The sequence below is a fragment of the Microtus pennsylvanicus genome, chromosome 7 (genome assembly GCF_037038515.1).
Source record: "Microtus pennsylvanicus isolate mMicPen1 chromosome 7, mMicPen1.hap1, whole genome shotgun sequence".
Lineage (NCBI taxonomy): Eukaryota > Metazoa > Chordata > Mammalia > Rodentia > Cricetidae > Microtus > Microtus pennsylvanicus.
This window is the reverse complement of record NC_134585.1, coordinates 99,665,358-99,737,446: the sequence shown is the minus strand read 5'-3', so window position 1 is coordinate 99,737,446 and position 72,089 is coordinate 99,665,358. Positions and strand designations below refer to the sequence as shown.

The window sequence follows — 72,089 nt, the reverse complement described above, 5'->3', positions numbered from 1 at the left end:
CTGTCTATCTCGCAAAAGACTGAAATTAGTACTAACACGGGGAAAATCTTGCATAATTTTATCTGGGCTTTTCTTCAAGGAAGATGTTTTCTTAGAAGAGGATCTTCAGCAGGAATACAAATTATTATCTGAAACAGGGGAAGAGCAAACACTTTTTTGGATAGAGCTGTACATGGTAGTTGTGTTTAGAGTACACTGATGTATATGTTGACATATGCAGATATGATGAAAATACCTTTAGAATATTAGGTTAGCAGGGCAAAACCAGATGTATGCTGCTCCTTGAACTTTGCTAAAAGTCTCAATTTATTCTTGCTTCGGGTACTTTGCTATTTAGCAACTTTGGTAATGACACCATATGGATGGATATGCTCTCCTTTTGAGACTCCACACTGAACGCCTACATCTACCATCACTAGGTGTTTTGTTTTAGATGTGTTAAGGTGTCTTGGCTTCCTCATCTCCAGACTTGGATGACACACTTCATCCCACAGTGCTGAGATGAATGTTAAGTGAGAAAATACCGTGCTGAGGCTCACACGAGCTTTTCTGTGTGTAGGCAACACTAATTCATCACCTCCCATTAAATCTTCCTGTGGTCCATGCAGTCTGTAAATAGCCCAGAATTTTTCACATTTCACATTCTGGAAAGAGCTGAAAATTTAGTCATTGTTGCAATTTTGATTTGCACATAACCAGACAACTGGCTTACTCACAGGAGAATAAAGGTCTGGGGGTGTAGGTAGTGATAACAGACCCTCATGCATGATGCCCTAGACTGAAACGAATATCTCATGGTTTGAGTCAGACTCTTGGACATTTTGGGGTACCCTGCATGTGGGCTGCACAAGCTTCCTTTGGTTCCAGAGGAAGCCTCAAGGGAGTGGAGAAGAAGACGTGGATGCAATGTTTTGGAAAGCTATTAATGTAAAGATGGACACCCTACTTGTGACAATTGGCTGCTTTTTGTCAACTTGACTGGATGCTAGAATCAGGGGACACATCCAATGGGGTGTCTGTGAAGGTGTTTCCAGAGAGGATAAGGGGGAGAATCACATCCAAATGGGCAGCACCTTGTAATCAGTGGACAGGCCACATACAAAAAGACCCCAGGGAGAAACAATGTGCACCAACTTCCTCAGCTTTTAGACTCTCCAATGTGCTAATAACCAGTTTTAGATGATTTGGTAAAAGTGGAACCCCTGAAATCCATGCTGCCTTAACTGCTGCTCTGCTACACATTTCTGTGTTGTATCACTGTACATGTATTCATCTGCATACAGTGAATACCACACGACAACTGTATTATTTGTGAAGTCCTCATCCAAAGGACCTGGCCTTTCACCTCTGCAAGTGTAGAAAACACCATGAACTGACTCGTACTGCTAGATTGCTCAGGATCATCCAGGGCTCTCACTAATTCTCTTTGGCATCAATGATTTCATTATAATTATAACAAAACACCATATATTTGGCTTGCAAGCATGAAACCCTATGTCCTTCCCTGCTCCACAAATCTCTTTCAAAGCTGGATTCTGATGTTTCATGAAGTCGGAGAAGCATAGATCTTTCTAATCTTGCAGCCTTGGAGGGAAAACAGCCAAATTATTAGCACTCTTAAAATATTGGTTGAAGCATGCTGATGTCTTTGTAGGCATTAAACGTTTATTAAATGTGGCCTTTAAAAACAACTCTCTAGCATGTTATGGATGCATTAAGAAACAATATCTTCCATTGGAGAAAACTATATTGATTCTGCTTGGTTTGTTTTCTCTCTCTCTTCTGTCTCTCTGTCTCTGTCTCTCTCTGTGTGTGTGTGTGCGCGCACACGTGTGTAGGAGAGAGGAGAGATAGATAGATAGATAGATAGATAGATAGATAGATAGATAGATAGATAGATAGAGAGTTAATTTTGAGTATTACCAAGACTTTTGAGGCAGAGCACCTCTCTGGGACATAGATCTTTGAAAATTCAGCTAGGTTGGTTAGCTAGAGAGACCCAGGAATTATTACTCTTGCCTATACCTTGCCTGGACTGGGAATACAAACATGTGATACCAAGCCAGGGACTTTATGTGGGTGTGTGGTGCCCAGCCAACCCAAGTTCCTCTGCTTGCATAGAAAGTGCTTCGGTCGTTGGGCTATCTTCCCCACCCCTAGTTTTTAGTGTCCCCCACCTCATCCTGTCCATCTCCCTTTCTGGCTTTTCTTCTCTTTTTTATGCTATGCCAGGAATTGAACCCAGGACCTTGTGCATGCTAGGCAAGTTGCCCTGCCAATGAGCTACATGCCCAAGCCCTACCATATTTTTATTTTGAGGCAGGGCCTCAATACATTGCCGAGGTTAGACTTGAACTCATTTTGTGGTCTAGGCAAGCTTTGAGTCTTGTGGTCTTTCTGCTTCAGCCTCTTAAGTAACTTTGATGACATACAGGGCAATTCAGTATGTTTTTCTGTATTCATATTTATGCTTTTCCACAAGAATTGTTTAAATTTTTAATGTTTGAACTCAAGTTTCTCATTTATATATGGAGTTTTAGATTGTTTCTGAATTTTTGCCCTATTAAACAACTGGATGCACATCATAGTTAAAAGATTATAAAATTTAATCTATTAGACACATTTTCCATTTAAGTTGCAAAATACTAATATGTTCTGATTACGAACTTTTCTCAAGACTTTTGACATATTTTTGCAACCTCAAAAGAAAATTCTTCAAAATTCTATTGATTTTCATTTTGATGCGTTTCCAGTTTGCAACCTCCTCGTACTTATTATCTAAGGCACTTTGCTGTCACACGTTTGCAGATGCTCCTGCTGACTTCCTGTTTACAGGAGCAGCTGGGCGTCATGATTGCTCTGCTTGTGGTTCCTACCTGGCTGATATTTCAATGCAAGTCTTCAATGGCTCATTACTGTCAAGTGCATGCTAAGAATGGCAGGACACGCGCGGCAGATTCTCTGGCATTATACTTCCCTTCAGGAATGGTTCTGTGGAAATCACTCTCACTGTGATACCCACGTGTACTTGCATGGATCACACACACCTTCACTTAGTCATTGGCAGTATCAATTTTTATGCAATAGTATTTTAGTGAAAACATCTAAAGTTTTGTTTCAGATTGGCACTAATGGAGATTAATGTTCTGGCTCCAAGAAGAACCAATTTAGTAGATTCCAGCTAAGCAGGATGTTATCCATCCGCAAATAATTTGCAGATTTCTTTTTACTAACACACCTTGGAACTGTGAGAAAACAGCACCCAAGAATTGTGCAATTCTAAATTATTGATAAAACTGATAGTTTTTCTCTTATAAAAAGGTTTTAGTAATATTTCTCAAAATTTCCCCTGGTTTTGCAAACTCTGAAATCACCTTGGTAGCAGGAGAGGGAGAACCCATGGGGTTGTGAGAGTCTAGCCAGGTGGCTATTGAGTGATCAGGTAGATGAGGAGGCCCTTTAGAAATGTCAGTCGGGTCCTATGACTGTGAGGAGGTTCTGATCATCTCTCATAACCTGTGGTGGGATGAGGGAAGAAATAAGAGTCATATTCTTTTGACTCCAACTCATCAAAAATAACTACTTAAAAATTAGGATTGATCATAAATAATACTTAATGATAAATTTCTTCTAGATACGGCTATATTTATTTATATTTATAGATGGTCACATATTTTCATTTTAACAACTGTATGTGATAGAAGCTTTTTTAACTTACATTTCATAAGTGAGGTGCTTGCAGCCTAGAGAAGCTTGTTCACTGTCTCAGGAGCTTAAGTGGGAGCACATGGAGCCTCATGGAGGAATCCTGTGGAAGGAAGTGAGATATTGGCCATCTGCAGATCCTGCTGAAGCAGGAGGTGAGGAAAAACAGCAGGAGCATCTTAACCAGAGAGTCTCTCACATCATCAGACTGTGGTCTTTGGGAGCTGAGATTTTTTTTTTTTTTTTTTTTTTGAAGGAAGACATACATGTGATCTTTAGGAAGACCAGTGCTTGACACCACTTACAAGGAGAACATATCAGGCAGGAGAGTCTTCAACAACAAGATATCATCTCGGGAAAAATTTGTCTTTTTCTCTTTTTTACTCCTCCTACTCCTAAAGAAGTTGTGATGGGAGCCAAACTGTGTGCAGTATGTAAGGAGGGGAGGAGAGAATGAAGGGAAAAGGAAAGCAGAGGCAGTGTGTGGTAAGGGGCGGGGCAGGGGCGGGGTTTGAAGGCAAGAGAAGATCAGAAGGATAAAACAAGCATCCCTTCTCACTTCCATGTCTTCACACTTGCTCAGAGTCTAATGAAGCTGAGGAAAATAAATTCAAATTTCTCTCCTACTAAGTAAGGTATCCAATATTCAGATAGTATGTTGTTGTTACTATGAAAAAGTGCCAAGAAATAGATCTGTTTATACAGATCTGAGGCTAAAATATCTTGTAAAACAAGGCAGGACAGAACAGAATGATGACATATAATGGTCTGTAAATTCTCTTGCAGATCAATTTAAGATGACTTAAAAAATAAATGAAAACTAGTACTAGTGAAAACCTGTCATTCCACTAAAGGTCCACAATGTTGTTACCTGTCTCTACCCATGGTTTCATCTGGAATGAACTCAAAATGATGCAGATACAGGTAAAGTGAAGTAAAACAGATGGACCCACAAGAAAGAGCTATGTATCTCAGCATTGGAAACAATGCCCATCTTTATACAGCATTTGGATATGAAGAAATCATCAACACAATAGCAAAAAAGTTGAGCATTTCTTTTGTTCAGGAAAGCAAATTTTTTTTTCTCTTAAAATTTGCTCAAACATTGTAAAAATGTTGCAGAGGCCATGTTTGATTCTCTGTTGCTTTGATGCCAAAGACAGTTTAGGGAGGAAAGGGTTTATTTTAGATTACAGGTTGCCATTCATTGTAGAGGGAGGCCAAAGCAGAAAGAAGTTCAGGCAAGAGATCATGGAGAAACACTGGTTATGCTTGACTCCAGTGGGATGCTCAGCTTCCCTTCTCATACAACCCAAGAACATCTGCCCACTAATGGTACTGTCCATGATGGGCCAGCCCCTCTCATATCAGTCAGTAATCAAGGAAATGCCTCCCAGCCATGCTCTCAAGCCAGTCTGATGGAGGTAATTCTTTAGTTGACATCCCTCTTCCCAAAAGACTTCAGTTTGTGTCAAGTTGGCAGAAGCTAACCAGCACACATCACATGAATTATTTTATTGAGCAAAATTTTGTTAAGCACTTCCCATGTGGCAGTGGGCTGGCTCTGTTTGGAGCTGAAGGGAAGAGAGAAAGGAGACAGATAGTAAGTAAAATACATGGGTGAGTTGTACAATGTGGTCGAAGAGTATACATATAATAAAGAAAAAGCAAGCAGACTTGGAAAAACTGAACGGGAATGAATCAGCTTTAGTTTGTAGTGACTATCTGAGATAAAATGGCTTAAGGGAACTTGTTTATTTTGCTCCCCCATGATGGCCAGAAAGCAAAAAAATGAAAGAAAAAAAAGCTAGTATTCTCTTTAAGGCCACATGTGCAATCACCGGATTTCCACGACTTTGGATTACCAAAAGCTCACTATGCCTGGAAAACACGATCCTTCAGAAGACATTTAGATTCAAATTATAACATGAGTTAGGCAGGGAAATGGCTTGCAGCTTTAAATGGGGGCTTTCCAGGGGTATGAATATCACAAGAAAAGTGTCTGGTTTTTAGACTGGGCACACGTAACTCTTGTGAGTGTTGAAAGGGGTAGACTAGCTGTGTACCCTCTACAGCCTAAAATCTCCCAGGGAATTAGAGAAAGCATCTTGGGTGGAATGTGAATCTTCATGTTGCTCTAATACATTTTATTTGGTTTTTGGTTTATGTGTATGGAGCTATGTGTTCACGTGTGGCCATGTCTGTCTGTGTGCACGGGGACCCACAGAGGCCAGGAGAGGGTGCTAGATCCCCTGGAGTTGGAGTTACAGATGGTTGTGAGTCACTCAATGGGGGCTGGAAATTGCAGTCCAGTTCTTTACAAGAGCAGTAAGCACCCTTAACTGCTGAGCTACTGCTACAGCTGCAGCTTCTCTAATAAAGTATTTAAGGAGGAGTTGGAACAGACAACAAAGGTTGAAATGCTTATCTCTAAATTACATTTGTCAAAAACCATATTCAGCCATCTCGCCTCCACACCACACCTCGACTGTGCGTGGGCATTCTGAATAAGAAGTGGAGTAGTTGTAAAAGAGTTTGTGCTCTAGGGTAAGAAGCCAGTAAGTAGGGTTTAAGGATTATATTCTAGAAATTTAGCCTTGTACTTACTACCCTGTTTCAGAAGCTTTATAAAACATTATTTAATATCAAAACAAAGATAGAAGTCCTTGAAAGATGAGGATTGAATCTTTTTGTGTGTGTTTATAGAAGAACTTCAGTTTAGCAGCAAAAGTGGTGAGCCAGAATGGAAATCTACAGAAAATTTAAAATTTATTGTAAAAATAAGACAGGTGGAATTCATGTGTGATAGTTTTTGAAATATGCTCTAAATAGTATTAAAATTAAAATTCTAGTCCTAGACTTAATAAAACTGAATTTTAGGTCAATTATTCTTCATTCAAATTCTCAGGCTTATAATAATTGTGATGATTTTCTCCCCCTCTCTCTCCCTCCCTCCCTTTCTCTCTCTCTCTTTCTATTTCTCCCTCTTTTTCTTTCCTTTTTTATTTCTTTCTTTTTTACATTTATCGATTTGCTTTGTGTGTGTTTGTGGTATCAGATTCCCTGGATCTGGATTTTCAGGAGGCTGTGGGCTGCCTGATGTGGGCACTAAGAACAGAACTGAGATCTTCGGCAGGAGTAGCACATGCTCTTAACCACCAGGCCTCCTTTCCAGCCCCTCAGCTCTTTATTAAAACTGTGTAGAACTCCACTACCTGACCTTACAGAATTGTTCTTTACTTGATAAATATTTAGGTTTGTTCTTTCCTTCCTTCCTTCCTTCCTTCCTTCCTTCCTTCCTTCCTTCCTTCCTTCCTTCCTTCCTTCCGTGTCATAGACACTATCACAGAGGATGCTTCCTATGCTTTTATAGTTATTTCTCCATGGAAGCTATTAAACCCAGTTTCTGAGTAATAACCATATGATCATAGTTTATCTTCTAAAAATACTATTCACAAATACTTGTTTAGATATTTACAGTTTGTGTTATTCAATTTCCTACTAGCGCAAGAAGATACTTAATAAGGCTGGACAACAGCCTTACAAAGATATTTACTTAGTCAACAGCTTTGGAAAGCTACAGTGAAAACAGCAAGGCCATGACTCTGGAATGGGTCTTCTGGGCTTATCCTATCCTGGGAGAGAGCATCATGGTGGGAGCATTATGAAAGGTAGGGATAGCATGGAGAGACGGAAAACTATCTATGAAACAACTTACTCTTGCTTGTTTCTATTTTGTCTTTGATGCAGAGTCTTACTGTGCAGCGAAGGATGACCCGTGACTCGCTGTGTTACCCAGGCCAGTGTGAAACTGATGATCCCACTGCGTTGTGAGTACTGTTTAAAAGACAGACATTTATTACTAAGACTAGTTTTGTCTTACTAGTTTATAATAACCATCTATCTACTAACCAATTTTTGGTTCTCTTCTTCTTGTTTTCTTTTTCTCAGTTTTATTTATGTCTTTCCCCCTTTGTCCTTTGCTGAGAGCTTACTGACCCAAGGCTTTCTCAGAAGACTTGATAAAAGGACAAAAGGAACCTAGTTCTGTGTCATTGTTAAGGAGTGGACTTGGCAAAGCCAGACTGAGTCTGAGGCCAGGGCCTTAGAGGAGTTAAAGTTTTGGTTCCTGGGAGTCTGTCTTTTCCCTTAAAGAGAGTTGAGTTATCAGTCCCAAGGCTGCTGTGCTGTTTATCTGTAATGCTCTTGAGATACCCTTGCTTCACCCTGGAGCAACACTGTTGGATTAGCCACATGCTGACTTTGTCCTATTGTCTGATAGTTTTTGCTGACTCGGGCTCATTTCTCTTCTGCAAATAGTATATAAAATGTTGTACTTCTTAATAAGCTTGTTTGGCATAAGACATCACTTGAGTAAGACTCCTGATCCCAAGCTTATCTACCCCTTTATCTTCTGATCCCCTGGACCTCATTCTCAGACCCTGCCACTATCGTCTGGGTCAGTTCCTCTTTCTTATTTTCTTCCCTTTTTGAACTTTGGGCTTTGATATTTTTTCTAACGCCTAACAATGAAATGCCAGGTTGCTTATTTTTAAATTTTCTTTATTATGTATAGGTTTACTGTTATAAACCTTTTACTTAGAATGATTTTACAGTAACCTCCATATACCTTGGTATGATGATATGTCTCTATTTTTATTTGTATGAGATATTTTTCAATTTTTCTTTATTTAATTATAGAATCATATTAAATAATATTTACTTTTTATTTTCCACAATTGTTTTTAATGTTTGAAAAAGTATTTTTAATAAAGATATATAATTACCTCACTTTCTCTTATGTCTAGCCCCTCAGATTTCCTCTCCCTTCAACCCCTCCTACGTAGTCTCCTTCAAATTATAGCCTATTTTCTTTGGTTATTATTGTTTTCTCTCCTACTATAATGTACAAATCTGTGAATACAACCAGCTGAGTCAATTTTTGTTGTTTGTGTGTAAGTGGTTTCAGGGATGATTACTTTTTATTGTATATCTTTCCTATTGTTGGTTTCCACATTTCATGTCATCCCAATCTGAACTGACATAACATATGATTTCCATTTTCTAAAACTTGCTCATACTGTTGTTGACTTTCACTCGATATCTTGGAGACTATCTCAAGTATATTTGAGAAGAGATCTGCTCTACTCCTATTAATGGAATATTCTGGACATGTCCATCCAGTAGGGTTGGTTAGTTTAAGTGAAGTGAGTTCAGGGTTTCTTTACTGGTTTTTCTGTCTGGTTCATCAGTCCATTGTTGAAAATGAGGTGTTGAAGTCTCCTCCAATTATATGTATTTCTTTCCTTTCAGATATTTTAATGCTCACTTCATACATGTAGATGTTCTGACTTTACTATTGCTGTGTGTTCCTAAGACACACATGTAACCTTCTTTGCGCTTCTTTCTTGATTTGTCTGTCTCTTTTGTCTAAATATAATCACCTGTCAACTCATTTAGTTTGTCAAAATTCCCAGAAAAGAAGCTGTAAGCACATATTTTAAATCATATAATGACAGTACAAACTTAAATATTCAAGACAAACTAAAGAAAAAGACTCATTAACCAATTAAGTAATCTGTAGTCAAATCTAAGGATACTGTTTAGCTTTGCCATAGGCTTTGTTCCTCAATTAACAAAACAGCAATAAAACCATGAGAAGGGAAGCTTTCAGAATACAGACTCAAGTAATTCAATTATTGTGACATGAAGATAATCGAAGATAATTAATTTCTTGAATGTTTCACTTCAGAAGCAGTTTAATAAATTACACGTTCATACGGTGACAGACCCATGAACATCTTTTTCCTGCAGATCTCTGATAAATTAACAACAGCAAAAAGCCTTGAGGCTCAGGTCTACATGTTTAACTGCATCTTCTAACCACTACTCAATACCAACTAGAGAGATTTTTGATCAAGACATCAGCTTTTCTAAGTTTCTGTTTTCTCTCAGGCAAATTTCTAGCCGGATGTGATAGCAAATGCCTTTAGCCCCAGCATTCAGGAAGGCAGAGGCAGGGGATCTCTGTGAGTTCAAGGCAAAACTGCTGTACAAAGTGAGTTCCAGGACAGCCAGAACTGTTACACAGAGAAAACCTGTCTCAAAAATGAAAACAACCAAACAGCAACTACAACAACAATCAGACAAATTTCTTGCCTGGCAAAACCCTATAAAAGCACACCTTTAAACTGGGATATAACTATCTAGCTATGCTCTTCTTTCCTAAATTTTTTTAAAAAAATATTTTTCTTCATTTTTTTTTTAAATTTACTTTTTATTTTACATACTAACCCCAGTTCCTCCCTTCCCCCTTTACCTCCCACAACCCACCTCCCATCCACTTCACCCAATGGGGAGTAATGGCTCCCATGGAAAGTCAACAAAGTCTGGAACATTAAGTTGAAACACGACCAACGCCCTTCCCCTGCATTAAGGCTGAGCATAACATCCCACCATAGGGAATGGGCTTCAACAAGCTAGCTCATGCACCAGGGATAGATCCTGATTCTAATGCCAAGGGCCCCTCAGATAGTCCAAGCTTTACCACTGTCTCATGGAGACTCCGCAGCTGTCAGTCTAGAGATCATGAGTTTCCAAGAGCTTGCTTCAGCTGTCTCTGTAGATTTCTCCATCACGATCTTGACCTGCCTTGTTCATATATTCTCTACTCGCTCTCTTCTACTGGATTCCAGGAGCTTGGCTGGTACTTGGTTTTGGATCTCTGCATCTGGTTCCATTAGTTACTGGATGAAGGCTCTATGATGATAGTTGGGTATTCACCAATCTGATGACAGAGGAAGGTCAGTTCAGGCACTCTCTCTACTATTGCTAAAAGTCTTAGCTGAGGTCATCCTTGTAGATTCTTGGGAATTTCACCAGGTTTCTCCCTAACCCCACAGTGGCTCTCTCTATCAAGATCTCTCTTTCGTTGCTCTCCCACTCCATCCTTCCCACCTCGCCCTTCCTGTTCCCTCACATTATGCACTTCTTATATGTATGTTATACACAAGGGTGTGTAAAATCCCAGCGGAAAGTCTTAGTCTAAGTACCATCTCACTTATGTGCTAGCACCCTTCCCTTGCATCCCAGTGGATGCCCACGAATGCCTCCCAGGTTGTTAGTTTGGAATGAAGCAGCAATTGTGTAAAGGATGTGCACAAAGCCATACTTATTTTTTCTTCACATCGTTTTTCAGTTCTCCTTTCTTTTGCCACATCCTATATAGTGGCCATTAAGACATAAGACTTCCTGTTTAAAATTCTTGTGAGGGAGCTGGGAGAAACTTAAATAAAAAGTGCTTTCTTTACAGGTACATACTATTTTCTTTTTTTCCAAAGCCTCTCATTTGTGTAGATGGGTGCTCCTTGCACACTCGTATTCCATACCCTATGTGCAGATTATTTTATATACTGCATTAGAGGCTGTATTCTGATGAAGAAACACAGGAGGTCATCCTGGAAGGAATGCAAAACAGCGTCCAGAAATCTGAGGCCGAGACTGGAGATGGCTCCTAGAACTATCACCTACATCCCTTTAGTAATTGCTTTTCAGATAATTCGTTCAAATGAAACATGAATGTAGGTCTCTAGAGAGATGCTGAGATGCCGTGGACACTGGGTGCTTTTCAAGACCTCCAGCCCTATTGAAAACAAACAGTCTAACCTTAGACAGTCCCCAGAGATGGGTGTGTTTGCACAAACCCACCATAACCCTCGAAGAACTTAGGTACCAGAGACAGTGCTACCATTTTCATTGTCATTTCATTGTCATTTCCTGTATTTTAAAATTTATAGAGACTAAAGACTCGGTCATGTTCAAATGAAAGGTTTGCTGCTCCAATGGAAGAAGACGCAATTTAGAGAATTAGGTAGCCTATTCCTACATGAAAGGGCACGTGATACAGAACAGCCAATCAGTGAGTTGAGGTAGAACAAACTGGAGCTGTTGGATCTTTGCCATGTTACACACGTGGCATTAGAGAAAATTCTGCTAAAACTAGAGTTCTAGGGAAGTCCAGTATACAACAGTGACAGGGTTTTGATTTCTAGTCTCTAGAACTAACCATTTCCCTTATAGGTATTATGATTCTTTTCTTTTCTTCAGGCTCACGATCCATCCCTTTAGTAATTGCTTTTCAGATAATTCGTTCAAATGAAACATGAATGTAGGTGGAATACATTCTTTTCTAGGTGCAAATTCTTTGCTGGAACAGACCAAGAAAGTGAAAGTGTCACTGAGAATTGATTTTTGATGTGATTTTTTTTTCTTTACAGTATTGATAACAATGACATTTTTTTTAAAAGCATCGTTAACTGAAGGCGTAACGAATACAGCTGCCTGAGAAAATGAGTGTATTTCTTTAGCATCAGAAATATGTATTTAATTACCAAGCTATCAAGCATCAGGAATAATAGCTTCATAATATAGTGTAATTGGATTTCGCTTTTGTTATAACAGAAGACATTTTGATTAGTACAAGATACAATTACTTCAGTTCTTAGGCATCTGATAAGGTCAGCTCATGCTTTTAAATGCAAAGCAGTTTAAATGTCTGGCAGGCCTTAAATGCCTAATATACATTTCATTACACAGACTCCCCATGAGGGAATGCAAAAAGACACCCATTAAAGGAACACAGTGCCGAGGAGAATAAAATCAACACACTCGCTTGCACAGTTTTAGGTGATTACAAGGATTGTGCAGAAATGTCAAAAAGAGTGATTAATAGGAAGAATTTTTATTCTAACACACTGTGGGGGGGATTTATTCATTTTGTATCTTTTTATTTAAAGAACACAAAGAATACAATTTATTAATTTGTGTCATGAATTTGCATGAAAAGTATAATACTAAAAATGGTCTCAATCAACTTTTCTTTTTTTATCTTTAATTTCTTTTTAAATTGAAAAGAGATTCTTCTCTCACACACTACATCCTGACTACAGTATCCCTTCCCCCACTCCTCCCACAGCCCCTCTCACCTTCCCTGTCCCCCAGATCTACTCTCTCTCTATATATTTCTCTTCAGAAAAGAGCAGACCTCCAAGAGACAATAACCAAACATGACAAAACAAGATAAAATAAGACAAGGCAAAAGCCTTCACCTTGAGGTTGGACAAGGCAACCCAACAGGAGGAAAAAAGTCCCAAGAACAGCCCAAAGAGTCTGAGATGCACCCACTCCTACTGTTGGAATCCTACAAAAACACCAAGTTAACAGCCATTACATATACATAGAGGACCTGTTGCAAACCCATGGAGGTCCGTGCTTGTTGCTTTAGACTCTGTGAGTCCATGTGTGCCTTGCTTAGTTGATTCAGTGGGCCATGTTCTCCTGGTGTCCTCCATCCCCTTTGACTCCTAAAGCCTTCTATCCCCCTGTGTCAGAGTTCCTGGAGCTCTAAGTGGAGGGACCTGATGCAAAACTCCAGTTTAGACTCTCTCCATATACTGCTGCCGGAGGAAACCTCTCTGAGGAAAATTGGATTAGGCACCTAAACATATAGCAGAATATCATCAGGCATCATTTCATTTTAATTGATTTTTTTCTTTTGGCTAGTCCTCTTTGTTTTTACCCTCCATCTCTGGGCTACCCAGTCTCTGGTTCTGGGCCATCCAGGCAGAGCAAGGAAGGGTTCCCTGTCATAAGATGGGCCTCAAGTTAAAGTATACTACAATCAGCTTTTCAAAAGAAGAGGCAAACCCAACTAGTGTCAGATGATGTAGACTTATTATTACAACTTTTATCTAGGAGAACCTTTATTTTTTCTGTCTTCCTATGTGTGAGGCATCCACAGGGAGCCCTGGTTCTGCTTAAAGTGTAACGAAAGGAAACTAAACACCAGCCCTGACACCCCCCAACCCTTCAATTTAAATGTGCAATTGCAAATGAAAAGCAGCAAGGCAAGATGTGGCATAAAAATATAGTTATTTCCCCTTATGACCTCAACACCACACACACACACACACACACACACACACACACACACACACACACACCCCGCAGGTTCATATAATCCCTTCTCCCTCTCTTCAACAAGACTCCTTGAGCTTGGCCAGTGCTTGTCTGTGGATCTCTGCATCTGCGTCCATCAGTTGCTGGATGAAGGCTCTGATGACAGGAAGTTACCAGCCTGATTATGGGAGTTCGTGAACTCTGGACTGACAGCTAGGGATCCTGCATGGGACCCATCTAGTCCCCTCTGCATGTGTGTGGCAGCTGTATTATAGCTTGGTCTGTTTGTGGGGCTTCTAGAAGTGGGGTCAGGGGATGTCTCTGGCACTTGAGCTGGCTTTTGGGAACTTATTTCCCATGCTGGGTTGCTTTGCCCAGTCTTGATACAGGGGAAGGAGCTTGGTCCTGCCTCAACTTGATGCTATATGCTTTATTGACACCCATGGGAAGCCTGCCCCTTTCTGAATGGAGGGGAGGAATGGGTGGATGGAGGTGGGGAGGCACAGGATAGCGAAGGGGAGGAGAGGGAGGAGAAGGAGGAGAAACTATGATCAGGATGTAAAATCAATGAAGAATTAATTAATAAGAAATAGTTATTTCAAGCTAGTATAAATTTTCTCAGGGCTCTATGCAACAATAAGCTTTTGCTGCTGACAAAATGTGATCTGGACAGTAAAGAAAAATCAGGGGATCCACTTGCTAAGAGGCTCATTGGTCAAGGGACTTCTTGCCAAGCCTGAGGAACTGAATTCCATTCTCGTGAGTCACAAGGTAGAAGGAGAGACTTGATACTTGAAAGCTGTCCTTTGAAACTCCGCATGTCCACTGTGGCATACATGCTTCCCTACACATAAAGATACATATAAATAAATACATGCAATTTTTTTAAGGCAAAAGAGATAAAATGTCCATTAGGGAAGACACAAATGTTAGTGTGTCTTTGAACAGCAAAACTGGGGCAGGACTGCTGGGTCACATGACAAAATGCAAAATAAACATGCCAGAACTGATAGTAAATAATCAGTTATGAGGACTGGTAATTTAAAAGTCCTGACACAATTCTAGATTCTTTATGAGTCACAAATGAAAGATTCTTTGTTATTGTTGAGCATAAAACTGAGTAGATACCTCCACGTTCCATGGGAACACTAACTGCTGCTTGGATGTAAATTGTAAACTCAACAGTAAACCAAGCAGTAATGGGGAGTTTATGGCACTTTAAGCTGGTTTTAATGTTCTTATAGAAGAGTAATTAAACAGAACCCTAATATACTTTGGAAACATATTAAAACACCCCTATTAACTGGTATCAGGGCAGAAATAGGACAATAAATAAATAAGCTATAACAGTGAGTGCACAGTTGAAACTTCAATGTATGATAAGTAGTAATGTAAGATAAGACTGAGTGCTGATAATCCCACTGAATTCCATAAAGAGTATCTCATTAAAACACAAGAGCAAATTGCAATAGATTTAAAACATATTTTAAACGTCAAAGTGAACTAAAGTGGGATTTAAAAAGAATATGAAATTTGTGAGAGGATAGAGGAGAAATCGGATTGGGGGAACAGAGGGGGACTTGACTGAAAGACATCCTCTGCATGTATGGAACTCTCAAACAATAACAATGATGATCAAACTAAATGTAGGTGAACATTATCTAAATCTTGAAGTAACAAAAACGTCCTAGAAAAAAAAATACAGACTCAGAAATCACAAAGCAAAGACTGACTCACTTAATTTTGTGACGCCACATATCCTGAAATGGGGGTGGAGAGATGACTCAGTGGTTAAGAGCATTGGTTAATCTTCCTGAGGACCTGAATTCAGTTCCCAGAATCCATGACAAGTGGCTCACAGCTCCAGAGGATGTGATGCCTTCTTCTGCCTTTTGGTTGCATGTATGTGCACGCATGCACACGCACACACACACACACACACACACACACACACACACACACACACTCACACACACAAATCATGATATGAAAAAGTTGAAAGACAAGTGATGGAGTATTCCATCTCTAACTCCCATTATAGTTTCTACAAAACTGTACCACAGGGTCCTATAAGAGCCAACAAAGAAAACACAGTCTGTTAGAGCTTATATGTAGATGGCGGATGCTATTTTAGAAGATATCACACTTTTTCAATGGAGGCTAAACTTAAGGCATTTTCCAACTCCACATTTCTGTTTTTAAAAGCTTCACTATTCTTTGCTTGCACATATGCTTGCTGCCTGCACTTACATGAATTTTCAATTTTACTCTTCTATTTTTACATCCTGACAGGTATAAAATACCTGTTTCTTTAAACCTTGGTTCATATGTTATTCTTTCTCTAGCAATTCTCCTCCCTGTTGCAGAAGTGTGCTTAAAATTGAACTTTCATATGCCTGCTATTATAAAATATCTATTTATAGGTAGGCAACTGGCAGAGTTACCATAGAAACTAAAACAGCAATCAATTCAGAAACCATGCAAGCGTAAGAAAAGATGTATTATAAATAGAATGCAACAAAATAAAAAAATACCTCATAATTATTAGAAAATGCAAAACCCAGAATGTTGTGTGAAGTGATAACGGTAGGAAAACAGTTGGCAATTATCGTTTATTGAGTAGTGCAAACCTGAACAGCTAATGAAATTAGGCATGTTCTCTTTGCTAGGTACCACCACATGGTCACTTACCTTAAGAAAACTGGCTAAATATAAAATATCAATGTGCTCTGGAAAGACCTATACATGAAGGCATATCTGTGATTCCTCTCTCTAAATTCCAAATATCACTCCTTTTTCTAATGCAGTGGGCAAATCACTTTACCTTGTCATACTTATTTACTCTAACTCACTTCTAAAATGACATGATGACCACCGCCCAGGTTTGGTACTTGAGCCCACTGTATAAAATGCAGAGAGACTCTCAAAGTGATAGAATCTATTAATGATTAATTGCTGATGGTGTTCACAGTTGATTTATTTGGTGCAGCAATGCCGCCATTTGTTGGGACAATTAGTGTGGTCAATTTGGAAGGATCTAGAATGCCCTGGGAGACTGTACTCTCGGCACACCTATGCAGGATTATACTATGTTAATGGTTTTGGGAGGGCCGATCTAAATTATAAATGGGGTCAAATCCTGCATAGGGGCTCCTGGACTGTGCTGCACAGAGTGAGTGGAGCACTTCCTCACTTTCCTTCGTTTCTGAGTGTGGATGCAATGTGGTCATCTTCTTTGACTGTTGTCAAGTCTTCTACACAATGACAGATGCACGCTCTGGAACTGTAAGCCAAACTATACCTTCCTTCCTTAGTTGCTTTGGCCAGGGTGTTGTATCACACTGACAAGAAAGTCACTAAGACATTCCTGAGCTCATGTCTGTTAACTTACCAATAGGACTGCAAGAAGAGTTAACGCTATTTCTGGTAGGAATAAAATTTGGTCTTCACATTTAGAAATAAGCTTTAATTTATGAAAAGAAAAAGTGTTCTATTAATAAATGCCTTTATGAGTGGGCATTTATTTTAATCTATGAATTTTTTGTGCAGTGAAAAAGAGTTATTTGGTTGTATGAAAGGAATGTCATCTAGCTGTGTTTCTCTAGTTAGTACATTATATCAGCTACATCTTAAATTCCAACGCAACCTGCATTTACTCTAATATAAATCAATATGTAGCTATATATTTTTTCACATAACAAAGGAAGTTTATCATTACTGTGAGGGACAAAGTAATTTATGCTTCCATAAATATCCTTCTTTTAATTAAAAGCTTCTCAAAAGTTGACATGCAAGAAAGTGATTGCTTCCTCACGTATTTCTGAAAGGAAAAGAAAACGGTTAGAATACAGGAGATACAAACTAAACATGCCAGGTGCCTGCAGTGGTGGGGAGGAGGAGAATTATGGCTCAATGTAGACCTCTTCATCTGTAGCCAGCAAAGCCTTCCCTTCCTCATAGGAAGCAGCAGAGGTAACTAGGGAGCTACCACCCTCACTAATGGCCTCCGTTAAAGAAGAGGTAAGTTGAATGCAAGGGAATTACCTTGGAAATGTCAGAGGTCTGTTTTTTTTTTTTTAATATCCCATGAGAACAACCATACAAACAATATAACGCATGGCAGCGAGCAAGAGAACAGTGGCTGACAAGAGCAGGCATGAACGTTCAGATAATGAAAATACTTTGGTAGTGCTTTTAACCAGCTAAGTTAGCAATAAGGAAAAGCATTTCTTCCATTTCTATTTGGATTTTATTTGAAATGTGGCAGTTGAATGAAGTGTGAACAAATTCAGCATGACAGGCCAATGAATTCATACTAAATCAACCCTCTCTCATCAGCTGAACGCAGGAAATGGAACATTGCCAGCCTCCCACGAGCTACATACAGACTTCTCTTGGTCACTATCCACTGCTCAGTGATTAAGTTTATTCTCGTTCTTACCACCCTGGAATGGTTTTGCCTATTGTTGAAACTTACCTGAATGAAGACATACCATTGCCACAGACACTGTTTCAGGACTTGTTCCTTTCACTGGTTGCCTTTGTCACCTCTTGCATTTATTTGTTGCAGTTAATATTTATCATTATATTGTGCCTAATGGTGTGGATGCTACAGCTCAATTTTCTCTTCTGCTCCAGATCTTTGTGTTGGCTCCCACAGACAATTCAATTCTGATTGATTTTGAACATGACTTCACCAACATGTAATGGTAGGGAATACACTAAGGAAGTGGGCCGCAGAGTCATAAGGTGCATGTATGTTCAGCTTCAGTAGGTACTGGAAACAGTTTTGCAAAATGACTGCACACCAGTTGAAATTTCCATCAACAGCCTGAGAATTCCAGTTCATCTACATCCTTGCACTCTTTGGCTTATTTTTGTTTTTATTCATTTAGCCATGCTGGTGGGTGTGTAGTGAATGCTCACTGTGATTTCTACCAAGCAATTTGCAGTGAAATTGAGGGCTTCCTAGATTTGCTAGGCACCTGGATGGAGACGTCCTGGATGAAGTGGAGTGTGTACTGTGTATAGTGTGTGCTGGATATAGTTATTATTTCATAAGAAAAAAATGTGATACAATCTATGTTTTGATAATTGTACATTCACATGTTAACTTTTAAAATTTAATAAATAAATATTGTTCAATGGCAATTTCATACATTTATATATAATTTACTCCCATTGCTCTCTCTCAATCTTCTCTTATCTTCCTCTAATCCTTGGTAACCACTCCTCTTCACTACAAATCTTTTTACCATATCAATGACTTTTTGTTTTGTTTTGTGACCCACTGAGTTTAACCTGACCTGCCCATTGGGGCCTGAAAGGCTCAGCAGTGGCTATGCAAATGGACGCTGTGGACACTGTGCCTACCCATCTCCTAGACTACTCAGTTACAGTCTTTCAGCAGTAAGTGACAGGGCCCAGGAGCCCCTACCACCCGTAGCTGACTGTTGGCTCCTGATGATGGTTACTTGTGTGGCCCTACAGTAACCATTGTTCCAGGCTGTGGTCATCATTTGAACAGGGGGTGTGTTGTAGTTACCATTGTATTTCTAGGGTATGCCATTGGCTTTGCATATTTTCTTTTAAACATGACATCTAACACAATACATTTCCTTTTAAATACAGTCCCCTGTACCTTGCTGGTTTCAGTGCATCGAATTTTTGTTATCATTTATTAATTGCTTTCTAATTTTATTCATTTTTTTTGTTGTTGTGATGGTTGTCTAAAAGAAAACTGATTAGTTTTAAAACTCTCGAGGGTTTCCTAGGTATCTTATTGATGTCTGAAAATGAAATATGACTGAAACATGAAAAGATGTGATTATAGTCCTTTCAAATTTATCAAGACCAGCAAGATGGCTCGGGAGGGAAGATGCTTGCAGCATGAGTTGGAGCCCCCGGACTGACTTGATGGAAGGAAAGTGCTGACTCCATGAAGCTGTCCTTTGTCCTCTTCAGGCATGCTGTGGCATGCTCGTGCACCCTCCTCAAAAAATAAACCTAGGAAAACATTTTAAGTCACTGGATTTGTTTCCGGACTCAGAAGGTTTTCCTGGCGAGTGTTTTATCATATACTTATAAAGACTATATATGTGTAGTATATATGTATGTTAAGTCACGAAAACTATATGTGTGTAATATATATGTATGTTAGGTCATGAAATATATATGTGCATAGTATATATGTATGTTAGGTCACGAAGTCTATATGTGTGGAGTATATATGTATGTTGGTCAAATTTTGGTAGTGTCATTTAAAAATTTTACATTCAGCTATAGTGTTAACATCTCCACCTATGAGTAAGTCCTTGCTAATTTTTACTTTATATACTTCCAAGTTCTCTGAGTAAGTATGCATATGCATAGGGTTATTATGAATTCTCTATTCATTAGCTCTGTTTAGTCTGGCTGGGCTGATATCAGCATGCTTAGTTATTTTGTGTTAATCAAATTTTCTATCATTGATCTGGAGAGTATTGAACCTTTTTGACATTGTCTTGACATCCAATAGGAGAAATTGCATTTTCAAAATCCAGTCTACATGTATGTTCACTGAACCATAGTATGGGCTTCCACCCCCATCTGTGGTGACTGCTTCCCAGGGGCACACCTCTTATTCTAAGGAGCCCCAGTCTTAACCTCTCAAGGTCAAACCACTTCCTTATTTGTAGTTAAGAAGAGCAGCAATGAAAGACACCCAGTAGTTCTTAAACAGCCTCTGTTTTATCTCTACGCTTTTAAGGCACCCAGTTGTGCAGATTCAGCCATGTGGATAAGATGACAAAGAACGTTAGGCTATTTCTAAATAAACCCAAGCTAATGATATTTGTGAAGTATCTGGTTGCCAAAATTATGTGAATTAAATATCTTTTGGATCTACACTTGGGTTAAGGCTGAAATACTTTACTCTGAATCCCTTTTGACTACTGATTTGTCTATTTACGAGAAAACTAATTTTCCCAGGGTTCAAAGCAGCCAATTAATTTTTTCCTGAATTATCAATGTTTCTTTCACATGTAGATAACCATTGGAAGGGAAGCACATCAAAATTCTCACACGTTATTTTCATTATAATGTGACTAATTTAATCAGACCCTCCAATCAAACACACCAGAAATCTGCTAAGACGGGGAGTGTGGATGAGTAAGTGAAGAAGGGAAGGGTATCTTTCCTGCAATTGCTGACAGTTTCTATGTCTTAAGAAATGTCTTTTGGAGTTTAATGTCCATTTTTAGGTTGATGTTTTTGTTCATTTATTTTTTCCACTGAGACTTTTCACTTTTTGTGTATTCTGAATATCAGGCCTTTGTCAGATCCACATTGTGTAAATAATTTCATCCATTCTGCAGGTTGTCTCTTTATCTGTCCATTACTTTCATTCCTGTGCACAGACTTTTAAAGTTGATGCAATCTATATTGAGAAAGGTGGTTATAGGAGCTGGGGAAAGCTAGAGGATTGCTTGGGTTGATGTTGGGCACTGGTTTCTAAGCTGTGGTTTGACAGAAATAGGACGTTATGGCTCTGGTACTATTACCCTATAGGTGGGCTATAGATAATGTTCTATAAATACCATTTTCAAAAAGCTACAAGACAAGTTTTGAATGTTTTTACTCTAAAGAAAAATTATGAGGCTTTCAAGATGGATCAGTCAGTAAATTGCTCATGGCCCAAGCATGAGGGACTGAGTTATGATCCCTAGCATTCATTTAAAATGTTGTGTATAGCAGTGAATGTCTGTAATCCCAGCACTGAGGAGGCAAAGAAGGAAGGGTCCCTGAAGGTCAGTGACCAGTCAGTCTAGCTGAATTGATAAGGTCCAATTTCAATGAGAGACCCTGCCTCAAAAAATGAGGTGGAAAGTGATGGGATAAGATGCCGGACATTGGATTGTAGCCTCCATGTGTACATTTGTGCACACACAAACACACACACACACATGCACATGCGTCTACACATACAAACACCTACACACATTCAAGAAATTGTAAATGCTTATGGAGATAATTACATTGAATTTGTTTAAAACATTGCCTGCATTGTATACATATATCATCAGGGAAGTCATGCAGAAAGAGGAGAATTGACAGGATGCAGAGCTTTATTAAAAATGGAGTATGGAAAGAGAAGAAAGGAATACTTAATTAGCCAAAGTTTAACATTTGCATAAGGAGCTTGATCTTCCTAAAATAGCTTCTTCTTTGTCGTTGTTGAAACAACACGGCAGATGAGTCTCACTTTCTTATGCTTTCTATGAGAAGTTACATGTAAGTTTCAAATTCCCTTCTAAACTTAGTGTCTTACTAGGAATTCATATAATAATATTTGAAGTTATTGGTTACTATTATTTTATTCTTTAGGCTATCTAGAATGTTTTACAGTAATATATAGTACAGACTTATTCTTTACGAAGAAACATTTAGTATTGCATTAATTTTCTCATGTAGTCTTTATATTTTTGGCTGATTTTTTTTCCTTCTCACATTCGAATTTTAATAACCCAAGTTAAAAATATAATTACCTTTCTGATTCAATATTTTTTCAAAGAACATATAGCCCATTCAAGAGTTTTATTAGTACTACCCATGTGAAGTTTTCTCACGATGAGTTTGGAAAATGCAATTAAATGCATTGTTTTTAACACTGCTGCTGTGAATTCACCTAACCCAGCACAGTAATCTAACCCAAGAGTTTGTTTCCTTTCCATTGCTGCATCTGTTCCTATGACAACTGGCCTCTTGGCACTCTTTTTTTCTCTCAGTTTAGATACAGGTTACAAAGGCAATGTCCAGGAAGAAACATGAAATATTCATAGAGCCAGTGCTCCGCAGCAGCTTCAGTTTACAGCTGCATGCCTTCTCTTAAAGACTATGCACACACAGAGAAATCCCCACAGTACAAATTTACATATTTCCCCAAGCCTTCCTCACCAGAGCTGAAAGAAAATTCTCAACTCAGTAGCAAAAGGGCTCAGCTAAGATGCTTGGAGCTTGCGTGGATGTGGACCACAGGGGTTTATACCAGAGGAGCATGGCAATGGTACTAATGAGAATAATGAAGATCTGGGCAGGATGCATACACATAGGTCCAGCCATGCTCCTGGAATCTGTCAAGAAAGTTAAAAATGTCAGTTTAGAGACAGCAGGGTATCACCCAGTTTATTACTGATTTTGGCACAGATACCTATCTTTCTCCCACCACCAAAGTATGCATCTAAAGAACTCAAAATAAATGAATGTATTTGTTTTGTTTTTCCTAAATGAGAGAAAATTATCTTTGCTTACCTTTTAAGTTCAAACTGAACTCAGAACAAGGCCTCTGTTACAAAGTAAGCTGCTTGTATGCCTATGAAAAAGAGCAGGAAGGGGTGCCTGGGAGGGCATAGGGGGAGAAAAAGGATTGTAAGAATGAGGTATTCATATTACAATCTCAAAAGAAAATGAAAGAAATAACTTTAAAAGAAAAACTGGAAAAAATGTTAACCTTGTGAGAGTTGAAGAGACATATGTCTCTATTTGGACAGAGGGAGAAGCAGCAGGATGGGGATGTTGGAAATGGTGAGAACACAGAACAGTCTTTGAAATTAAGTGGGAAATAAAAGAACATAGGAACATCTATACCTATTTGTGGTTGCTGTCAAATATGGCAATAAACTATGAAGAGAGGTTTTAAAAAGCAAGCCACTAAAGAATTAACAATTTTTATTTTTGTTTTTACTTATTTTGCTATTGACTAAAAATTTCCCAAGATAAATTCCCTTGGTGGTAGTTTAATGAATTAATTGATCCGTGTACCTTCTTTGAACCTTGGGTGGCCACACCTCTAGGCTGGACAGTTCTACATTTCAGAGATCAGTGCTCATCTCAAAGAGGAAAAAAAAATCTACGTTTCTGTAATTCATAGCACAGATACCCATCCCAGGCTGGAACCAGGAGTTAAAAACCTGGGCAGTGTGGAGTCAACCAGCCCGAGAAAGTCAAAAGCAAATAATTATTGCATTGTTGAGAGGATTCAGTCGATTTCCATGGATGGCTTTGAGTTTCATTAATGCTGAGGTCCTATGAAGGACAGCAGAAATATTTCAGTGAATGGAATATAACTCCTGTCCTCACTGTGAGGAGAAAATATGGATTTCAGCCTTTGGTCTTAGATGCTGTCACCACCACTGCTTTGGGCCTGTGGTGCATTGTGCATTGTCTTGGGGACCCATGACTGAGGAAGCCTACACACACGTGGAGTGAAGGAGAGCAGAGAAAAGGAGAGGGCTGAGTTACCCAGTATCTTCTTGAAGGTCCTGCCTTCAATTTTGCACCTTCTCTTTCCTAGGTCAAACCTCCTACACTTTCTGCTACCAGGGGCGGCAGACCAAGTGTTTAGGAGACATTCAAGATCCAAACTTAGCAGACAGCAATGAAAAATTCAGACAGGAGAAAAGATTACACTGGAGGCTCATGGTCAAGCCAGGACTTAAACCTCAACCTTTTAACTTCACTTCAAGACTTATTCATGCTATCAGATAATTGCTAAGGAGAATTATGCACTGGTTTAAGAATATATCTACAATCATGCTTCTACCATATTCTTCAAATTTCTTGTCATGATTTTGAAGAATCAAATTAGCTAAGCCATTTGAAAACGTTATGTAAAATGAAATTAGCTATAAGAAAAATATGCTTGGTCTCATATATATATATATATATATATATATATATATATATATAATCTGAAGTAGTTAAACTCACAGAAGCAGAGTACAATGTGATCACTGGAGAGGGAGGGATGGAGGAATGTATGATAGGGAAACGAGATAGAATGGACAAAGGATACAAAACACTCAAAAAAAGGAAAAAATTGTGATCTATTATATTGCGAGATTAACAAATTTAGTCATAATGTATATTATTCATTAAAACTTCTAAAAGAATAGACCTTAAATGTGTCACTTATGGAAAATGATAAGTAAGAGAGGTGATCTGCTAACCAGTTTGATTTAAATAATTCCATAAAGTATATTCATGTCTAAGTATGAAACTGTGCCTCCTGATTATACATAGTATTTGTTCATTTAGAAAAATAAAATATTTAATGAGCTGCTATGGTGGTAAGTACAGTTCTATATGCTGTACAGACAGCAATGGGGAAACATGCTTCTTTCATCCTGTGGGTGAAGCTCTGGGGTACCTGCTTCAGTAAAGGGGAATGGAAGTGAGAGAAGACATAGGACCCAAAGCCACAAGACGAACAGATGGAAATATTGAAAAGAATAGTTGTGACAAGCCCAGAAATCAAGTAGCCCAGATTGGAGCAGGAGATCAGAAGATGGTGAGAGAGATGTCCTGAGGAATAGAAGTGATTGGCTGCATCCAAAATGTTTGGGCAATTGGAAGAATGATTGCAGGAAATTTGACAGATATCAGAGCAATTTGGAAAAAATACCAATTGGGACTTAAAATAGGGAAGAGAATAAATAGAGCATTTATAAAGCTTTGGGACAGTAAAATAAAATCACTACATACATTCTTGATGTAAAGGTGGACATTAAAATATAATCAATATGAGCACTGAGTATTGGTTAAACTTCAGTTTGTGTGACCGGATGGCCACTGGAGGTTTTGATCAGGACATGGGACCAGCAGGGAAGAGCCAATGGCAGTAGATCTGAGCATAAATGGGAAGGAACCGGAAACTAGAGTTGGCAAATGTACACAACCTTTCAAAGAGGACCAGCAAATATTTGTTAAAGTTTGACTAGTGCTGAGATTTTATTTATATAGACTCAAATTAATGCTTAAGAAAAAAATTAAAAAATAAATTTATACAAAGGACACACTTCAATTCATGTCTGCATGCTCTTTAAATGCTAACCTAATTGAGATTCAGAAAGCACACAAAATTCACAAATTGTGAAAAGCTGAAACTTTCAAAATTCACAAGGATCCTCCCAAGAATATAGAAGCAGCAAAACTACAGTAGAGGGGGACACTCTCTGACCACGGCACACGACAATTCTGTCACTGCAGAAATAACCTCACATAGAATCATTAAAAAAAAATCACACGGTGATATTGGATACTTATTCATATTTATTTGGAAGTACTAAAATACAGATTAGAGACTGTAGGTAGACAGTACGTCTATTTATTGATTATTTTTAATACTTATTTTAAATATGATACTTTTATTAATTCTTTGAAAGTTTCATAAGATATATTTTGATTATATTTATCTTCATCCCTCCCCCAGATATTCCCTCTCCAATCCATGCCAAACTGCTTTGCCCTTTTTAACTTTATGGTTTTTGTGTCCTGATTCTTTAAAAATAACCCAAGTCCAATTTGTGTTGCTCATATACTCATGGGGTGTTGCCATCCCATGGAACATGGTCAACACATTAAGGAAAATTGACTCTTCCTTCTCCTGGAAGCCATCCATTGTCAATAGCTTTCTTTGGGTGGGGTGTTGTCATACAAATGAGTTCCACAATAGTCCAGAAAGGAGTATAACAAAGATTTATTTATCTGGGAATAAACTCACAGAAAGAGTAGTGATCTGCAGTCCTCTGCAAATGCTGGGAACTAGAACCAAATCCAGCATCAAAGAGGCCCTCGCACACTTTATAGTACCACATCCAAAGTGGGCTGGTATTTTATTTTTTTTAAAGATTTATTTATTTATTATGTATACAGTATTCTCAGTACTCTACCTGCAGGCCAGAAGAGGGCACAGATCTCATTACAGAGGGTTGTGATCCACCATGTAGTTGCTGGGAATTGAACTCAGGACCTTTGGAAGAGCAGGCGGTGCTCTTAACCACTGAGCCATCTCTCCAGCCCTGGGCTGGTATTTTAAAGGCTATTGGCTGGAAGAGTTCTCACAGCAGTTGAGGTTCCTGTGCCCTTCCATGCTAGTCAGTGTTAAGTGTTGTCATTTCCAGAGGACACACGCTCTGCTACGGTCCTCCCTGACCTCTTTTACCATGATCCTTCTTCCTCCTTTTGGTCCCTGAGCTGTGGTGTGTGTATGTGTGTGTGTTTATTTGTGTGTGTGTGTGCATGCAAGTGTGTGTGCGCGCACATGTGTGCGTGTGCATGTGTGATATTTATTAGTGATATATAACCTTTTAGGAAGATCAGGGAGTAAGTCACACTTTTAAGTAAGATCACCAAATGTCAAACTTTGGAAGAAATCTCTACAGAACTATTTAGTTTTCAAGAGAAAAACAACGGTTTCATTTGTGAGCAGGAGAGAGCATTAAGACAACCAGTTACAGAATACTGCAATAAAAGGATACTGTGAAAAAAGAAGTTTGAGGGTCAGATTTAAACATGTCCTTGCTTTGAGTCACATACCTTAAACTTGTGTGCCATTGTAGGTAATATTCCTGCTCAGTTTCTTCAAGTAAACATCATCTTCTCCGGGAGAAGGACTGAGGGGGGCTTGTGCATCAAGAGAAGTGGACAGCAGGATAATTATGTACACTTTCTACAGGGCCACTTGATTCCACTGTGTGACTCACAGCTTCTATCAAAATACCTACACAGGGTTGGAGATGCTTGCCTCTTGGGCCTCTTCTTCCTAGGGTCAGAGCTTTGTGAATATTGATTTCTTTATTTTATAAGCTAATATGATTACCCTTTTAGTCTATGCTCTCTTATAAAATAATTTTTAAAAAAGCCATCTATTGTTATGTTTTCCCACTTTCCAAGACTATGTATATATAAAAAAACTTTAAAAAGCTTTTCTACATTGTTTTAGAATTTGGGAAGGGAGAGGAGTTAAACACATGGTTGATGAGTGTGTTTAACTCGATATTTTCCTATCCGATCTGTGTGGCTGTGTGCTAGATGATTCAGAGGTGCAACTGTAGTCAGATGGCTGTTTCTATGGTGAATGACAGCTAGGCAGCGACACAGAACATGCTCAGTGTTTGGAGACCAGAATAACTTTTCAATCATTTGACATTTAAACTATAGGCTATATATATCTATATCTATCTGATTCTTCTAAGTCTTTTTTTCTTCTCAAAACAACATGTTTAGATGATTGCTATGATTCACAAAACAGAAAAGAGTTGAGAGATGAGCTATGATCAAATGCCAAAGAAAGCTTGAAGAAATCCACTTTTCCTAGCTATTTTTGAAATATTCTAGAGTCTGTATAATATGAACAGTTATTTTAGGGAAAATGAGCAGAATTGCTTAGTTTGGTGCAAATTTTAAAATTTGGAATAAGGGTAGCATTGTATTATCTTAAGAAATAAATGGCCGGGCGGTGGTGGCGCACGCCTTTAATCCCAGCAAGGATGCAGAGACAGGCAGATCCCTGTGAGTTTGAGGCCAGCCTGGTCTACAAGAGCTAGTGCCAGGACAGGCTCCAAAGCCACAGAGAAACCCTGTCTCGAAAAACCAAAAAAAAAAAAAAAAGAAATAAATGATATCTTGAGGTCTATGAGGAGGTACAAACTGCACACCTTTGATCCCAGAACTTGGGAGGTAGAGGTATAAGGATCAGGGAGTCAAGGCCATCTACAACATATGAAATTTGAAGTCAGTCCAGGTCTGCATAAGATCCTGACTCAATACCATCTTCCCTATACCAAAAAAGGATGCATAATTTATAAGCAAAACATATGTTAACTTTATATTTCTATAAGGGAAATAATTTCTGATCAAGTCAGCTAACATATGTTGTTGTTATGTTTTTGGTGAGAATTAGGGTTATTGCCAGAATTTTATCAAACAATGTAATTTGTTACAAAGAGTAGTATTTTTCTAGCTGAATAAGTTAAAAACATAGAGCTATTACCTCACTGATCATAACTTCATGTATTATACTGTATCATAATATGTATTGTTTGTTATTGATTTAGTACTTTAAATCAAATTGTTGTACTTATTGCTTATTATATAATCTAAATTATGATTTACTTTTAAAGAAACAAAACCAACTCTTGTCTCTATTACATTCTGTAAGAATATGTTTTATGTATGTGCATTTCTAAAATATCTAAACTATTTTTTCTATATCATATCATATCTGTATCATACATATACAAATTAAGTGCCTAAAATATTTACATATAAAGGTTAAAGGGAAAATTTCTGATTTATTCTGAGGTATGAAGAAGAAAGTCTTGCCTAGATCTTTCTTTTTGAGTTGGATATGACCAGTTTTTCTGTGTTTTTCACATCATTATGCCCCTGTATAAATTCTGTGACCAAATTTTCTACAGTTATATTGCATTAGGGTTCACAATAGCACATGCAAATTTACTATCCTTGCAAAGACTCTGTCTTCACATATTGCCATATTCTGAAAGCCAGAGTTTTATGTGCTCAGCATGTGAATTTTGAGACAAAACTTCATTTCATAAAAGCTATTTCCAAGACAAAAAGCAGCATAACATATAGTTGACTACTGTGGTTAAAACAGCAAGGTTGGGGGCGCAGAGGGCATTACAGCTGGGTATGAAATAGTCACACTAAGGAAGAGGAAAGACAGCACTCTGAACAGAACACAGCAGAGCGTGGCAGGCTCCACCCTGTCCTGTGTCAGCCTCCCCTACTGCAACCCAGGAGCATGTGCAAGGCACTGGTACTCAATCCCCTAGTTAACCCAACTGTGTGGGTCGTACCTCCATACACATTCCTGAAACTAAATGTAGCAGACTGAATTGTGGGGAAGATTGGACACCAGTAATTTTTCTTCCTGTTTCAAGAAGGATATCACCCCAGAAAGCTTCAGAGGTTGGCAGAGGGAGGGGAAATGGTGGCCCAAGATTGACCTGTCCAGATCCTAGGTGCAGTCTCGATGCTGCTGCTAGTCTAAGTCTGCCTTCCACTCTGGAGTGTGTACTTAATTTCCACATTCCCTTTCTCACCTACTGAAATGAGCTCTGACTCCTATTCCCTTTACCTGTGCCACAGTGTGAGTCTTTTCCTTCTAGCGCTAAGAGCCAAGACTGTTACCGCTGGATTTGGAGGGAATGTGAAAGGAGACATTGCTCTTTGTCTATAACCAGCAAAAAGCAGGGAAGCCTGTTAATCTCTTTCCCAAGGTGATGGCTCAGTAAATACGCTACTCTTCATTCTCCAGCATCTGGAGACAACAGCCATCATTTAGCAATACTCAAGTTTGCCTTCTTTTAGGCCACAGTGATTTGCCACAGTATGGCTTCCATTATATTTTACTCTGCCTTATTGACTGTTAGCACTATTCACACTTCTGTAACTCCCTTTAGTGAAATCATTTAAGGGTGTCATTCATATCCTGCTGACACCCTGACTGAATATACCTGTTTAACCAAATATACCCTTGAAATCTATTGGCTTTGATTTCAGGTTATGTGGATATTTAGGATATCCCCATGTCTGTTCTTCGACAAATAGCTTATTTTTAAACAGATAAAAGTTTATTTGGTTTAGAACTTCATCTTTGAAAATTAATTTTTGGAAAATTCTAAGGTAGAGTTTATTAAGTTGACTTTGCCTTGACTTTTCATATGTCAACATAAGTTGACATATATATATACATATAAATAAACATTGCAATGAAAATGTGTATATAAAGTATAATATATACACATATATACATTACATATATATGTTTAAAATTAGCTAATTTTCTCAGTGCCTGTCTTAATGCCATGTTATATAGCAATGAATGATGAATGCTTATTATGTATCATTTTGAAACCAAAGTGGCTTTCCTTGACTTTCTGAAAATTTGCTACATTCAGAATGACCTTAGAAGTCACATGTTAAAGACTGTGATTCCCTCTCTTTATATGTGCACTTTTAATATCAAAATTGCATATCTCATGTGAATCATATAATATGTCAGCTCTGTGTTGGCTTGTCTGCCTAGCTTTTAATGGTCAAACCATTTCTCTGGACCTGCCTGATTATTTTCTGCATAAGTTCCTGGAGAATCATTCAAGTTGGATACATTTTTTTTTTATTTTTAAATTGCAGACTAGTATTCCACAGGATGGATGTATAATGTCTTAGCTGCTCACACATAAAAGCACGTTTGGGTTGTTCAGTGTCTTTGGTCTACTAGCAATGAAGCAGATCTCTGAGTGACTATGTGCCTGACTTTTGGTTGAAAGCCCCAGTTTCCATGTCCATGTGCTAAATGGCCAAAACTATGTTTACTGGCCTACAAGGTAAGTGTGTGTTTAGCTTAAAAAGACATGGCTTTGGTGACTTGAGTGGTAATGGCCCCAGTAGGCTCTTATATTTGAATTCTTGGTCTGCAGTTGGTGGAACTATTTGGGACGAATTAGGAGACATGGCTTTGTTGGAGGGGGTGTGTTGCTGGAGGTAGACGTTGATGTTTCCAAAGCACATGCCGTTCCCATTTAGCTTTCTGTCTGCCTCGTTGTCTCAACAGGTAACATTCTCAGCTACTGCTGCCGTGCCATATCTGCCTGCTACCACACTGCCCAGCATGATGGTCATGGATGCATCCTCCAAAACTTTAAACTTCAAATTCAATTCTTTTATAAATTACTTTTGTTATAATGTTTTGTCAAGACAATAGAAGAGTAACTGGGACATGGACAAACTACATTTCAGAGTGGCTGGACCATTGTTTTCCCACTAGATTAATTATGGCAACCATTTCATAACATATATATCTTAATATAGCAGACGTCTCTGAGTATATCTTAGCACATGCAATTTTTATTTAACAATTATATGTCAATAAGTTATGCATTCCTGGGGGTGGGTACAAAGGAAAATGCTTTTTCAAAAGGTGATAAGACAAACTCCAGACCAGGAAAATATATTTGCAGGCCAGCATTCAAAAATCTCAGATTTGAGGTTTTTTTTTTTAACCTGTTTTTAACAGAAAGTTATATATTTTATATTTAAGTGTTTGAGCTCTTCTGGGGGAGTTTTTGACATGTCTGCCATTATTTAACTTAGTCCCACAATGGGGGAAACTGACCTGGAGGTGGAATAAATTATGTTTTCCCAAAACTCCAAGATGGCATAATTTATCTAGATATCACAGGCTATCAGGTGGACACGTTCCCACAGAAGCCAGATTTCCTAGCTTTCAGAGCTTCTCAGTTTCCAACAAGGAGTAGCCATTACTACCCTACAAAGAACCTTGGAGGAATCAAGGGAAAGGGTGATTTGTATGACTTTAACACATTCGTATTTTTTTCAGACTCATTTGTTTAAAAGGTTATTATACAATTTTATAAAGAGAGCTTTAGGCTTTTGATAGATTTTCTCTTGGTGATGGCTTCCATCTTAAACTAGGCAATACCCTGAAATTAGATGAACACTCTACAAGCTTGCTAAATTGGATCATTAGCAGAGCTATGGCTAACCTTAGTCCTTTTTTTTAAATTATCTTTACTGAGCTCTACATTTTTCTCTGCTCTCTTCCCTATCTTCCCTCCCCGCAATTTCAACCCTCTCCCAAGGTCCCCATGCTCCCAATTTACTCGGGAGATCTTGTCTTTTTCTACTTCCCTTGTAGATTAGATCTATGTATGTCTCTCTTAGGGTCCTCATTTTTGTCTAGGTTCCCTGGGATTGTGACTTGTGGGCTGGTTTTCTTTGCTTTATGTTTAAAAACCACTTATGAGTGAGTACATGTGATAATTGTCTTTCTGGGTCTGGGCTAACCTTAGTTCCTAGTCTTTGACATCACCTGTGAGGCATGGATATACGAGGTTAGGAACTTGCGACTATATTTTATGAGTATTGAAATGGCTCCTCTCTGCATTGTGGCTCACTTAGATATTTTCTTGCAACTAGATAGTATGGTTACAAAAGAGTTCCAGTAACTGCATTTTATGTATTATAACCCACATACTGTTACCAGAATCTACGTCATCTTCCAACTGGTATGTTTAATCCTAGAGCATTTTAAAGCTTTCTACCAAATAAATGCACGAAACGCCTTCCACATCTAGAGGACATGAAGTACAGGGCCATAAACACGTCATTCCCTGTTTTGCAGATGTCTTTCTCTCTCAGATTAAAACATTTCAATTCCTATTGCATGCTTTCAATGATATTAACTAGATTACTCCTGCAACCACATATGATTTTTTTTGTGTTCCTAGCTCTGGGGTGTGGAGTACAACCCCATTAATCTCTTAACCTATAAAAGGAAGAAATGGCATAGCTGTGACAACAGCTTCTCAGGTGTACAGTTCAGAAGCTGCTCACCTGAGTCCTCACAGACGATGCTTATTTTGGGGAGGCAAGTACATAAATCAACCCTTTTGATATATGGCAAAATGGTTGACACAGGCTCTCATCATCCTGTATTTCTTTATTTCTCCTAACCTTTTGGCCAAAAAGGGCCAACATTAGATATTCGAGCATGTTATTTTGTTTCCATATCAGGAGCTTTATTTACTGGATAAAACAGTACTGCTAATCCATAGAAACTTATGAAGTATTACTGGCTATTCTTCAGAAAGAATCAAATGGCTGATTTAGCTGATTCAGAAATGAAAATTTCAAGAACCAAAGGAGTTAAAAAACCCCTTAAATTACTGTAAGACACACCTTGTGGTTTCATATTGTTTTAAAACCAGAATATTTCCATAATTTCATGGTAGCTTTCAATGGGTTTATCTAGGTAGCAGTAATGATCTCATTCTTTGGTATCCATGAAAATGATTGCTCCTGAACAGTTGAAACAATGGAATTTCTAGATAACTGTCACTTTGTGTTCAGAGAGCTTAAAGTCATTGGATTAAAGCATAAATCTTGGTTGTAGTCCAAAACCTTGTATTAACTATTTCTAATAAAGTATAGATCAGAAAAGTCAGAGTGGACTCTTATAGCTTAATTGACAAGCACTCTTTTAAGAAAAGCTGCAACCTTTCTGTCTACAGCGGTGTAATAACTAAGGTAATAATTGAGAAGGGTATACTGACCACTTTTAGACATTAAGACCACTGATTTTCTTATTTCATTTTTTTTGTATTTTATAGTATTGAAGAATGTCTAAATGCAAGAGACCTTCTATATTAAACATGGCACAAAATTCTTTTTTTAAAAGATCTATTTTTATTGAACTGTATGTGTATATGTGTGTGCCATATGTGTGTAGGTCCTCACAGAGGCCAGAAGAGGGGATGTAGCAATGGGCAGCTGTGAGCCTCTTGTGGGTGTTTGGCACTGAACTCAGATGCTCTGGAAAAGAATGAAGTGTTGTTAATCACTGAACAGTCTCTCCAGGCTCCTGAAATAAACAAAGAAACATCTGGCTTGACAAACTTTTCCTTTCTTTAAGTAAGACTCTTTTTTTTTCTCATCAACTATTAATCATAACAACTCATATTTATACTTTTCCTCAGCTTTTTCCAAGTTGTTATCAATTCCTAGTCTATCTGAATAAAAACCCAAATATCCCAGTTTTGATGAAGAAATCTAATCTTTATTTCTATGATGTTAGCACAATATACTCACACGATAGCTTCGATCTGTACTTAACAAAATACATTTGTAGCACTTTACAAACTTCCTCAGTGTGGAAAACATCACATAACATTTTATTAAACACAATACTTCGTATATATTATATATCCATAATTTTATTTACTTTAAAAAGATAATTAACTCTCTTTATTCAATACTTGGTTTTATCATCAATAAAGCACAGCCTAACAAAAGAAGAAGTGCTCTCGTTAGCAAATAAGATAAATAGAACACTAAGGAGAGATAACACCTGCTAGTCTGATTTGTTTTAAATTAAGGTACCAGTGGAATGTAAACAAATTTTTTGTAATTATTCATTTTTTACAAAAGATGTGTTATCAAATATACATGCAGAGGTCTGAATCCTAGTGTCTATCATTATAGTTTCTTAACAATGTGGTACAATTTGTTAAGTCATTAAAAACGGTAGCCTTTGGCACTTGGAGTAGAAAAAGAATATATCAATAGTATGTAAAGAAAAAGAATTCAATGACTAGAGAAGTACTTTAAAATCCTTTTTTTTTTGTTAAGAAATAGGAAAGATTAGGAAATATCATATACTGCACCTCAAATACTGCAGCTTGGTTTTTCTTCAGAGTACTAAAACCAGTCCACCCTTCCCTCTAGGAACTGGCCAGGCCAGTAGGCGGGGACATCGCGATGGTGGTGATGGTAGAAGTGGGGAAGGCAACGTTTTACACCCACTTCCTTCTCTGAGAAGGAAATTGCCAGAAGGGTTACTGTTGAGTCTGTATTTTATTGCCAGAGTTTTCAATTCTGCTGGTTTCAGCTAAATTCCTAACGCCTTAGGAGGTTGAGTTCTCTAAAAAAAACCTCTGCCCTTTGCATGTAGAAGTGGATAATGGGATGAGAGGGTTCCTTGCTGGACAGTTGTTCTCACTGAAAACTGCACTGAGGTCAGACCAATCAGCTCTGCAGTTTTCTTTTTGCTGCCCCTTGGCAATCAAGTGTACAATATAGTCCTTAAGACACGGCATAAAAGTATTTAATACCAAATTTCAAGAGCCAAATATTTCTCCACCCTATAAATCTCTAACCTGGAAGAATACTTCAAAATGTTTTGATGGTATTCCTGCTACCAATAACATGGTTTCCTTTGATTGAGGCTCAAGGCTTTTGATTCAAGACAGGCAGCCAAAACTACAGGTTGCAGTCTAAGCACAAAAGCTGTGTCTACTCTGACGTCCTGAAGATACACTTTCTTACTTTATACTGTGAGACACTTTTATTTCTCGATTAGCGTCTGCCGAGATTACTGTTAGTGTCTCATTGCAGGCACGTCAGGGAAGAGAGTCATGCTCTCCCCATCGTGGCTCCAGTTTATGAATGAGATAATGCAAAGATGAAATGCGCTGGAACAAAATGAATTTTTATCATTGCTTACTGAAGCTGTAACCTTTGCCATCAGGTTGGAGACATCTTGAACTGGACCAACATGTCTGGCAATGGAACCCACAATCTCAACTTTTGGCTCAGATTTTCTTATTTATGAATTCACAGCAGTGTAGTTTGCACAAGGAATGTAAATAGTTATTTTTTTCTTTTTAAAATAGAAGAATATATGTGTGATCTCAAAAACACTTAATAAACTAAGGAGAAGCCATAAAGTGGAAAATATAATCACAGTAATGTCAAAATATTCTCTAAAACAATGTTTTAACTATGCAAATGTACTCACTAAAAATACCAGAAATCAGCATTACCAATACTTAAATAAAAAGGAGAAAAATGGTGCAGATAACTAGTTATTCCCTTTAACTGAAAACATTCCTACAGAGTTTCAGATATTGAAAAATGCATTTTTTCAAAGAAATGCTCAGAACCCTTTTTAAACTTTTTTTTTTCACTGTGAGAGAGCCACTGCAGGGAAGCCAAGGATGGCCTAATCTGCCGAGGATGGCCTAATCTACCACATCTTCGGAATGAAGGAGCATTTCTCTGACGAGGGATCGCACACCACTATTTCACAGCTAAGTAGAGTTTGAGAGTGTACATGGTCTATGCACTGGAATAATCAGCACCTCCCAGACTGAGCTTCTGGTGCAGATTCAGCAAAAAAATGAATAATATATAATACTGCATGGCCTCTGCTGTCGGGAAACCAGTGTGGTTTGGGTTTCCACAGCTAATTATAATGAAAAAAAATCTCAAAGTTGGCACATTCAGAAAGTTAAGTACTATACATCGAAGGAAATCGCTTGGTCTTAATGCTGCCCTCTGTGAAGCCTCAGTGACGGACGGGTCTTAGGAACTGTTCAGATGGAGAGATTAATTGGGGCCTTGCTTTGTGCTTTTCCTTTCCCTTGGTGTAAAATCGCCACGATTTCTGTGGTAGTTCTATGAGAGTTCCGGACTGATGGTGAACAATCTAGTTGGGCAAGAAGGCTTTCCAAATCCTCTTGAAAAAAAAAAAAAGAAAAGAAAAACCAAAAAAGCACAGGTAGAATAAACGTGTGGTTTTGAGGGTGGTGGTGGTCACCCATATGATGGCACGAAGGGCCACTGCTCAATCCTTATAAGCCCGCGTGGGGGACGTTCCTTTGTAGAAGATGTTTCTCGTGTTCTCAGGGCTGTTGCTTCTCTCGGGGATCAAGATAATGTTGCCCTTTCTGCGCAGGGTGGAGTCGCGTGAGGAGGACACAGACAGCGTCTCTGAACCTATCTCGCTGCCCTCCACTGGGGTCACTCGGATGGTCGTGATGCCATGGTGGTGGTGCTCATTGCTGTCGATGTTGCTTCTCTTGCGATCTCCAGACCCAAAGCTGTCTTTGAGGGACTCGCAGCTTTCTGAGTCCCTGTTGAGATCATTGAGCTCATAGGTTTGGCGCAGGCTGCCCTTCTCTGGAGCTTTCCACTTCCAGGAGCCGCTGCCTTCTCCCTCGGTGGTGGATGGGATCTGAATGATAGGCCTGTTGTTCTCAGGGTGGGCCTCCACCCGCACGATGCCACCGGGCTCGTGGTCTGTCAGGGTTTTGTAGCGGATGGAGCCTGTGCAGGTGACGGTGCTCCCCTCGGCATTCTTGGGGCTGCTCTGCAGCACACCCTGTTGCTTGGACATGGCGATGACCTGCATGATGCGCGGCTGGCTGTTGCTCCGGTTACAGGCCACTGTCTTCTCTGCGGCTTTCAGCCACTTGGCCCGTGCAGAACTGCTCTTGGGCGAGGTGCTTATGTTTTCCTGGGTCTCCTCAGGGATGTGCACCAGTTGAGAGGAGCCAGGGCGGGACTGGATGGACACGCGTGGCCCTCCAGGCATGCTATTGTTGCACCCGGGGACAGAGCCAGGCTGGATCTTGAGGTATTGATTGCCTGGGACATGGTGGTCTCCATTTACCCCTACCCTGGAAGGCTCTGAGCTGGACCTCATTTCTATGGACCTAGGTGGTGACTGCCCTTCTGGCTCAGTGTCCATAACCTGCAGGGACATCTTACGACTCTCGTTCTTGCTCTTCCACTGGGTGAGGAGCTGCTTAGACCGGGCAGAATCCATGGAGGCGTGGATGCTCGCGTTTCTTCTCACAGGGTCTTCCACTGAGGGGGTATTGGCTCTGGGCAGCGTGTTGCTGAAGGTCACCATGCTCTCTTTCCCCATGGGACTCCGAGGGGTGATGATTTCTACGTCAGCATTGGCCCTCTTGAGATTTGTTAAGGAGCTTGCATCCCTGTGGTTTCGGTTGAGGATGCCCTCTGTGTGAGCAATTCCATCACTGCTGCTACCATTTTTAGCTGATAAAACCCTGCTGGCATCTTGACTGAGGTCAAGTGACCTGAGGGCATCTCTCTGCTGGAGCATACTCTCTTCACTAGGGAGAAAATTCCCCACAGCATACAGGCCCTGGTGTTCGAGGGAAAACAACAAACATCACACACAAGAAGATGCCATTAATCACGTTTCTCTTAGAATACCCACAGTTGAGGAAGGTACTGAGCATAAGCCGAGGACCAATAGAACAATGAAAAAGTACAGTTACTCAGGAGGTAGCTTTAACTATCTAGATCATTAGACTAATTGCTTAGAAATAAGGATGATTCCTTTCAGTTCCACCAGAAGTTGTCACACCCTCTGTATTTTTTAAATTTTTATTGCTTTACAAATAATACCATTCAAAATTTCCACTTTCTCCCCTCCTCCCATTTCCCTCCCCCTCCTCCACTGACTCCTCCCGCCTCCAGTCCTAAATAAAAGGCAGGGTACCCTGCCCTGTGGGAAGTCCAAGGCCCTCCCCACTCCATCCAGGCCTAGGAATGTGTGCATCCAAACAGACTGGGATCACAAAAAGTCAGTACATGCAGTAGAGACAAATTCCAGTGCCGTTATCATTGGCCCTCAGTCCGCCCCCATTGTCAGCCACTTTCAGAGTCCAGTTTGATCACATGCTCGTTAAGTCCCAGTCCAACTGGCTTTGGTGAGCTCCCATAAAGGAAAGATAGCCAATGAGAGAGCTACCGACATTTTCCCCTGCCTTCCAAAGTTTTTCTTTCTTTCTTTCTTTCTTTCTTTCTTTCTTTCTTTCTTTCTTTCTTTCTTTCTCTTTCTTTCTTTCTTTCTTTCTTTCCTTCCTCCCTCCCTCCCTCCCTCCCTCCCTCCCTCCCTCCTTCCTTCCTTCCTTCCTTTCTTTCTTTTTTTTTTGGACTAGTAGCTTCTTTTTGAGTGACAGCCCAAGAGGCTTCAATGATTCATATTCCCTTCCATTTTCAATCACTCCTGATGGCAAGCAGAGGAGTGCGGGAAATATAGAACAGGAACCATTCCTGAAAACACTGAGTGGGGTTTAGAAATGAGGGCAGCAACATACATTGTTGCAAGTCACGCTGACTTCAGCCTTCCTGTCTGCTTCAAACTTGACCTTTAAGTGGGAAAGTTGGATTAAAGTGCTGCTTTGTATCAAATGTGGGCCAAATTTTACTTAATTTTGCCTGCGTTCTTAGTCCCTCAATTTTATTTGTTTGAGATTTGGAAAAGGTTACATTTCGGTTTCAAAATTGTTACCCAGGTTACAGGAGATCTAATGCCTGCTGGAGTTCCAGAGACAGGTTCATGAAGCCGGTGTCTACCTGTGAGTTATTTCAATTGAAGGTGGCTGGTTCTACCACTTACGACTAAGTAATGCGATTTTATGGTTTTAATATTTTATAGACTGCTTGACAATGAGGAGTAGCATATATTTAAGAATGATAATGCACCAATTTCAGAGCACAGAGTGCAAATGGAATAAAAATAAAAGTCTCTCTCTCTCTCTCTCTCTCTCTCTCTCTCTCTCTCTCTCTCTCTGTGTGTGTGTGTGTGTGTGTGTGTGTGTGTGTGTGTGTGTCTGTGTCTGTGTGTCTGTGTGTATTGAGATAGGATCTTACTATGTCACACTAGTTGGCCTGAAATTTGTTATGTAGATCAGGCTGGCCTCAAATTTACAGCTATTTATCTGTCTCTGCCTCTCAAATGCTAGGATTTCAGGCATGTGCCATCATATTTAGACAGATTTTTTTTATTGTTTTTGAGGTTTCACTACGTAGACCAGGCTGCCCTCAAATGTGCAGTTCTGCTGCTTCAATCTCTTAAGACTACAGGAGTGAGCATTGCCCTGGCTATCCTTTAGTGTCTCCTTTTAAATACTTCTACCTGTGCTCTTACCACCAGGATATGCTTCCTAATACTCTACCAATAATTGCATTGCATTTGTAAATTTGAAAAAAAATCTGCAATTGAACTTCAAGTTCTGGCCCTATTGTATAATATTCAGTGCTCAGAATGGTAATATAGTTATTTAATTCTTATTTTGAAAGAAATATGACATAAGTCATATTTAATTAATTAATTAATGAGCCATTGGAAATCAAACCAGGGGTTTGTGTGCTCTACTTTTTTGTGCTCTATACGTCTACTTCAATATTTTTGTTCTGTGGGTAAAGAATCAAGACTATGAGTGGCCAGGAAGAGTTGAACTTCATACCTACATCCTTTGGATTGGTTGGAACACTCATGTGAATGTTAGGGTACCATGATCTTACACGAGTGCAAGGAGATGCACAGACTATGGAGTGGAAGCTCTTTTCCCCTTCTTTTACAGCACTCAGTCACGACTCCAATAGCCACCCTGGCCTATGTGCCATGATTTCCCCACTGACTTCAGTGTGATCCAGTCCCTCTATGCTGAAGAGGGCATGTGAGAGTAAAGTTTAAAGTGTTATCACCAGCTCTGCTTGCTTATAAAGAGGAAATCATTGCACACCTCGGGAATATTTCTTCTTCGAGATCATTTGATTTTGTGATTCCATTCTTACAAGTACCAAGACCACATGACTCTGGCTAGGGACAACTGATTTTTATTTCTGTCATCCCAGTAGTTTCCTTCTTGTTGCCTGCTCATGTCTGTCACCAGCATATTGGTTATCCTGGAAACTTTCTCACTCTGTGACCTGGCAATTTTACATACTCTAAATAAATGCAATGAAGCATCTATAAACAATGGCCCTGGCTTCCAAAGTACTCATGGCTCTTCTGCCCTTCAGACATAGCTACTAAAATGCCTATTACTTAATAATCATGAACTCCTTAAATGTGTTTCTATCCAGCAATATGCTAGCTGGATTATTTATCTAGTCTACTAATGTGATAACCATAAGTCTAGTCTTCCAAGTTATAAGGTCATTGTTCCTCATTCCAACACTTCCTTTTCTCTCTGATTGCTCTTTAACATCTTTGTGTGGTAATCTCTTCCCCCTGAATGAGCTATTTTATTTACCTTAAAATATTTTTAGCCATATCCTTTCTAGAAAGGTTACTTGATGTTCCTTTGGCAGTTTCCTGTCCACAAGGAATCACATGCCATCACTAAGTATGTTGTAACCATTTATGCTGATGCTTGTCTTTACACGAGGCAAGCATCAGGAGACATCTTATTTTCCTTAGTTTTATAGTGGATAACAATGTGTAGATAATTAATAAGGAAGGTGAATGAAAGGATGCTTGCATGACTGAGTTCAATAGACAATGTCGGTCTCCTTATAATGCAGATACTCATCTTGAAGGTATTTAGTGTGTTTGAGAGATTAAAAAGCTTCACTGTTGGTTGGAACATAGCTACATTCAGAAAAGTGCCACTTTGTGTTGTTGGGGGAAATTATAGCAACTTTTACTAAATCTTCACTATTCCTAGTTTTACTTATATCTGCTTTCCTCGTGTATAAAATTTCAGTATACAGGGTATTACCCTGTGTGCTTTCTTTAAGAAAGGAATATAACAATTCTCAAATCAATCTTGGCTCATAAGAAGAACTCATTAAATCATTTTATTGGAAGTAGAGAATAATTTGCCCTAGAATAAGATGCACCGTGGGATTTTCTCATGAATATAAATGCATCATGAGTAAGTTATTATTTTACAAAATATCCTATGCATGCCTTTCCACATTAAACTGCACTTCACTAAATAGTAAGAATGTTATTTACCAAATACAGGGCGATTCCTCCTCCTATTAAAAAGCCACAATAGACATCGACTGGGTGATTCTTATACTGAGTTATCCGTGTTAGCCCGCAGATGATTCCACAGATGATAAACGTGAAGACCAAGAGAGGTTTCAGGAGCTTGGAGGAATCGGTTAATGTGGAATTGAAGTACATCTTTAAAATGAAAGATGGGAGGTAAGTATGCTAGAAAGGCCATTGTGTTAGAAAAGTTTAAGCAAATAAAACGTTCAACTCAAAAGTTTGGCTGACAAACTTGACATAACTTTCACCCATTCCCCTTGTTATGGCTAAGTTCTCAACTGACCTAAGAGGGAAGTGCATGACAACATTCATAAAATACACAGCCTAGCTCTCCTTTAATTGCAGGAAAGTCTGCAAAATACCAAAGCAGTAGGTTTTCCCCCAGAATCCTAATATCCCTCTTACATACCACAAAATTTCGGTACATTCGTCTCACAAAAGACTACTCAGGCTGTGGTGTCAATCAAACACCAGGACTCTTCATTGTGTAACACTTATCACATTGACCGTGACCTAGAACTCGCTATTGTTACATAAATACTGAGAGCTGTGTTCCTGTCTGTGTCTTTGTACACTTCCTTAACAAAAGGCCTTTGGTTTCTGCCACACTTGTGTATCACATAAATATTTCCCCACCAAGTATTGTGTTCAAAGGGCCTATGGGTAAGCAAATATTATGACTCATTGTGGAAAAATTCTTTGATTCTTCCTTTTTTAAAAAAATGAAAAGTAGCATTTGATAATGGCTTTAGAAGCTATTGTATTAAATTATAATCTAATTAGTCACCTAGAGGAAATACTCATTCCTCAGCTTTTCTCTAGGTCACAGTTTAGCAACCAGGAGCTTATTACTTACCGACACATATACAGCAGCAAAAGCAGCAAGGGTTGCGTGTTGGGACGGGAATGACTTTCTGCCAAGGGAAGACAGTCAAATTATGCATTTAGTCGGAATGCGCTGCCAGCCACCATTGCAAGAAGGCAGGGTAAGATGTTCAACTTCAGGTCATGAAACAAGAAGTTATAACCCTAATTTATATTTGGTTTACTGAGAAAAACCAGAGTGATTACAACCCTTGGGAACACTGCTGGCCACCACGAGTATTAAAGAATAGCGGTGACATACTTTTTAGTAAAAAATGAAATGAAAGGAAGTGGAAGATAAGTATGAGGTTTGGCAAAGGGACACGTGAAATAAGTTGGAAAATAACTGCGTTTTGATTGCAGTTAGATCAATTCCTTGTTAAAGTCCATAAAATATAGGGCTTTGATGTTTTATGTGCTTTTTCTGCCCTGAAATAGTTTCATGGCAATAAGTAAGGACATTATTTTCCCATACAAGTAGATCTTAATGTACCTTTATATTCTAAAATGCACAGAAAAGCCCTGCTTTAACAAACTGCCTCTCTGCAGAGCTTACTTAAATGTGACTGTTACTTCTAAAACCACACAGAATTTTCTTAAGTTGAACAACTTAAGGAGCAAACTTCATTTGGGACAGTGATCAGTGGAACATACACAGGGAAGAAACACAGGAAAAGGATTAGAAATTTCTTTCAGTGGAATAAAAACACGGAAAAATGTCATTGATATTATTTCTTTTCTAATTATTTGTTACTTGTTATATTGTTATAGACAATAAAATGTGGAAGTATTGAGAAAGAATACAGGACATGGTTCTTCAGCATAAATTCAAAATTACTAAATAGTCCATGGGAATTTGCTTTGTTGAGAAGTCAAAAATAATAACTTCAATTTTTATAATAATTATCTAGAACTCTGCATCTCTCTACTGATTTTTGCAGCACCTCAGAAACTTCCTCTTGTCTTATAAGTGTATTTTACTTTGTTGATTGAAAATAATTTAATGTGGTAGTAGTTTCATGTCCTTAAACTTCTGAAATTTAAAGTCAGGAGCTGTTTAACATTTATGTATTTATGCTGCTTCTTTGTACACTTGAGCAAAAGAAAAATGTATATAATTTTAAAATAAGTGATAAAGAAGAGACAGAACACAGATTTTTGGTATTTGACTAAGTGAGTCCAATGCACATAGAGTCTGTCAGCTATAACGAATGGATCATTACTATCTTAAATCAATTGTAGTAGAACACAAAATATAAGTTCAGGCAAAGGAGGACTTGTAGCAAAAATGTGAAACTGAAATTTGGAGACTTCAAGAAAAGGATTTGGAACAAGTCACTAGCAGATCTCATGTTATGGTCATTGAATTGGTTGTTGCGTTGACAATGGAAGCAAAATACAGATTATCATGACTGAAAACGGCATGCTTGGGTGTGCAATGTTTGCACGACACAGGGACTGGCATGGAATAGTTTTAGAGTTCTGTTTCCAACCTGCCACTGTTGATCACTGTAAGGTCAGATCCTGAACAGATATCCTCCACGATGTAGGAATTTTCTTTGCAGGACACATTCAGAGAGGTGTAGTTCGGCTTGCACACAGTCAGAAAGTACGGAGCTTGGTACCCTGTGGAGAGCTGTATGATGTCTGTAATGAGAGCCGTGGAGCACAGTCCAAACACATGGACACCTAGAAGGAAAACGGAAAATGTTGTTATCAACGTGATGGCTAACACTGGGTTTATATTAATGTCAACTGTTTATTGTACATTAGTATGTTGACCTTATAATGTACCGTCATTTTTTCTAAGGTAATTTGAGAGGTAATATAGACATTTTCTAAGCTTCTACATTGATATTTAAGGGCAAAATAGTACAGTGAGAATTTACCAGCTATATAGTCAATAGACTATAGTCACTCTTGTCAATTAGGGAAAATATTTTATATATAAAATATTTGCTTTTAATTAAGCGTGTCTAGGTGTAGGTCTGTATACATGTTTGTACGGGTGCCTTCAGAGTACAGAAGAAGGTATCAGAGTTCCAGAGCTGGAGTTCCAGGCAGTTGTGAGTGGCCAGATGTGAGTGCTAGAAATTGAACTTGGGTCCTTTACAAGAGCAGTGTGTATTCTGAACTGATAAGTCGTGTCTTCAGTGACTAAGGTCAATTTTTAATATGATTTACCATAGGTCACTTTCCATCTATCTGGGGGAAAGTTAAGGAAAGATTAGGGAGGGACAGAATATGAGAAATGCAATAGAATCGAAAATGCTTTTACGTTAACGTTATTTTAATTTTGCCGTCACTGAACTTATTCACCGCAATCTGTGTGATCATGGGTTTGCATCTGGTCTTTGGAGTCTGGTGAAGTTTTAATTAAGACAATGATTGCCCCTACTCCCCAGTCCATCAGTAGCTAAATGGTTCAGTAATGTGGAAAACAACTTGTAGGGAGGAGGAGAAGTTGACAGGGATGGAGGAGATAAAAGCAAATCAGGAGGTGAGAGTAGTCACCATGTATTAAATGTAGTTATAAACCTGTCAAAGAGCAAGTTTAATAAAAGTTACTTAACTCTGGAATAAAATGTACACAACACAAGTTTTTAAAATGGTAATTTAAATTCCTGAGCATTTCTGAGGGGTTCGGACTCTTTTCTCACCTTGGTCTATGACTGTAGGCACAGCTACTAAACCCCACAGAGTCCATTCTACTTCTGTATGAAGCACAGTATTCTGAGAATTATAATTGAGCAAAGAAGGGAGAAGGCAGGATTTGCCATAATAACCAAACAGAAGTTACAGCCTGGGTAGCTGTGGGAGCTGTCATATTTGGTGATGATGTCCTTATATATCCTGCCAAACTTTCAATTGTATATTCTGGGACCAATCTTAAATTACAAATCCTCAAGCTCTATGTTATTTGAAGTCACCTGCTTGGCTCATCATGTGAGTAGTTCCTTCTAAGGAAGGCATAGATGATTTAGAACATGCCTGCTCTTCCCAGGCTGTCTTGACTCCCTGAATTCATTCTGACTCAATTGCTTGCATTCTGATTTATGAGACGCTCACTGAAATCATTCTAAAAGGCACCCTTTCATCATCTCCAGACCAAGAGTGTTGGATTGCACCGATTTTCATTTTTCTTCTCCAATCATTGTCCTCTAATCATCACAGCCTCCGTTCCTTCCCAATTACACCAGGGATTCACAGCATGGAAAACTGATCTCTGCATTCCAGTTCCGAGCCACATGCATAGGGTCTACTCCGTTTTTTTATGTATTTATGTATAGGTGTGTGAGTATGAACATTAGTATGAGGGTACCCATAGAGAACAACGGAAAGTATCAGACCCCACAGAACTGAAGTTTCAATCAGTTGTAAGCTGCTATTCTGGGGTCTGTCTTGGAGTCAAACTCTGGTCCTCTGAAAGAGCAGCAAACGCTCTTAACTACTAAGCCACCTCTTCAGTCCCCCTAGGAGTCATTCTTAACCAATACAGCATAGACCACAATGTGCTGGAAATGAAGAGCAGGCGGTGTGATCTGAGGCTTGCTTGATCCAGGTAAAGACTGAATAAGAAGGGAGTCAACTTATTTTACGTTTAGGGAAATGAGACTCTGCAGGCCCAGGCTGGGTGAGGTTGCAGACAGCATCATTTCAGAGTATACACTTCTTTGTCCATAGCATTATATTCTATTATGGAAACCTTTCTCTGGGTTCAGCTTTATGTCTTGGAGTTCTATTTCCTTATCTCAAATGTTTCTAAGCGGGATACTGTTTTATTACCATACCAATATGATGGTAAGAAGATGCCTTCAAAAAGCAGGGTTTAGAAAATTATTCAGAGTCAGTCAGGGAGAGAAAATTTCATGTAATTATTCATGAGATATTACATGAGGCTACCAATTTCTTTATGTTGACAAGCTATAGGTAAAAATAGCCTAATATTGACTTATTGGGATGAATATAAAACCTTCAGGTTGGTTTCTGGTATCGTAGATGATCATTTAAATCAGTAAAAAAATGTAAAATAAAATCTGTGGCTCAAACTTGATTCTGATGGTCCCATGCTAATTGCGATTTAGCATGAGGAATTAGTGTGAGTCAGATATTTACTTAGTCAGACCTGTGGTTTTCTTATAGGCTTCATTAAAAAAAAAGTAAGGCGTGTGTGTGTGTGTGTGTGTGTGTGTGTGTGTGTGTGTGTGTGTGTAAAGGAGTCTAACCAAGAAAGAGTAGCCAGGATGTAGCAGTCTAGTGTGACATATCCATCCACAGTGACTTCGGGATGAAACCACTAAGAAACAGACTCACTTATGTGAATAAGTTAATTTCTGAAACTTTGTCAACTAACGATAACCTACTGACATTTAAAAAAATAAATAAAATGAAGCATGGTGCCACACTCTTGCTATTCTAGCACGTGGGAGGTAGTGGCAGGAAGCTGAGGAATTCAAGGCCAGCTTCAACAACATATTAAATAGCGGCCACATTTAATTGCCCCTACTTTCTCCTTCTCCCATGGGAAAAAAAATATCAAAACCTAAAACATACACTTTGTGAAACTATTTTAAAGTAAACTTATGCTTCAACTAGAGTTTGGTAGAATGCCCTGAAATGTGTGGTGTGCTAGCTCACAGAATCAGGGCTATGACTCTAAATAACACATTTTCGATAGAGATCCTAGATTCTGATTTTTAAAAAACAGTTTCCTGTATAATGTGAAACTCACGCGTACTGAACGTATACATCTAAATTACAGCTTTAAGGGTTTAATATCTGTAATTAGACATCGTATTTCTGTGCAGAAAAGCATTTTCTTTCTTTTTGGCTCGTCACACCCACCAACGAATCTGACGGCTCTTCTGAGAAAGGAGTTGAAGTTGCAGCCCCCGGCATTGATGTGGGGTTCCAATCCAGCCCCATTTCTTCTTTTGGAAAGGCAGCAGTATAGAATCCCTTCTCCCACCATGATCTGCAAAGGCCACACGGTGTCAGCAAGAGTGTCACTGTAACTGCACACTCGCAAGTATACACTATGCATCATCCGTTCACGCATTGTCAATTCAACAAAGAGAAGATGTGTTTTTCTGAGCACTTCAGAAATGTAAGCAATTTATTCTGGGGATTTAGCAAGCAGTGAGAAATAAGCAATTAGGGCACTGTAAAGAGTTCTGGCTGTGTCTTGTCTACTTGCATTTGTCAAAGGTGTGAAAATGTCTCTGCATTTCAATTTGATTAAAAGAATCACCCCTTGGTATTTTGCTCATCACACCCAGTAATTCAATCAACTGCACAGTTGCTGATTCTGCTCTAGCTTTGAGATTTTTGACATAAATTTCAAGATGCCTTAGAAGAATCAAATAAATATAGTTAGTATCAGAAACATTTGACAAGCAGATTTGGTCAACAAAATACTTTCTAATTTAGCAGGAGGAAAATAAATGCATGCAAAGCTTGACTAAGTATAAAAGTACTATTGAGTATAGCCATTCCATACATATTTCAGTAGGGATGGAACGATGTTTTGTATTGGTTAATATGGAAGCAACCACTGCCAACAACTCAATGTAGGCACTGCAAATGGATCAATTATTTAATGTTAATTGTACTATATTAAAAGTTTAAAACAATAAATTTAGACATGAAAAGGTCATACAGTGGATGGCTATCTATTGTTTCCAGCACATGCAGCAACACCAGGAGAGGAAGCATCATGTGATAAAGGTTCCTGATGGGGAACGTAGCAATTGGACTTCTTCCAAGTGACTCTGGGTTTATTTGCTCAGTTTATTCACTCATAGCTTAGTGAACAAACGACTTTACATCTATAAAGTGTGAGTTATTCCAATGATTGCATATAAGCAGTCCTTTTACCAGGGTCGTACACATCCTGATGTACTTTATGTGTTTTATTCCAGATGTATCAATTAAATCCATGTATTGCATTCTGGCTGAGAAATATTTTCTGATGTGATAGGTTTAAAACAAATATACTATTTCCTCTATGGTCAAATGACTAAGCAAAATGACGGAAAGATGTTGCTATTTGAAGAAATGTCATCCATTAAAAAGCTTTCTCTGCTTCCAAGTGCATCATAAATACTTCTAATCCTTTGAATTCGCTGGAGCTCAAATACCATTTGTTTGCAGCGTGACTAAACTAGGTTTCAATTATTTTATCCAAATATTTCATTAAATGTATTTATAGTATAAATAATAAAATATTATTTACTCTAGGGGTAATACTTGGAGTACAGAATCATGGTTACATGAAAGTATAGAGTTGAGAAAATCTACAAAGAAACTTTTTAGAAACTGTTGATATACTGAAACTCAAAAGGCCAGTGCATCAGAGAATCTTATAAAAGATCTGTTTAATTGTGCCTTTTAATTTCATAAATGTTCAACATTGATGAGTGTAGTGAAAGAACCTAAGATGAGCAAAGTAAACAATACCACCCAGGAAATGTATTTCTTTTCTTTTAGGCAAGTAGTGTGGGGGCAGAAGAAATGGCTTATCTAACCTTATTTATCAATGGATGTACATGAAACATGCTATTTGTGATGTGTTATAACACATCAAAACACCTGTTTAGAAATTAAATACCAAGGAAATAAATACCAGTGAACATATAGACAAGTGAACTGGCTAGATAATTTTCAAAAAGAGAAATATAAATGGCAAATAACTATTTAAAAAAGTTCTCAGTATTCATAGCTATCAGAAATATAAAAATTAGAATTACTTTAAGATATTACCTTTCCTCAGTGAGAATAGCTATCACTAATAATCATGATAAGAAATGTTGGAGGGAACACGGAGAAAAAGAAAGCCTTATGCACTGCTGGTGGGGGCAAAATTAATATAACCATTGTGGAAATCATCTGGAAATTTCTCAAAAAATTAAAAATAGAACTACCCTATGATTCCAATGTTTATTTCTGCGTATATATCCAGAGAAGCCTCCTTCTCTAGACATATTTGCACACCAGTGTTTATTGTTGCTTTATTCACTATAATGATGAATTGGATTCAACTTCATTGTCCATCAACAGATGAATAGATATTGAAAATTTATATGTATATAAAATGGAATACTACTCGGCTCTAAAGAAAAATTGCCCTAAAGAAAAAAATGCAATCACAAAATTTGTAGGTAAATTAACTTAGAATGTAAAATAGTAAGCGATGTTATACATTCTCAGAAAGATCAAACTGCATGCCTTTCCCTCACATGCAGAATCTAGTCAGTAATGCATGCACACAACTAAACAAGTGTGCATGTTGGTACAGTGTGTCATGTAGGAAAGAGAGCAAAGAAAGTTAAATACCAGGGGATGATGATGGGCTGAATGCAGGAAGTGGGCATGCACTCATTATGAAGGTTTAGTTCTAACCCTGTATTGGATTTTCCGGTTTTGGTTGTAGATAATTACATAAATGCATAAGTAAAAGCATCAGATAAAATGTGAAGCTCCCCAATTTCTTATAGAAATTCTTTGATTACATAGTCTTTGGTAATTTTAACTTGCAATTTTCTTTTGCAACATTTATTTATAGTAGGATTTCATACTAAAAACAACTGTGTTTTAATTCATGTTTGATAGATAGGATGCATGTGTATGAGGGTGTGTGTGTGTGTGTGTGTGTGTGTGTAGTAAGCATGAATACATGACCAAAAGTTAAGTTTTGAGCTTTTTACACTTGGTAAGTCTCATTGATTATAATCAGTGTAAAGTGCTAATTTAGTAAAATTTAACCTCTAAATGTTATTAAAATCATTTTTGAACAGAGAATAATTGTTTTCAGCTCCCTGGAATTCAAGTAGCAAACAAAACATGAGAAATACATCAATTAAAAATATATCACCAATATAATAGTATCCATTAAGAAAAATTGTCTAGTTATAAAATCTTTTTCATAAATGCAAACATCATTTTGGAAACTGTGTAATTTTTAAAACTAAATGCTAACAATTTTAAGCAATCAACTACATGATAATGTCAATATGTAATATATCCCAAAGACAAGACCTTCCCAATCCAAGGGTTAGAGTTCATCTTTTTCTTGGTTTTTTTTTTTTTCACACTTGCTACACAAACTGAATCAGTTTTTGTTTTCTGGGATTAAACAATAAAATTTGGGGTCAATTCTTACCGTAATTGCAGGTCCAGCAAAAGCCAAGCTAAGCAACATGAGGAATGGGATGGCCTCCTGGGTCGGCTCAATGTAGGGCATGCTAAGACTCCGGTCATAGCAGCTGAATCCAGAGTGCACAGGTTTGAAGACATCTGTGAGTTCCAGGAAATAGAGGCTCACCACCGACGATGCCAATATGGGCAACTGAGGGTGAAAGACACAGGAAACAATCTATTTTTGTAAATAGGACAAATAGGACCAGTACAACTTGAAGTCTGAAACTGGTGGAATTTTCCCCTTCTGTCACAGCCCCTCTGTGGGGCAGAATAAAATGCACTCACAACATGCTGAGGGTTGGATGGTCACAGTATGCCTCCAGTCCTCTACCTTGCCCGGATGCTCTCATCTGTCACCCTTTGCCGAATCTTCCCACTTTTCTCTTCACTTACTCGTCCTCTTATCCACTCCCCCACCACTAACCCCACAAGGAGACTTTTGGACATATTCCAACTCATTCCACTTCCTGCCTTATTGGTTGCCATTTTCACCTGACCCGAATCCAAATGTTTAACATGAACAGAACCCAAGAGCTACACCATGGAATGGAACTTCCTTCAATATGGTTTCAATGTGGCCTTGGTTTCCTTCTCACGCTTCTATCACTCCTCAACTCGCTGCTGACCACGCTCAGATGGTTCTTCATGATGTTCCTGTCAGAGTCAAATTTATTCTTTCCCAAGGTCCTTTGCCTCTGCTGCTCCTTTTCCTTTCATGTCCTTTCCCTAATTCTTTTCATGAAAGACATCTCTCCATGATTAATGGGATGTCCTGCATCCTCTAGTTATGGTGACCTTTGATCCATCTTCAACCTTGTCATCTCTCTTGATTTTTCTTAATAGTACTTATTAATTAAAATTATTTTGTGAATTAACATTATGGTAATAAAATTAGCAATTATTTCATTTTCTTCTTCTATAAACTATAAATAAACTACAACAAACACTTAATTAAAGAAGTAAAAATCTGCCAGTGTTGTTTGTTGCTGAGACCCTGGAGTATAAAACTGTTAGTTTCACATAGTAACATTCAATACATCACTTAGTGGTTTTAGTGGCCAATTGCTACTTATCAATAGACAACTAACTGAATAAAAGTGTAAACCCTAATTATACTGAACCCTAAGTATACTGAAGTTGCCAGCGTTAGCAAATAAAAATGCATGCTAACCAGTTAAATAAACATTTCAGATTGCAATAACCAATTTTTATTGTAAGAATATCCCATTCAATGATTGAGAAATACATAAAAATTATTCAATGTTTTTCTTAAATTTTGATTTCATTGGCTACCTGTTTGACTACCCTTAAACCAATCGCAATGTAGTTTCTAACCTTTTGTTTTATATAATTTGTGAATTTTTCTTTCATTCAACCTATAACACTCCAGGTTCTCACTTCACAGAAGTTAGGTATCATATAGAGAACATGATGTGCAATTTGCCATCCAGGAAAAAAATGCCAAGAGAGTGAGCTACTGTCAGTTTGGAAGAAAATATGAATTCTTTGCTATAGTAGTCCTATCAATGCTAACAATATAGACTTATGCATTATGTTTAGTTTGGCATTGGGAAGATGGTTCGATCAGTATACTGCTTGTTCTGCACATGTGAGCATTTGAACTTGATCCATGCAATAAACTTGCCGCTACACACACTTAATTCTAGAGTTTGGGAGGTGGAAAGAGGAGAGTTCCTGGAGCATACTGAGCAGACAGTCTAGCAGAATTGATGCAGTTCTTTCCCAGTGAGCAGTCCTATCTCAAGACCAAGATGGAAAGTGACCGAGGAAGACACCCATCAGTGGCTTGCCTCTCCAGACGTTCCCCCCCCATCATGATTCCCTTCTTTAGTTTAAGGTTTTGATATTTGTGGAATACCTAATATTCATATAACTAAACAGGAAAGATATTTTATAAGAACATGATTAACCAGTGATGATTTCTGGCTATTTGTTTAAAATATAAATTTTCAACATAGAGTTACACTTTCTATTTCCAGGAAGTCTTTATTTGTAATGAACTGAGCATTAGGTTTATTGGAAAACTTAGTTAGGAATGGTGATTACTCTGCTTGTGGCTTTCTGGTTTTCAACTGGGTGGTTTCTATGGAACAAAACATTGCGTTGAAATATTTGTGTTTTATTTTATCCATTAGCATTCGATGACTCTACACAGCTTGCTATTTTTTTCACACTCCTTCCTAACTTGGTCTACAGTGATAGTAGCTTTTCAGCATAAACAATGAAGCAGTTCTCCCTGGTGTATTCATGTGACTGAAATTCCCATTTCAGTCTGGATTAATATATTTTATCTTTAATTTAGTAAGTAGATCATGCCAGATAATTTCCTGTTTTGGAAATTGATGCGATTCATTGATTTTTAATCCACTTAATTTAAATCTTATTGCTTGGCAGATAGGTTATATTGATGTCCTTGTTTTTATAGGTGATAAGCATTCATAATAACAAGTGGCAGAGTTAGTTGTTGAACCTAGCTCATTCCAAAGTCTTACGTATTAAAAACTATTCTATCTTCCTTTCCAAATATTAAATAGAAATAAATGTTTCAGATAATGAATTAATGGCTTACATCAATTTAAGAATAACTGTTAGCTTGTGGCTGTTCTGTATTTATCACTCTTTGTGAAGATATGCATTAATTAGTATAAATAGACTTTATCTTAAATATGTGGTTTCTATTAAACTGGAAAGAATTTTTCTACTTATTTGAATGCTAAATATTTCACCATTAATCAGATTTCTCCATCTACTTTCTATCCTCTTTTTTTTTTCCTGGAAAATTTCTTGTGTAACCGACATGTACTTTGCCCATGGGAGTCAGATTTGTGATCTCCAGTGCCCAACTGGATAACATGTGACGATCAATTTTTTTAATGCTCATAAACTTACAAGTGAGCAAAAATTTTACTAATATAATCAATCTGAAAATAAAGTTGGCCTTATTTGTCAGAGACAAATCCCCCATGTGACATTTGTGTCTGATCACACGTAGACTCCATGCTCGACTACATTAACAATGACATAGCTAAAGAATGAAGGTATTATTTTCAGTGCATATGCATGGGCAATGCGAAAGAATGCTTAGAAGTTTGCAGTGTAGTAGAACCAGTGGCGTCGGATGGCTTTCACGTGGCTAGGAGGGTCTAGTTCCAGTATGTTCACTGTACCAGAGATCACATTGGAAGGGCTTCTTCAATTTCAGTTTTCTTATCTCCGAAAGTAGCTATGTTATGAGTACCCATCCCTGCCAGTCAGCTGACAAGAAGAAATGTGCGATTGTAAACAAAATGACAAATGCCTGGAATAGACATTAGCGCTTTGATCCCATTGCGCACTTTCTTTTCTACCTCTGACTTCAGTTACCCATGATTTAAAAATATTAAGCAGAGAACCTCTGGATAAATATGCAAAAAACCCATAACAACTTTTATTATAGGATATGATAATTGTTCAAATTTATTATTTGTGTTGCTAATTTCTCCCTGTTGCTAATTCCTAAGTTAAACCTTATCCTAAGCCTGTGTAAAAAGAAAAATGCACACACGGTTTCTATAAACAGCTTCAGGTACCCTCAGCCATTCCTGGAATAGAACCTCTACAAATGGTTTATGGCTGCTGCCTAAAGTTGTCCAGTGTAATTGTATAATGTTAGCAATATGCTTCTTATATTTCTCGCCTTAATTTCCTAGAACTTTTTTTTTCAGGGAATTATTGAATACCGCCCCCCCCTTTTTTTATTGTTTTTGAGTTAGGTAGACTGGGTATATAGAATGAGTCTGATGCTTTCCCCAACTAACATCTTTAGGCCGTGGTCTAATCATACTTCCTATATTGCCATTAATGGTTGCTGATACAATAATGACTTCCAAATAGATACACATGCATTGGAACACGCAAGCAATAAGTTACCTTGTGAATGAAAACAATGTCTATTACTAATCTCTAGGTCTTTTTGTCTTTTTCACATTAGTCAATTTTTGTAGCTGTACTATAGTTATCTGTGTTTCAGTCAAAGTCTATTTCAATACCTTACTTGTTTTAAAAATTAGAAATAATTTTCTATCCCTTTGATGTTAGTATTTCCATTTTTTTTCTAAAAGGCCAGTTAGTTTTTGTTTTTTTCATCAATATTGCCTTTTCCCACCCAAGTACAGTGGATTAAATCACAATGTCATTTAAATCTGTCGTACTTGTCTTCAAGTGTTTTTTTTTAATCCTTGAGATGCTTAGCAACAGAAGTTGCTTTTGAATGGAGAACGTTAGCAGATAAAATATGCTAATTTTGGAAAACATATATAGAATTTTATATGCAAAGAATAGAAAAAGTTACACAGATTTTGATAGCATTTAAAATGAGATCTTGAAGATTTAAAACTTTGTACATAGCCAAGTATAGGTCTTTTATTCTTTAATTGTGACAGAGCTAAGAAAACAGCGAGAGCCAGCCTGCTTTGTGCAGGAGCACTAAGAAGGGAAATTACCGGAGCGGTGGAAAAGCGGCTTTCAGGAAGAACAGATTGAGTCTTATAATTACTATGTACTGAGGAACTTGGGAGTGACAATGATAGGGCAATTTAAAATAAAATAAAACGGTAACTTTTGGAGCACAGAGCCGAGGGGAAGAAAGTTATTTTAAAAGATCACATTTGCTGTGTAATTGTTGTTTTTTTCTCATTTCAGTTTTTAAAGCCCAAATCTCTAGCTATGTATCAGTTGTAGTGACATATTTTTGCAACCCACCATGGCGTCTTATCCAGGACAGATAACTTACTTGCTTTCGGCATGCTGATAATAAGGGCACGGTTCCTCCCCATTGGGGAGCATTCACTTTGCTCTCCACCTGGTGGAACACATATTGGTTCCTGTCTTGGGCCGATTTCATGGCCATGAATGATTCAGAATCCTGGAAGAGTCTCTTGAGGCAGTCGCACCATCTCCACCAAGGGTGCTCAACAGACCCAGCAGTGTTGGATAATAATATCCAATGTTTTCTTTAATAAATATCTATCAAGAGCCTGCCTGATCACATAAGTCAGTGTTCAGGTTGTGATTAAACAGAGACCTTAATGTCATGATAGATTTTCTAGATGAGGAAGGCAGATAAAAATTAAGAAAGAAAATTGAAAAACCTACGGTGTCTGAAGACGAAAGTGGTAGTATTTCAGTGCCGCCTGGATTCTCTATACCTTAAGCAAGTCCTAGCTTAGTTGACATCTAATTGTTTGCAAGTAACCTGAGAAAGTATGGAACTGGTATGTTCTGCAAAATAAACTAGACAATATTTGGAGAGAGTAAATGGAGGTATAACAGAACTCAGTGTATCTTTTATCAAGATTGCCCTGGATGTGGGATTGAGGATAGACAGCGGAGTCCCAAAGTAGAAGTAGAGTGAAAATTTGAATGCGCCCAAAATTTAGCAAAACGTGTGTTCACACACAACAGTTGCAAGGAACTTGTTTATGTACACTGCTCAAACTCAATGGGGGAGGTAAGAACTTTCCAATTCAAGCAACTTGAGTTCCAATGGATGCTGGGTAGACCTACCTGTCTACCCATTTAAGAGAGGAGATAACTGTGATGTGGCTATAGAGAACTCACTAGTTATAGTTGTAGTTGTGGAGACATGACAGGAATTCAGTGGATGGTCACTGAAGAAGAGAAAACAATAAAGGTCTTAATTGCAATCCAAGCAGCAGGGCCAAAAGGACAATTTCCTAGGCAGAAGAATACTGGGTGAAATCTGAGAGAGAGTGAGCAAACGTTCTGTTTTACAGCTGTTCAAACTGAGGTGTCTCTTGGTTGTTTAATCACAGCTGTCCAGCAAACTTTAATGTGTTGTTTGGAAGGATGAAGCTCCACGGCATTCGATGATTTAAATTTGAGCATCATCCTTACTCTCGAAGAACTACACTTGCACAAAAATTTCCAAGTTGTCTAGGTTTTCCTATGAGTAATGCCACAAGAAATCAAAGAATATTATTAAGTGAATTTTTCAAAGGAACAATTGTAGATTAATAAGAAATTTGAAATGAGAAGTCTAAAGGCCATTTTGACAGATATTCCAAAATCGAATACAATGGGAAATTTAGGACTGAGGCAATGACTCAGACAATAAAGTGCAGAGAGTATGAGGACCTGAATTGGATCCCTAGAACCCTTGTGAAAAGTAACCCAGCATGGTCGCCTCTGTAATCCCGGTGCTGGGGTAGAGAGAGGAGCTAGGAGGAACTGATGTTTTCTGATGAATGGTCTGTTTCCTGGCTCAGTGAGAGACCCTGCCTCAAAAATAAAGTGGAGAAGCTTAGCAGATAAAACACTTACAGTGGTGAGCCCCCTTGAGTCTCATAAAACCACACAGACCCACATAAAAACTGTATAAGTCACATCTCTAACCCCAGTGGTATGATAGAAAGATGGCAGGCAGTAACAGGAGAATCCCCAGAAGTTCTCAAGCCTGTAAGCCAAGGTCGCAATCTCCAGGCTTTCCTCTGACCTTCACACAAGTGCTCTAGCATGTATGCCCCTGCATTTACACACACCATCCGCATACACACAAAAGAAAGAAGGAAAATAATGGAATGGTGGATGAGGAACAGGCTTGATGTACACTTCAAGCTCCCACACATATTCACACACATACGTACACATGCACAAAATGTGAAATTCCACATAGCACTACATATATTTAAATAAAAAAATATTAATAGGTCAAAATGGTCTTTATTAAGGACTGACCACTAAGAAGGTTGTCAAAAAGTGGAAATATAAATTGTTCACAACTTTTAGTATGTGGCATAGGGAGTAATTAGGAGGAGAAATTTAGGCTTGGAGGAGGAAAAAAAAAGGGACCAAGAGACACCAGGGAGATGTCAGGGACTGGCCAGCCAGACAAGAAGGAAGCAGAAAGTAGAATGAAAGACAGGTAGAAAGCCCAAGGCAAAATGTAGATGAGTAGAAGATGGTTAAATTAAGTTGAAAGGGCTAGTGGGACAAGCCCAAGTGCAGGCTGAGCTTTCCTAACTAGTAATACATCTCCATGACTTTATTTGGGAGCTGTTTGGCAGCCCAAATAGAGCTCCAGCTGCACTTGTGTGCTTTGAAAAAAGGCTACCCTTTTGTTTTTAACTCTTACACACTTTCTATATTCATTTCTTCCTTATAATCATAAAGTGTTTCACTTGCTCAAATCTATGATCTGTCCTTTCTAGATCCCATTGTATTTTGACTTAAAACAGAATTTATTGAGCATACTCGTGCTTAAAGAGAGAGGTGTGGACTGACTTTTATTTAGATGGTTCCTCTTACTTATCTGATTTAATTTCAGTTACTTCCTTGGGAATCTTATGATTTATTTTAGTATAAGGACTCTGCCCAAGATAAGTTAAGCAGTGTTCTTGATGTCTGTGTGACAAGGCCAGTAATTGAATTCTGCTCTGTTAAATTCCTGGAATCTTGTGGCCCCATTACATCTTATTGCTCCTTTGTCACATGTCACCATCTGGCATCTGTCTAATGCTTTTCAGGAAAAGTAGCCCCAGGAGTCAGTGGCCATGCCAGTTCGGAGGACAGACGGTTGGAGGGAGCCATGTGTGCAAGGGGCTTGAGCAGTGCCAAGAATGGGGGATGTTGGACATTTTCAAACTGCGGTCCTACTAATACAATATTCCCAGATCTAAGGTTCTTTGCGCAATTTCTCCAAAGCCATTCTTGTTTTTGTTTATTTTGGTGATATCTTAAGAGTTTTAAATACTTAGAATTTGGACTAATTTTGTCTCCACTTTTATCTGCCTTAGTGAATTGCTTTTAATAAATCAGAAATTGGGCACACCTAAGGCTCTGGATGGTTTCTCATCTTTGGTACTTCTCTGGTATTCCTGCCTTGGAAACACTGCTGTTCTGAGGATGCCTGGATCATAGCAGTTGTCATTCATCATTGGGGATAAAAATTGTTCATTTGCTGGTCTATTTAAACAACATGGTCTTTTAGGGCAAAGAAAGTCTTCTCTTCCTAGTCTATTACTTCTTTATTCCTGATACCTTGATGGCCCTCAATGCAGAGTAAGTTAATGCCTATATAGGTGATTGAAAAGATGACATATATTTAGGCTATTCCTGTAATGCAATACACACACACACGTAGTCTTATTGTGTAGTTAAAATAATCCCATACTTGAAAGCCTTATTTATATCAACCATGCACACCAACAGAAATATTTCCTATTTTGAAATTCTAATGATTTTGCTAGCATATGAGAATATAAGAAACTTACATTGGGTCTTCCCAATTACAGTGTTGGTTAGTAGAACATAGTTACCATTCCTAGTATATATTTTACATTTAAAGGAAAAAAATCTGTTCTGTGTCTTTTTTTTTGAATTTGTATGAAAGTATTTAATAGTTGGTAAAAAAAAACACTAAAAAGCAGGATTATAAGACTAATTCCATTAATGAGTATTTAAGGCTCATGAGCAGTTCTCGCTACTCCTCTTTACACCTGAATATTCTGGGAAACCACACACAACGCACACAAATCCAAGCTTTCCAATACTCAGTGTAAGTGGGTGTTCTATGTCTTTAAGCGTGAATATAATCTATATGTCTATAGCTCTAAGAAGACTGATGACAACCACTCAATGATTTAATAATAGAAACTAATATAACACTTAGTGGCTGCTTTATTACCTGAACATTGATGTGGCATTGGGCTTAGGGGCTGGGCTTTATGAGCATCAGCCTTAACCCCTGGCACTGAAGATTGCTTTCTCATACATGATTAGACACTGAAGTATGTGCATTGTCTTGGAAAGAGTTTTGTTCTTGAAACCAAATTAGAGATGAAGACCCGAGGCGGTGGATCGGTATTTCATGTGTTGAAAGTAAATTGCTTTGTAAATCTTTTCTTATGGGCATAAGTTCTCTTTCCCTGTAACATACAGATGACTTAAAAAAATGATACTAACAGCAATTTAATGCAACTGATATTTGACAGGTACTATTTAAAGGGCTTTGCATGTTTGAGTTATGCAATCTCCAAGATTCATTTTTTTAAAAAGAAAGTTGCTACTATTATAGATGCCTTATGGATAAGAAAACAGAGCAAGGAGAAATTACATGATTTTTTTGTAAAGTTATTCGGCTTGGTAGCTGGATTACTAACTCAAGGCATCTGGTTCCTGAGTTCACGTTTGTAATCACTGCATATATTTTCCTTTCTTAGAAACATCTGCCAGTGACCTACTCTTTTTCAAAATCACCGAGAAATTTGAGAATTAAATATGGAAATATTTTCCTTTGGATATCATCTACTGCGTGGTATGGATATCAAATGTTTCTTGATATCTTCCAAAGAAAAATGAGGTGAGTATATACTTCCTTAGAGAGGCATATTCATTTCTAAGTATCAATTTCATTCCAAAAGAGAAACCATACAGATATTTACCAGATATTCTGTTTTTCTTTCTGTCTTGAACAAATAGTCCATAGTGTTTTCCCATTAGATGATAAAATAAACCCAAGCAGAGTTTCAAATGAGGACTCATGTGGACCACAGAGACACCACTCTCCAGTCTTTCAGCAGTCTAGAAGATAGGCAATGTTGCTGAGACAGTGCTCACTGTCATTTACTTTACAGTTAATAATGTTGACACAAACTAAATACAACAGTTTTTTAAAAAACTACACACACTGGAGATGTAGCTCTGTGGTGGAGTTTTTGCACAAGTACACAAACCCATGGGTTTGATCTTAGCACTAGGAAAAAGCAAAATGTAAAACAAATGCTTCCACTATTAGCCTTATTTAATTCATGCACTCAATAGCAGTTAGCAGAAGAATTTCTTCCTCAGAGGAAATAAGCCAACAATGCTTAGATGTTGTTTCCAGCCAAGTAACAAAGAGCCATATCATAAGTAAACAGTAAATAACTTATTTGATGGATAAATAGATTTTCATGAAGATATAAAATTAATCAACCCCATAACACCATTTTAACATCTATTTGACAGAGTGTAATTGGTGCATTGAGACTCTGTGTGTGAGGAACTGGTGTCTAAATCTAGAACCTTTAGAGCTGGTGGTTCACCTGTAACCAGTCTCGAAGAACAGTTTTGTTGTGCCATGTTAAATCGCTGATAGTCTATCTTGTGTGTTTCTGTTCAATTTTTTCAACAATATTTGTCTGTTAGCAATACTGATAGTTTTCTTTTCTTTGGCCAAAATTACATTTATTTTAATCACACACATTTCATTTTCTCCTTAATATGCCTAATGGGTTGGCCAGCTTTAGAAAAGTCAGAAACCATTTTGTTACAGCAAACAAGCAATTATCCTTTCTTATGTTGATTGACATTGTTTTGTTTTCTGATTTAAAAACAACCAAGAAAACAGTAATGGACTTCAGTGCCAGTTAATTTAGGGTCTGGTTACTCTCAGCAAAACACCTCAGCATTAATTTGGTCATAAATAGCATTTTTATTCTTGACATTCAGCATTTAAAACCCACTTGACCAAGAAATTATCTCATTGCATGATTATCTGGAATTTTAATTCTAATCTATTCTAGAAGGTACCTTAGAAAGCTGAGATGCTCATGGCCCTCACAATCAAGCCAGTTCATACTTTAAATATAAACTTCATATTTCCCTATTATGAGATAAGAGAACATTGCTGGTTGATATTCTTTCTTTTTCTGTTGTATGTGTATGTGTGTGCATGTGTGTGTGTGTGTGTGTGTTGCATGTATGCATATGTATGTGTGTGAAAGAACATGTTTATAGGTGTGAATGAACATGCAGAAGCCAGAGGTTGCTGTTAAGAATTATCTTCCAGTGCTCTTGCACCTCATTCACTGGGACAAGATCTCTCAATTAAACCCAGAGCTCACTGATATGGTAAGTCTTGCTAGCCAGCTTGCTGTGGAGATTTCCCTGTAGGTTGGCCACCATTCCCATTTGACATTTATTTAGGTATCTGAGGATCCAGCTCTGGCCTTCACACTTGCTGGGAAAATGTTTCAACTTCTGAGTCATCTCTTCAATTTCTAATAGTTGAGTTTTAAACAAGTTCCTCGACTTCCCCGTGTCAATTACTTAACTAGTAAAGACGAGTTAATATCTGCTCTTTATCTGTGTTTAAGAATTAGATGAGATAACAAAATATTTGCAAAATGACATTGAAGAATAATGGGAGATTCAGTTATTTTATAAATAATGTTGTAAATCATATACTTATTTCTTCCAGTGTTCCCTTTCCTCTCTGTAAGAGACTCCATTCATACCAAGTGAGGAAATTGTGAAATTACACATGAACATTTTGGCAATGGGACTTTTTTAGTATTTTTGTATTTCAATTCAACCATACTCCATCAAAAAGGGGGGGGGGTGTAACAATTCAGAGAAGCAACAGATCCCGTCCTGATTACTGTAATACGCTGCTTAATATGAGGCCATGAAATGCACCAAGAAGCTGGCGTGAAAACACACACACACATACACACACACACACACACACACACAGTACATCTACATGCTGAATTAGAATGACCTGCATGAACGATTATTCAGACCAGAGCATTCTCTTATAAAGAATGGGAACATGGTGGAAAAAGTTGCGGAAATATTTTATGAACCAGAAGTTGGGGAGGACTACTGAGAAATAGTGTCTTCTAGACATTACAGGGCCATTCTTTCATAAGTTCCCACAGTTATGGTTACTTGTGCAAGATCAAGCCAGTCAGAATCACCTCATGGATGTAGGAGTTCACAAGGTCCTAGTTGATGGTCACCGAGGGAGGCTTAGTCAGTTTTCTTTAGGGTTGTGGCCTCTGGTAGGTTGCTTATGCTTCATATTGGAAACATTAATTCAGTATGTTATTTATTATTATTATTATTTAAAGAGAGATGGCGTGAAGTTAGGAAGGGGATGTGGATGGTGGTTAGGGGAAATTGGAGTGGGAAGTGGGGGTGGGCATGATCAAATCACACTATATTTATGCATGAATTAAAATATAATCTATTACATTATTCTAAAATAAAATATATTTAATAAAGAAATTCTAGAAATCATAATAACTAGGAAAGAGCATTACAATAGAAGTCAGGAGAACTGAATTTATTCCTGGTCTGATATTAACTGTACACACCTTAAGTTAACTCTAACTCCTTAAAACAGTTTTCTTTTACCTGACAGAATTGAGACAGACCAGATGTTCTTGGATTATGGAGTTAATTCTGTAATAAGAGTTCCTGATTTTGTATTTTTTACGAGTGTTTGCTTGGGGCAAAGCCTTGGCTTCTATATATAATATATACTCACACCAAGAGGACACTTTTTCTGTAAATGAAATTTGTAACACACTTCCAGTATAAAAAGCAACCATTGTATCCCAGATGCAAAGTCATCTCAGACAACTTGAGTCCCCAAACAAATCTCTAAATTTCATTCCAAGAGTAGGTTTCCAATGATCTCACACACGTTTCACCCTATGTTCAGGTTTCTGGACATGTCTCTCCTAACCCTGGTTGGCTTAGCCTCACTTTGTTTCTACTTTCTAAGAGTCATTTCCCTAGCTCCATCACTTGTGAACTCGCCCCACCCATTCCACTTCCTTAAACTCTCAGTTCCAAGCCTGTCCTAGCCTGTGCACAGCTCCTTATTAATTTCCACGGGTGCTTGGTGAATCCGTTTGTTCTTGCTGAGAGGAAAGGATTCTGTAAGTGAACAACCATCACAGTTTCAGGACATCCATACCAAAAGGAAATCCTTACCACTGATAGGAAATAGTACCAACAAAGTCAAATTTAGGAGTTAAAATGCACAGAAAATTTCTATTCTTCAGTTCTGATGCAATCCCAATCATACGTATCTACACGAATGACCTCCAATACTATGAAGCTAGCCATGTGAAAGAGAGGCAGGTCTCTATTCTATGTCTTCACTAAACCTAGCATTGTTACTGGAAGCATGCAGGATGAGCGTGGTGCAACCACAGTGTGTGAGAAAAATGGATCTGTACTCAAATCTTGGCTTCATCCTTTAATTGTAATATGCCTTTGGTAAGAATTTTTTCTACATGAGCTACACTTTTCTGTTTAAAAAGCAAAGATAATAATGCCTTGTTTGAGGTTAGGCATAATTCCAGCACTTGAGAGGCTAAGGTCAGAGGGTGCAAGTTTGAAGCAAGCCTGGATCTGTAAACTGAAATTGTCACAAAACATAGCTAAAGTGAGAAGGCAAACAACAAAAACAAACAACAAAAGAACAAGAACAAACTACCTCCTTGTTCTGAGGAGTAGTGACAATGTAGCCAGAGCTTCCTCCACATAGAGAACACTTGAAATTCACCATACTTTATTATTATTATAAATAAGATATTTGTCTCCTACATCATCAACAACACTACCATTACAAATCTCTGAGGCTAACAGGCAAGAAATAATTTCTTTCCTGATATAAGTGTAGGAGTGATTTACTCATGGAGAAAGATAGAGATTGTGCCTCAGAAGAGGAGAGGAGAGGAGTCACTAACAGAAGGTTATGTGCTCCATACTTGGTGTTGCGGAAGTGTCCTCATTTAACTCTGTCTCTAGGACTAGAAATCTCTTTGCTTTCTCTTGACTTTCTCTTTTGCATCAATTTGTGGATTGTAACTAACTGGGGAGGGGCGATTTGCCAGCCTCTCTCACTTGGCAGGATTTGGAGTAGTTTTTGAGGAGACTATCTCTATCCAATCCAGGAAAGGAGGAACATTCACAGTTACTATTTTGGTACACATAAATGCAGAAATGTTGTGATGTAATTTTTCTTGCTGATATTAGTGTTCATGTAAAAACAAATCTGTATTTCACAGAAAGATCAAAGAAGCTACATAAACTTGAAAAAAGATGATAAATAGTAGAAATGTGAATTCATGGTAATGAAAGTTAAGATACAAATTTCTTGGTAAGAATTCTTGATACAAACCTCTTTCTCAAAAGAAGTAATTTAAATTATTTTGAGGTTAAAATACTGTTTCTGATATGTTTTAGATGCCAAGTGGAGAAGCATGATTTTTTTCACACCATCAGTGCTTATATGCATCTGTGTGCAGAGTTTTGAGTGTGTGCTTGTATTTACATGAAAAAAATTTCAGTTTTGTATTTATGAATATACCTGTAAAACATGTGAATAACATTTTAAAAATTTCCTCTATTTCCATGGGTAAGCATTATCCTAGGAATTGGAAATGATGCTACAAAGTTGAAGAATATTTAAATAAAAACATCTGTGACCCACTTATTTTACTTTCAGAATTTCCATTTTGGGGACTTTACAAAGGACTTACCATGTGTTTACAATACATATTGAATGATCTTTGAATAGTGTGAATAATGAGAAAAAATTACGAGTCTGGGCACAGAGGGATTGTTATAGTGCTTAGCATAAAAGGGATACACCCAGACTACAACCCTACCTGAATGTAAAGCTGGGTGATTCAGCCCCAAAAGCCCAAAGGCATCCTATCTATGTTCTGAGTTGCAATCAACAACATAGACAAGAAAGCTATCACTTGGAGAGGACTTTGTCAATTAAAATTCAAGAACATTTTGGTCTACTTTTGGTTAATATAAGACTGCCTTGGATATATATTTGTGTGAGGGTCCTTCCATAGTTGACCTTTCTTTTCTCATGCTGAACACTGAAAAACTGAATTACCCAACTTATCCATAAAGTAGGGTGATATTCTAGAAGCCATCTTGTTTGCAAGCTGTCATAGAATGCTGCTATCAACCATGGACCTAGTTATCAGCTAAACCAAAGATAAAAGAAAAAACATTCTGTCCACTAACTCACTGTTGAGTGTGGCAGTAAACAAGGACACCATTACTTGAACATAGAAGCTGAATGCTTCACAAGATTATAGAGGTTCTTTTCCAGAGTAAGTGGGTTGGGGCATCTCTCCTCCTTGTCTATCCTGGGGATACTAGCTGCTGGCTAGCGAGACAGCTGAGGAGTGCCCACTGTCTGCTCAGTCTTTTCCTGAGTGTCTTCCAGCTGAGGACTGAGCTGAGGAAGCATGTCTTCCTCAAGAGAGATCTCTCACTGTCTCTTATTAAATCTCCCTGTTTTGTTGTTGCTTCTTTATCTGCTGTTTTCCCTCTGAATCAGGGTCTTAAAAGTGTTGCTCAGGCTGGCTTCAGACTCCTGGACTCAAGTGATCATCCCACCCCAGCCTCTCAGGTGCGGTCTTCTTGTTTTAGTAGGGAGGAAGCAAATGGAGTAACTTTGTTTGCATATACATTCTCTCTGTAAGTAGAATGCACCAGTCTCTGTGATGGTGAACATGAAGTCTGAGTTGGTATCGGCTCAACCTCAACCTTTGCTTTTTAAACTTGGCTGCATTATTTAATTTCTATCTATTGCTTTAAAAAAAATCTAGTTAACAATGGCCTCTTTCATTTAAAAATTAATTTCTTCATTTTGTGTGTATGTATATATGTATGTATGCATGATACATACTTTGATATAAAGATTAAAGGGCAACATGTGGGAGTGAGTCTGTCCTCTCCTTCTAACCTTTCCACCATGTGGGTTCCGGGATTTAACTCAGGTCACTTGGCTTGAGCCATCTAGCTGGTTCATTGGCTTCTTTTTAAAAACAGAGCCACTGAAGACTGAGCAAGTGCATACCCTTCTAAAGGCTTCATAAATAATGGTCAAATTTCCTATACAAAATTAGGAACACTCCACTGTCCCTACCAGTGGCCAATATTACCAAGATTGATTCAAAGAAACCTATGAAACTCAAAGAAGATGGCTTTCTGAGGATCAGTGTGAACTAATGAAGTAGACCTTGTCCAATCTAGGAGTGAAAGAATCTACTTCAAGTCAAGGGCAATTGTAAAAGAGGAAACGAAACAGCACAGTGTAGCCATTTTAACACAGGCCTGATGCTTTAACCACAGAGTACATTCTATAGCCAAAAAAATAGGCATCTTATTTTCTATTATAGGTGAATATATGTATGCTCATATTGAGCCTATGCCAGGTGGTGGTGGCACACGCCTTTAATCACAGCACTGCGGAGGCAGAGACAGGTGGATCTCTGTGATTTCAAGGCCAGCCTGGTCTACAAGAGCTAGTTCCAGAACAGGTTCCAAACCTACAGAGAAACCCTGCCACAAAAAAACAACAAAAAACAACAACAACAAAAAGAAAACAAACATACTGAGCCTACATAATTTTTATCATATCAAAAGAAGTGTGGAATGAGAGAGCAAACATAATCAAAATTATGCACTATAAGGCATTGGTGATAGTTGAACCAGGTCAACTCATCTTTAAGGTCTACTTTGTTCTCCATCAACCAAATGTTGCTATTTTTATGCCAGAATTGCATCCAAGTTGATTATAATACTCTCTGGTCCACTTCAAAAATTTCCCAACTAAGTTCCTTTGTGTCCTCTATGTATTATAAATAGCAATCCAAAGGGGTCAAATATGTTGAAGAAAGACAGCTTTGTCCCCCACCGTCACAAGACTCCCACACTTTCCCCCTAAATATTGGTCCTTTCACATACTTTTTGTTACCTCGATTATGATATCTAGGCTCTAGATCTGATTTGTGATGGAAGATTTGCTTGTGTTTTGCCAATCTATCTCAATCCCTGGGATCCTGGGAAAGTATATTCCAAGGCCAAGCGCTATCTTTCTGGTGCTTTATATTGACATGTTAATTCAAGCTCTGTTTATTCATCTTGCAAAAGAGACTCATCCTGCAAAGATTCATCCCACTAGCTTCAAAATGAGTCATTTCTAAGGAGCTGGGTAGTGCTTCCTGCCAACTCCTAAATAGCTGGAAGACTGATGCTTTCCCCAGTCTTCTGCAGTCTCTTTAGAGGTTCATCATGCATTTAAGGTTAAGGAAGATAATTTGCAATCCAAATTTGTAGCTCTCTATTAGAAGTCTATTACCCCTTGCCAAATATAATGCTGTAGGTGTTCATTTAAACCTCATGAAGCAGGCACAGTGGTGCATGCCTGTCACCCTAGTTTATGGAAGGGAGAGAGGCAGGAGGTCAGGAATTCAAGGCCTGTCTTGATACTAGTTAGTTTGAAACCACCTTGGGATCCATGGAATCCCATTTCAAAACATAAAGAACAGAAAGCTAAACAAGAAAATGACTACAAAAACGAATCTTATAATAAACCGGACTAATGGTTTCAGGTGATCTCTCTGTGACTTGTGTCAGAGTAGGTCAGAATAAAAGTAGTGATTTCTACTCCTGGAAAATATATGACATTTATAAGATATTTGTACCCAGAGACACCATTCCCATGAATTATAAACACTTTTACCTTTAAAATCCTAGGCTAAAGGGTATGTATTTTGTAAACGTTTCCTCAAAAGTTTGTATTTCTATTATTTAAGGGAACAATTAAGTTTTGGTTTGTGCCCTCATTCAGAAAGTGTTCCTGGAAGCCATACAGCTGGGTTCTAGTGTAGTCAGCTTCCAGTTGATCTCAAGTGAGCATCTCCTAGAGACAGACCCAACAATTCATTAATATATTTCCAATAAATTTAATAGTTTTAGATGTGATTAAAAGTGCTTTAGCAAGACACCCCACTAAATGGATTAGCAATGCCACAAGTGGTCTAGCCACTGGAATGCAGGCAGCCTGTTTTTCTAATCCTTTATTCTGTTCATGGAATGTTCTGGGCCCACAGTTTTCAACCACCCAAGCAATAGCTTCAGGATTCTTTGTAAAAGGAACAATAAAGAAAACAATGATTTTAAGCAAACAGGACACACACTCTCTCTCTCTTTCTCCCTTTCTTTCCCTCCTGTCTCTCTACTTCTTTTCTATAGGTCCTAGAGGAAGGTGTCACAGGTCATTTCTCTGAAGCTTATGCAGGTCACATACACCTCTCTTAACACTTGAATTATTTCAAAATATATGGCACATAAAAGAAACTACCAAATATATAGTTATCTCCAAGGATAGGCTTGACACAACATTTCTTCTCCAAGTTTCAAGGCAATGGCTCTTGCCCAATCCAGACACACCTCTCAGTCATCAAATACAGAATCTCCTACCTATCTGTACTTGGAAGTGAGAACCTCCATGTTTGGCTGAAAAGACAACGAAGGAAGGCTATTTTTAATGCAGCAATAGTTTCAAAATTTTCTATTCAACATAAGATGTAATTACATGGACACAGTTTTACCTTTAAAACTATTAGATTTTCCTAAATGTATGCAATGCACCCTGTCTCCACGTATAATTTAACAAACCCCTTGCTTTAAAATGTCCTCCGAATGCAATGGATCACAGCACACGGAATCCTGTACCTGTCAATCTTTACACCCCTCCCATAAACTGTTCCTCCCTCAAATGCTGCATTAGGTAAGCCAGAGAGGTTCATTATGAGTGCAACCCCATGTTAATTGCTTAACTGTAATACTGTTCAGGTCAGAATAAGAGCACGGATACAAATCATGTGAACTCAGATGATGTCATACATTTAAAATATATATTCACTTGTTTTCCTATGTATCTACACCATGCTGTATAAATAAATATGAATATATGTCCGTGCACACACCCACACATAGCATGGCAAAAGGCCAACAGACTGATGATTGACATCTAGAAATGACCCAATTTTGGAAGCAGATGAAGTACCATAGCAACTGTAGTAGGAGAAGGGTTTGGGAGGGTTAATAGGCGCCACATAATCCTAAAAGCACACAAACATCTCCTACCCTATAGCTCAGGCAAAGCTGTATGCATTTGAATTCCCACCAAAAGCTCAGAGTTCTAAATACCATCAGCAAATTGAAAATCACAAATTCCAAATATAGGCATCACGGCCCCTTCGGGGCACTTATGGACCCTGTACACACAAGCACTACAGGGCCGAAACTAGACCTATACTCTGACAGGTATCCCTTCCCCTAAGGCCACCCAGCAAGGCACCCCTAGTGTTAAGCAGCTGGTGCTGGCAGGTGTCCTCAGGCCGACTCAGGGAAGCTCTGGAGAAAAATATGTTAGGGGGAAAGGGAGAGGGTCCAGCGGGGATAGCAGTGACGCACACCCTGGTGCTTCGGTGTGGTCACCAATCTTACCAAGGACCCAAATTCGTTCCGGAGCTGTCCGGAAAGATCTGCATTATGCCAGGGCCCTGGGCCAACTCACCTCAACGAAATAAAAACAGGGCAGGAGGGTGACGCTGTCCTTGATCACTTTGCCCTTTGGCCTCTCCTTCGCCGACATCCCCGCCGCCTGCCTGGCTCCGCGTCCTTCCCCGGGCGAGGTGTGCACCGCGCGGGCAAGGCAAGCTGCCTGCTCCAGCCGCAAGCGCCGGGCGCCGCTGATGTCACATTCCCCGCGGGCACCGCTGGAGCCAGCGCGCTGCATGCAGCGTACCCGCCTTCTCCCCGCCCCTCTTTGCAGTAACCCCGCGGTTCCCTGAACCCGCAGGTCTTCTTCTTCAGCACTGCCTTTGCTCCGGTCGGGGTCGTGCTGGCAAGGGATAGTCTGTTCCCTCCTCCAAGCTGTTGCTGCTATGGCTTCCCCTCCCTGCCACTCTCCCCGTGCTCTTCGCCGCCCAGGCAAAGGCTCCTCCGCTGGCTGTCGGAGCTTGACGTCAAGAGTAGGGGGGGAAAACTGGTGAAACACTCCAGGTTTCTGCAGAAACAAGGCTGAGGAGCCAGGAACCTGGCCTCAGATGGTTTCCTATCTGGTATTTGTCTTGGCTTCCTGGAGAGCAGAAACCTGTGCAGCACCCCTACCCATAGCAAGAAAAGCTTCCTCAACCTGTGCAGAATTAAAACTCGAACTTCATTCTGATAAGTAGGCCAAGGAGGGAATTTACTGGGAACTGGCTGCTACCCAAGAGTGTCAGCCCTGCCTGCAGATCTCTAGGGAGGTAGCTCCCAGGAAGCATGGAGAAAAGCTTGGTTCAGCTGGGGACCTAAGTGAGTGTTTCCTGCCTTTGAAGAGATAGGGTCATCGTCATAAACCCCAAAGGCGAGGAAAGGTTCTAACTTCACTCTTTAAAATAATAATAATAATAATAAATTTATTGATTTATTTTACTTTGCGACAGCAGTTTCCGCTCCGTCTTCCCTTGCCGTTCCCTCCCGCTGTACCCCACCTCCCTTTTCCAACCTCACTCTTACTCCCTAGCACAGTGTGGGAAACACAGCTATAACACTGAGGTCTAAGTGGAGCCCTTTACCTGATTGGCAGTGTCCATGGTTTCTCTCAACTTTGTGATTCTTTTGGCAACCACTAGAATCAAGCGATACAGAAGAAACACTCAATGAACACAAAGTAACACACCATGCTTATGATCACCCACTTGGGTCATTCTAGGTCATTTCTAGCACTTTCAAATGCTCCTCATCAACCACATGACTTTGAATGCCCAGCCTACTATTCAGCTGGCTTTTCTCATTGCTGCTCCAGTGGGGTTTGGGCGAGTTAGGGGCCACATCCACTAACATTCATGTTTAACTATCCACGCACTGTTTCTGCCAGGATTAGGTTACAGAGTCCTATGGTATACTTTCCCATCCGGATGCAACATACTCAGTGACATTCTATCTCCAGGTAAACCAGATGTCTATTTGAATAGCAAACTATAACAGAATAAAAATATTACATAAGATCTTGACTTCCTGAGACTTGGGACCATAGCTTTAAGTCTCCCCCACCCTACGATCTTAGTGTTCCCTTTTTAGTTGGTGATGGTTCAATTTCCATTGACTGTGGTTCCATCCATACCTTTTTATTCCATCTAAAATTTATATCTTAAGTTTAACTACATCATTTCTGTGTTCCCTACCATCTTTTTTCAAGTTCATATAGGTATTTGATCTTCGTAGTTCTTTTACATGATAACTTATCAAAGGCCAATATAGTCAGTTGAACTTTAACTCACTCAGAAAATAGAAGCCATGAAAAACACTATATTATCTTTTAAAATCGAGTACTCCCTACCACCACTCATAACCACTACCAGGTCTTACTTTGATTGGCAGAAAAACACTCAGTCCCTACCATCTTCAAACCATTCCTTATCCCTCATACAATAGCCAAAATGGATTTCTGAAAAACAAATACTCATTTCATTTCTCTGGTTTACCTTCTAGAAGCTTCCTAACCATGCAAACAAACAAACAAACAAACAAACAAAAACTCTTTATTTTATCTTGAAGGGTCACAGTCAATTTTGTTTGTTGGATTTCACTGTTTGTTCTGGGCCTGAAGGTGAGGGGATCCAGTTTAGCTTCTCACTACCTCAAAATCTTTGCACTTACAGTACCTATCTGTTCACAAATGCAGTTCTATCAACACTGCACAATTAATTGCCTATGCACTTCA

The 72,089-nt window shown here is 38.5% G+C and overlaps 1 protein-coding gene across 1 annotated transcript; it reads right to left on the bottom strand.

Annotated features, from left to right (window-relative positions):
* Positions 1–34,062: 34,062 nt before the first annotated feature.
* Plppr4 (phospholipid phosphatase related 4) lies at positions 34,063–70,499 on the bottom strand. The gene is made up of 7 exons (XM_075981508.1): positions 69,897–70,499; positions 50,661–50,846; positions 47,345–47,474; positions 43,993–44,188; positions 42,492–42,549; positions 41,594–41,767; positions 34,063–37,981 (listed from the first exon to the last, which is right to left on the bottom strand). The coding sequence occupies exons 1-7, from the start codon at positions 70,116–70,118 to the stop codon at positions 36,653–36,655; spliced, it is 2,295 nt and encodes a 764-aa protein (XP_075837623.1). The 5' UTR covers positions 70,119–70,499; the 3' UTR covers positions 34,063–36,652.
* Between the last annotated feature and the right edge of the window lie 1,590 nt (positions 70,500–72,089).

Excerpts from the sequence above, each read along its gene's own strand:
- Plppr4 (XM_075981508.1), bottom strand. The coding sequence starts at position 70,118 with ATGCAGCGCGCTGGCTCCAGCGGTGCCCGCGGGGAATGTGACATCAGC. Across the intron at positions 50,847-69,896 it reads CCTGTTTTTATTTCGTTGAG|TTGCCCATATTGGCATCGTC; the intron begins GTGAGTTGGCCC and ends TTTCACCCTCAG. Across the intron at positions 41,768-42,491 it reads TTGCTGCTGTATATGTGTCG|ATGTACTTCAATTCCACATT; the intron begins GTAAGTAATAAG and ends TTCATTTTAAAG.